The sequence below is a fragment of the Coregonus lavaretus genome (genome assembly GCF_964263955.1).
Source record: "Coregonus lavaretus genome assembly, chromosome: 9".
Taxonomy (NCBI): domain Eukaryota; kingdom Metazoa; phylum Chordata; class Actinopteri; order Salmoniformes; family Salmonidae; genus Coregonus; species Coregonus lavaretus.
In genome coordinates this window covers 20,837,377-20,908,988 of record NC_139996.1, presented here as the reverse complement: position 1 = coordinate 20,908,988, position 71,612 = coordinate 20,837,377, and the positions used below count along the sequence as shown (strand labels likewise).

The 71,612-nt window shown below is 42.8% G+C and overlaps 4 protein-coding genes across 5 annotated transcripts; all 4 read right to left on the bottom strand.

Moving 5' to 3' along the window:
- Nucleotides 1–10,346: 10,346 nt before the first annotated feature.
- On the bottom strand, nt 10,347–20,596 carry LOC311135037 (uncharacterized protein). The gene is made up of 11 exons (XM_084168897.1): nt 20,378–20,596; nt 19,454–19,686; nt 19,215–19,269; nt 18,583–19,087; nt 13,502–13,626; nt 13,024–13,116; nt 11,996–12,089; nt 11,731–11,840; nt 11,370–11,491; nt 10,976–11,075; nt 10,347–10,729 (listed from the first exon to the last, which is right to left on the bottom strand). Exons 2-11 carry the CDS (start codon nt 19,630–19,632, stop codon nt 10,673–10,675), a joined length of 1,440 nt encoding a protein of 479 aa, XP_084025023.1. The 5' UTR covers nt 19,633–19,686; nt 20,378–20,596; the 3' UTR covers nt 10,347–10,672.
- Nucleotides 20,597–28,840: 8,244 nt separating this feature from the next.
- sycp3 (synaptonemal complex protein 3) lies at nt 28,841–38,277 on the bottom strand (the record flags this gene model as incomplete). Its single annotated transcript, XM_084168907.1, has 8 exons — nt 28,841–28,894; nt 29,186–29,290; nt 29,730–29,828; nt 29,920–30,019; nt 37,535–37,652; nt 37,808–37,842; nt 37,960–38,032; nt 38,145–38,277. The coding sequence occupies 8 exons, from the start codon at nt 38,275–38,277 to the stop codon at nt 28,841–28,843; spliced, it is 717 nt and encodes a 238-aa protein (XP_084025033.1).
- A 24,166-nt stretch (nt 38,278–62,443) lies between these two features.
- actr6 (actin related protein 6) lies at nt 62,444–67,117 on the bottom strand. Its single transcript, XM_084168898.1, has 11 exons — nt 66,937–67,117; nt 65,454–65,571; nt 65,250–65,318; nt 65,017–65,140; nt 64,651–64,786; nt 64,276–64,332; nt 64,048–64,146; nt 63,782–63,860; nt 63,471–63,642; nt 63,222–63,360; nt 62,444–62,994 (listed from the first exon to the last, which is right to left on the bottom strand). The coding sequence occupies exons 1-11, from the start codon at nt 67,002–67,004 to the stop codon at nt 62,865–62,867; spliced, it is 1,191 nt and encodes a 396-aa protein (XP_084025024.1). The 5' UTR covers nt 67,005–67,117; the 3' UTR covers nt 62,444–62,864.
- A 164-nt stretch (nt 67,118–67,281) lies between these two features.
- On the bottom strand, nt 67,282–70,793 carry LOC311135036 (E3 ubiquitin-protein ligase Hakai-like). Of its 2 annotated transcripts, none has more exons than XM_084168895.1 (6): nt 70,735–70,793; nt 70,025–70,192; nt 69,819–69,919; nt 69,582–69,665; nt 69,203–69,276; nt 67,282–69,013 (listed from the first exon to the last, which is right to left on the bottom strand). In XM_084168895.1, the coding sequence occupies exons 1-6, from the start codon at nt 70,745–70,747 to the stop codon at nt 67,993–67,995; spliced, it is 1,461 nt and encodes a 486-aa protein (XP_084025021.1). In that variant the 5' UTR covers nt 70,748–70,793; the 3' UTR covers nt 67,282–67,992. The 2 variants fall into 2 exon arrangements, with proteins under 2 accessions (XP_084025021.1, XP_084025022.1); XM_084168896.1 differs by having other exon boundaries at nt 69,819–69,902; nt 70,735–70,774.
- Nucleotides 70,794–71,612: the final 819 nt, after the last annotated feature.

Below are 71,612 nucleotides of genomic sequence, written 5' to 3'. Positions count from 1 at the left end.
AGGAGCTCCATGCAAGCACCAGGCTCCTGTGGTCCAGATATACAAATGCCTGTCCAGCAACTTCCTCCCGACAACACCGGAGATGAGGGCTGAGTAGCTTTAGATAACAGGCGTTAAAATAGTGGCTATTTTATTATTGTTTATGGTTAGACAATCATTTTCATGTGAATATTTTATGTACCAAAGCAGAGCGCTGAAGTTGATTAAATATCTCTTACAGCAACAATACCTCTGGATTTTCTGCAGCCACTGAGACAGCCATTATATGGTGAGTGAACACACCAAACAAATTATGAATATGAGGCAACAATACAGAATGTCATCCTTTATTTTTGTGTATTTTTATAGCTATCCATTTTAGCATTTCAATGAAAACATGCAAATGGTTTGAAGAGTTTCAAATCCCCATTTAAAGAATTCATAAGTATCTGGAAAAATTGGTGAGGTCACACCCCAGCTCGTGACATAAGGAGTAACAAGTTTGATGCAGTCCTTTTTTTTTTTACTTTAGAATTACCACAGCTGTTACTTATTTGCTTTATGAAACGGTATTATAAAGTATAATATTTGTTTTATTATTGAATATATACAGTATATATTATGTCTTTAACAGCTACAGTTCAGGCGCAACAACTTCCACAAGAGGACCTTGCAAACGGTTGGTTAACAGATACATCATCTAATCATTTCTACATATCTAGATTCTAGACTAACAATCTTCTGTTCATGCCGAGACTAACAATGAATGATACCGTTTGTCTCGAAGAGTTTGTTTTAACTCCCCTCTCATCTATATTATGTGTTTATCTAACAGACATTCTGTCTGATTCGCCTGACCTGGTGGAAGACATGCTAAAGGGGTTCAGTTCCTTGACTAAGGATGACTACTACAGTGAGGCCCTGGTAGCAATGGCCAAGCAATACAGAGCAATGAAAGCAAATCCATCAAGGCTGGTGTCTGCAATGCATTGCTTCGGCAAAGCCCATGTCAGCACAGCAGCCAAGAGAGCAACTGCACTACGACGAGCAGCTAGACGTCCTGACCCCATGATCCCGTCAGCCTACTGCAGTTGGTCGTAGAGCGAGAAAGGTTGGATCGAAGAGGCGTCTGACTGCTGGATGTCCAAAAACCTAGACAAAAAGAGGAAAAGGCCTGCCAGGTTTGGGCATCACAAGTTGTCTGAGTCTGTGGCAATTAGTTTTTATGTGGTTGCTTTAAGTTGTCTATTTATGGTGTGATATTCTGTTGTCATAAAATCCAGAAAGAGAGAATGGATGGATGGTTGGATGTTCTTACTAGCCGTTGAAGATAGGCATACTAGTTTATTTAATAGCATGCAGTAACCTAGCCCATTTCCTAGATCAGTGGAACTCTGGTCTAGCTGTATAACATTTAGCCACCTTGCAAGTTATTTGCCTACCTGTGCCTGTTAGGCGACGCTTTTCCCACCTCGGAGAGTATATCAATGGTTGGTGGGCGGTTCTGATAAGGAATGCGTCGCTTGCGTTACCAAGCAGTGGCCAAGAAAGAATGAAATCCAACTGTTAGATGCTACCACCACCCTCCAAATCAAAACCAAACATGGATGTCAATGTTTGTGCACGCACATGTTTCATTCTTCTTCCGGACGTGGTAAAAGCGGCGCCAAACAGGCACAGGTCAGCAAATATCTTGCACGCCTCTCCAATGATATGCCCCAAGACGACAGAATGTTTACTGCTAAAATAACTGTATGCACTGTTCTGTTAACTGTATACATGCTGGAGAGCTATGTAGGACTAGCAGTAACCCTACAATAGGCCTAGTGTTAAGTTGCATCAATTCAAATCTGGTATTAGGAACAAAAGAGGTCAATACACGTCTTCTAAAATAGACTAGTATTTTAGTTAATGCAAACCACTTCAATGGTAAATATGATGTTCGTATATACGGGTCCACTGAAATACCACGCAGGGCACTCAGAGAACTAAGCCATTGTTATGAGTTCTTCTTCAAATACTCTGACAGAGATAGTTCCCGCTCCCTGCTGGCCAATCAGAGTAGAGACTGAGCGTGGTTTAGACTTACTCAGCCTATCCGTTGGCGCACAGGCTGGTCCCAGCCCCTTGGCGCTCCACTGTTGCCAGGTGTCTAGTTGTTTTGCAACTTATCCAGAAAGTCAGCACTTTTGCAGTACACGTCCTTGGACGGTTCACAGATCACAAAGAGGCAGTGTAGTCTAATATTTTGAGACACAAGTTCTTATCTCCCCCTACTCCCTAAAACAGCTCCTCACATTAATCACAGCTTGTTATGTGAAACAATTTATATCAGTACAGTACAAACCTTCTACGTTTAATCACCAATGCATTCCTTCTAAGCTATTCATCACATCCAGATCCAATTATGAGAAAATATTTATTTTATTTATTTTATTTCACCTTTATTTAACCAGGTAAACCAGTTGAGAACAAGTTCTCATTTACAACTGCGACCTGGCCAAGATAAAGCAAAGCAGTGCGATAAAAACAACAACACAGAGTTACATATGGGGTAAAACAAAACAAAGTCAAAAATACAACAGAAATAAATATATATACAGTGTGTGCAAATGTAGTAAGTTATGGAGGTAAGGCAATAAATAGGCTATAGTGCAAAATAATTACAATTAGTATTAACACTGGAATGATAGATGTGCAAGAGATGATGTGCAAATAGAGATACTGGGGTACAAATGAGCAAAATAAATAACAATATAGGGATGAGGTAGTTGGGCGGGCTAATTTCAGATGGGCTGTGTACAGGTGCAGTGATCGGTAAGGTGCTCTGACAACTGATGCTTAAAGTTAGTGAGGGAGATAAGAGTCTCCAGCTTCAGAGATTTTTGCAATTTGTTCCAGTCATTGGCAGCAGAGAACTGGAAGGAATGGCGGCCAAAGGAGGTGTTGGCTTTGGGGATGACCAGTGAGATATACCTGCTGGAGCGCATACTACGGGTGGGTGTTGCTATGGTGACCAATGAGCTAAGATAAGGCGGGGATTTGCCTAGCAGTGATTTATAGATGGCCTGGAGCCAGTGGGTTTGGCGACGAATATGTAGTGAGGACCAGCCAACAAGAGCGTACAGGTCACAGTGGTGGGTAGTATATGGGGCTTTGGAGACAAAACGGATAGCACTGTGATAGACTACATCCAATTTGCTGAGTAGAGTGTTGGAGGCTATTTTGTAAATGACATCGCCGAAGTCAAGGATCGGTAGGATAGTCAGTTTTACGAGGGCATGTTTGGCAGCATGAGTGAAGGAGGCTTTGTTGCGAAATAGGAAACCGATTCTAGATTTAACTTTGGATTGGAGATTCTTAATGTGAGTCTGGAAGGAGAGTTTACAGTCTAACCAGACACCTAGATATTTGTAGTTGTCCACATACTCTAGGTCAGACCCGTCGAGAGTAGTGATTCTAGTCGGGTGGGCGGGTGCAAGCAGCGTTCGGTTGAAGAGCATGCATTTAGTTTTACTAGTGTTTAAGAGCAGTTGGAGGCTACTGAAGGAGTGTTGTATGGCATTGAAGCTCGTTTGGAGATTTGTTAACACAGTGTCCAATGAAGGGCCAGATGTATACAAAATGGTGTCGTCTGCGTAGAGGTGGATCTGAGAGTCACCAGCAGCAAGAGCGACGTCATTGATATACACAGAGAAAAGAGTCGGCCCAAGAATTGAACCCTGTGGCACCCCCATAGAGACTGCCATAGGTCCAGACAACAGGCCCTCCGATTTGACACATTGAACTCTATCTGAGAAGTAGTTGGTGAACCAGGCGAGGCAGTCATTTGAGAAACCAAGGCTATTTAGTCTGCCAATAAGAATGCGGTGGTTGACAGAGTCGAAAGCCTTGGCCAGGTCAATGAAAACGGCTGCACAGTACTGTCTATTATCGATCGCGGTTATAATATCGTTTAGGACCTTGAGCGTGGCTGAAGTGCACCCATGACCAGCTCGGAAACCGGATTGCATAGCGGAGAAGGTACGGTGGGATTCGAAATGGTCGGTGATCTGTTTGTTAACTTGGCTTTCAAAAACTTTTGAAAGGCAGGGCAGGATGGATATGGGTCTGTAACAGTTTGGATCTAGAGTGTCACCCCCTTTGAAGAGGGGGATGACCGCGGCAGCTTTCCAATCTCTGGGGATCTCAGACGATACGAAAGAGAGGTTGAACAGGCTAGTAATAGGGGTTGCGACAATTTCGGCGGCTAGTTTTAGAAAGAAAGGGTCCAGATTGTCTAGCCCAGATGATTTGTAGGGGTCCAGATTTTGCAGCTCTTTTAGAACATCAGCTGTCTGGATTTGTGTGAAGGAGAAGCGGGGGGGGGGGGGGGGGGGGCATGGGCAAGTTGCAGCGGAGGGTGCAGAGCTGGTGGCCGGGGTAGTGGTAGCCAGGTGGAAAGCATGGCCAGCCGTAGCAAAATGCTTGTTGAAATTCTCGATTATTGTAGATTTATCGGTGGTGATAGTGTTTCCTAGCCTCAGTGCAGTGGGCAGCTGGGAGGAAGTGCTCTTATTCTCCATGGACTTTACAGTGTCCCAAAACTTTTTGGAGTTAGTGCTACAGGATGCAAATTTCTGTTTGAAAAAGTTAGCCTTTGCTTTCCTAACTGCTTGTGTATATTGGTTCCTAACTTCCCTGAAAAGTTGCATATCGCGGGGGCTATTTGATGCTAATGCAGTACGCCACAGGATGTTTTTGTGCTGGTCAAGGGCAGTCAAGTCTGAGGAGAACCAGGGGCTATATCTGTTCTTAGTTCTGTATTTTCTGAATGGGGCATGTTTATTTAAGATTGAGAGGAAATTACTTTTAAAGAACAACCAGGCATCCTCTACTGACGGAATGAGATCTATATCCATCCAGGATACCTGGGCCAGGTCAATTAGGAAGGCCTGCTCGCTGAAGTGTTTTTGGGAGCGTTTGACAGTGATGAGGGGTGGTCGTTTGACCGCGGACCCGTTACGGACGCAGGCAATAAGGCAGTGATCGCTGAGATCCTGGTTGAAGACAGCGGAGGTGTATTTAGAGGGTAAGTTAGTCAGGATGATATCTATGAGGGTACCCATGTTTACGGATTTAGGGTTGTACCTGGTAGGTTCGTTGATAATTTGTGTGAGATTGAGGGCATCTAGTTTAGATTGTAGGATGGCTGCGGTGTTAAGCATATCCCAATTTAGGTCAACAAGCAGTACGAACTCTGAGGATAGATGGGGGGGCAATCAATTCACATATGGTGTCCAGGGCACAGCTGGGGGCTGAGGGGGGGTCTGTAGCAAGCAGCAACAGTGAGAGACTTATTTCTGGAAAGGTGGATTTTTAGAAGTAGGAGCTCAAACTGTTTGGGCACAGACCTGGATAGTATGATAGAGCTTTGCAGGCAACTTCACCCCCTTTGGCAGTTCTATCTAGACGGAAAATGTTGTAGTTGGGGATGGACATTTCTGAATTTTTGGTGGCCTTACTAAGCCAGGATTCAGACACTGCTAGAACATCAGGGTTGGCAGATTGTGCTAACGCAGCGAATAACTCAAACTTAGGGAGGTGGCTTCTGATGTTAATATGCAAAAAAACAATGTTTTTACGGTTACAGAAGTCAACAAATGATAGCTCCTGGGGAGTAGGAGTGATACTGGGGGCTGCAGGGCCTGGGTTAACCTCTACATCACCAGAGGAACAGAGGAGGACTAGAATAAGGATACGGCTAAAGGCTTTAAAAACTGGTCTTCTAGTGCTTTGGGTACAGAGAGTAAAGGGGGCAGATTTCCGGGCGTTGTAGAATAGATTCAGGGCATTATGTACAGACAAGGATATGGAAGGATATGAGTACAGTGGAGGTAAACCTAAGCGTTGGGTAACAATGAAAGAGATAGCATCACTGGAGGCACCGATTGAGCCGGTCTCCGCGTGTATGGGGGGTGGAACAAAGGAGCTATTTGAGGCAGTTTGAGAGGGACTTGGGGCTTTACAGTGAAATTGTATAATAAGAACTAACTGGAACAGCAATAGGCAAGGCATATTGACATTGGAGAGAGGCATAAAGCAATCACAGGTGTTATTAGAGAGAGCTAAGACAACAACTGGTAATGGCGATGAAAGCTTGGGCTGAGGCTAAACAGATAAACAGGACAGGGTACCGTGTAAAGGAACAGTCCAGCAGGCATCAGCTGTGCAGCTGAGTGATCATAAGGTCCAGTGAACAGCAATATGTGAGTCCGAGAGCAGTTCGAATTGGTGCTACAGCACAGGCTAGCAGGAAGCACGGCTGTTGTTTGCGTGTGCTAGCGGGCCGGGGCTAGCAGATGGATCTTCGTGGTCGTCGCAACGGGAAGCCTGTTGAAACGGGGCGGCAGGTAGCTTAGTGGTTAAGAGCGTTGTGCCAGTAACCGAAAGGTCGCTGGTTCTAATCCCGAGCCGACTAGATGAAAAATCTGTCGATGTGCCCTTGAGCAAGGCACTTAACCCTAATTGCTCATGTAAGTCGCTCTGGATAAGAGCGTCTGCTAAATGACTCAAATGTAAAAATTAAACCAGACGATTACGTCGGCAGACCAGTCGTGATGGATCGGCGGGGCTTCGTGTCGACTAGGAGGTCCCATCCGGTTGACAAAGAGGTAGATAGCCGGGAAATGGGCCTGACTCGAGGCTAGCTCAAGGCTGATTAGCCAACAACATCCATTTGGTTGCGATGATCCGGAGTTAAAGGTCCAGTGATTCCGGCAGAAAAAACGATATGTTCTGGGTCGATAACGCGCCGTGCAGACAGTGCAGACTGGCCGATAATAGTCCAGGCTAGAGCTGGATGGTAGGTAGTGCAGGCCACGGACAATGGTGAAAAACCGCTAACGATGGCTAATAGCAAGTAGCTAGTTAGCTGGCTACTCCCGTCCGGTAGACAGAGAGGTAGATAGCCGGGATATGGGCCTGGCTAACTGGTGCTGGCTTCGGGGGCAGTGGTGATTAGCCAACAGCAACATCCATTCGATTGCAGCTAGCTAGTTTGCGATCCGGTGTTAATGTCCAGTGATTCAGTTATTCTGGCAGAAAATCTGATGTTCTGGGTGAAAACCGCTAACGGTGGCTAATAGCAAGTAGCTAGTTAGCTGGCTAGCTAGTTTCAACTGGAGATTCTAGATAAAAGGTAAGTCAATAATAGAATCCGTTCCACATTGAGTGAGGTGGGTTGCAGGAAACTATATTTAGTAGAAGGATGAAAAGTGTGATAGGGAAATATGTACGAAAAACACAAAAAACAGGCTATTTACACAGACACACACAGAGTACACGACCGCACTGCTACGCCATCTTGGATGTACTCGTTCTAATATAGAACCATCCGATGAGTGAAGATGTAATCGATCTGAGACAATCTTACGCGAACTTGAAAACAACATGTATTTCGTTTTGCCCGTATTAAGCTCAAGTTTTAAAATCAGTAATTGCTTCCTGCACAGCAGCAAAATTGGACTGTAACCTTGTCACAGCCAGGTCAGCTGTCGGGGCAATTGCGTACATAATAGTATAATCCGCATATAGATTAAATTAAACATTTTAACCAATAACATTTATATGAATAGTGAAAAGAGCAGGTCCTAGTAACGACCCCTGCGGAACACCTTTATGTACTTCAAGAAATTCGGGCTTAACCCCATCAATCACGATGGCCTGAGTTCTGTCACTAAGATAATCATGAAACAATGAGCAGGCGTCAGAGCCCAGGCCAATCGAGGAAAATGTGTTAAATAAAATAGCATGGTCCACAGTATTACATGCTTTTGACAGGTCCACAAACAAGTCACAATTTGTTTTAGTGTCTAAAGCAATGACATTAATCATTAACGCCCCAAGGACCAAGTTTGAGAAACCCTGGTGTAGAGAGTAGAGTATTGGCTAGCCAAATAGTTAATTGTTTAATAGCTAGTAAGGACAACATAGGATGGCCACCATTTGACTTGGCAAATGAATGCAGTGGTAAAGCACTTTTTCTGTTTACACTAAGTTGAGTTAACCTTCTGGGAAACGGTTATCTTACTGTATGTGCTTTAGCACAACTGTGTGCTGTCCAATTTTCAATAGCTTTTGTGACCATGGCTAATGCATTAAGGAGTAGTCAGGCTGTATAAAAATATAAGCATAACTGTCCCTTTCTCAATTTCTTCTTCTTCAGGGGAACCAAGACCTTTTGACTAAAGTGTAACAAGTCATCCAGAAATTACCTTCACTCAACTTAAATTGTATATAATATAGGCTGGCTATCAACCCAATGTTTCACCGTTAGTTGAAATAAAATGAATCCCCAAAATGTTTTAATAATATTTTCTACACGCTTCTCTGTCGAGTCATAATTGCATGTAACTTCTGTTCGATGGGTAAATTGTCACTGTTCCACTGCCCTCTCCAACAACTCCTCTACCTTGCACAGAAGTATCCCAAAGGCGCAGACTACTTCAGGGATCGACTGAGGTCGGCGTTTCTGAAGAGCGAAGACGTGAAAGACCCAAAGACGATCAAACAGATGATAGCCCACGGGGAGTTTGTAGTCAAGGAGTTGGAAGCGCTCTACTACCAGAGGAAACAGAGCCATGAAAAAGCGGTACTACGAGCCAGTCGTCACATGCTAGGCCGTCATTGTAAATAAGAATTTGTTCTTAAAAAGGTAGACTCTGCTAAATTATGTTGCCACGAGCAGTACTGCAGATATTGAAATGAGCGAGATGCAATACTTCGCTCTCACAGTCACACACAGTATCTGCGCATGTGCAATTGTTCGCTTCACGCTGTTAGAGCGTGTTAGCCACTGGATCAAAACAGCAGAGAAGTTGAGCCTCGCCCTTCAACGCTCTTAGGTAGGGTTTTCACCAACAACGAATTCAGCAGAAGTTCCGCCCATTTTAATTTTCAACGAGGGCACGCAGAGAAATGTGCCTAGGATTGTGGGAAGGTTAGCTGCGAGAACCCTGTAAGTGGAGCAGTAGAAAAAGTTGAGCTCTGCTCTACTTTATGCAAATTTCAAGCGAAGCATTGGAGCGAAGTGTCGTAGTAAATATATAATGTTATAGCTTGGTCTGACTAAAATCTTGTGCATGACCCATTTTGTGTTGGGCCTTTGTATTCAATAGAATGCACAAAAGAGTCCTATCTTGTCAGCCTTATCAGCAGGTGGCTAAGGACAACACCCACGCCATAAGTCTCTCAGTTCTTCCAACTCACGAGTTCTTGCTCTGAGGACACACACACACACACCCACACACACACACACACACACACACACACACACACACAAAAATCCCCTTCTCTTAGGCTGAACATCTGAAGACAGAGAACCCGACTCAGAGCCAATGCAACAGTGATACTAACCTGGAGGGGACCTCGCCCAACTCATCAGGACCAATCAGAAGATCAGAACTACTAGAATCAACCTACTTCATTTTATTGTATAAAATGTCAGCACACAATGTTTCGGGGCTCTCTCAGATATCTCCCTACGAGATTGACGAACGGGTCCGTGCACGCGATTCCAGATATCTTTACCTCTGAATAAACTGCCTTATATTATACAATTATCCACCTTGTCCAAAAGTCTCTACTTGGTCTCCGTTCTCCAGTAAACTTGTTTTATCAACAGAAGCGTTGTCAAGAGTAGGAGCCGGCTCTTGTCAAAACCCACTGTTAGTTGTTTTGATGAAATTGACCCTCTATGCTGTTTACTTTCTGCATCTACGTCATATCGCCGAGTCTACCTTTATTGACTAGCCTGGATAAATACAGGTAAAAAATGGCCACACTTGACTCAGTCAATCAGACAAAGTTATGGTGCCGTCTATAAAGAGGTTTTATTAAGAAGGGTCTAGAGGTTAGAAGCCATCAGACTATCCCATAAAATGCCAGAAAGATTGAAGGCCATAGAAATGTTCAAGAGACGCCATGACAGTGCATTCACTGTACATAAAACCATTCACAATAGTATATGCTGTTTGGTATGCTTTCCTTCTGAAATAAGACTTATCAAAACAAACAGGTTCCAAACATGCTTGAAACAGTATACTGTATAGGGGCTCCTGTAGCTCAGTTGGTAGAGCATGGCGCTTGCAACGCAAGGGTTGTGTGTTCGTTTCCCACGGGGGGCCAGTATGAAAAATGTATGCACTCACTAATTGTAAGTCGCTCTGGATAAGAGTGTCTGCTAAATGACTAAAATGTCACCAAAAAAATGTAGTATTGCTTTTTCTTTTTTATACAATAACTATTTTTACACAGATCAACTTTGCCAAAACCACTATGCATGAACCTTCCTTTGAGAACCTTTCTCAGAAATTATTCCAGACAAAAACCTTTCAGAATTGTTTTATTTATTTATCTGAATAAAACATTAAATGTGGAATGAGAATACCAAAAAATAGCAGCGATCCGATCCTGAGTTCTCGTATTCAAGTAGAACAGCTTGATGTGGGGGGATTATTTTTAAGTTGATAAAAAAATTAAAAATACACTTGAACTCACATCTGGTGATTAATGTTATTGTAGAAGGTTGATCTTCAAAGAGTATAAAATAAGACTAAGACAGTGCTCTTTGTAAACAGTAAGACACAGTATGACCTTAACACACGAGAGGTTGTCCTGTCCAGTGAGGTATGTGTTCTGTGGTCCCTCAGGCTCAGTCACCACAGCACTCCGATATGTCAATTCGGCAGATAGGGCACGTGGTGTTTTCCTGCCAACAGAAAACAACCAGGTGTATTTTTTCAAATGGATTTCATGTTATCTTGTAGTTTTCCATTTACCTTGTCTAACTTCAAGGTTCAATTGTTAACAATGTTGTTTGACATTTTAAAATGGGCGAGAAAGCACCAACTGTTGTGCTGTAACTGCATTGTAACACAGTGCTGTCTAAATATGTTGTGTTTGTGTGTAGGGGCCTGCTTACATTGCACCATAGACAAAGCGCAATGTGCTGTACCTTTATCCAGCGGTCGATGCACTGCACATGATAGTCATGGAGACAAGGGAGCATCCTCAGCAGTTCCCCCTCTGTGTAGTCCGAGAAACAGATCTGACACCTGTACAGAGGAAAACATTACCACTGGTGAAGAACACTAAAACAGAACACAGTCACTCTGGCATGGTTCTGTCCTGAATGCATGAACTAAAGCATCCAAAGCATGCTGAAATTCTGAGCAAGTAAATTAATGTATTTGAATTGGGACTGGTGAACTGCAATGCTTCTTTATTGAAGACTATGATAAGTTGAATCAGATGTGTTACTGCTTTGGCTGGACTCACACAACCCTTTGCAGATCATATTTATCGGACAATATGGAGAGGCGTAAACAGTACGTCGTTGTGGGACCTACTGTGTCTTTCCCGCACTATGTGCTGGGTCGTAGGTTTTCGTAGGCAGCCTCTCGATCTCCCTCTCACTCAGGCTTTTCTTGGCCACAACAGCACCCTGGCCCTCCTCAAAGGCCAGTAGAGCCTGAGTGGTCAAAACAGAGCATACAAACATTAACCAATACACAGTGACATTAGTAAACGATCGACTGCATGTTCAATGGTTAATACCGACGCAGGGCAGCAATCAATGTGAGAACATAACTGCTAAATGTAAGATCTATATCATCCTACATATGAATGATTGAAGGAAAATCAATGTAATCTACATGGGGAGGATTTAAGTTTAGTTTATTTTTGCTAATTGACCCAGGCAGGTTGTACCTCATAGTTGTCTCCTTGGCTGTCATCAAATAGGGCAGGGACTGCATGACGGGGGTTTCTGCGATGTGGAGCACGACAGCGGCCTCTTCCTCTGCACCGGCCCATCAACTCTGAATGATTCAACACACACTTATCAAACATGGTTTGATCACTACACACACTTATGACACATACTACACAGCAACAAAACTGATTTCTAACTAAGTAGTGCATCAAGCTTACCAGTACATTTCACAATACTGTGGTTGTTGTTCAAGAAACATACCTTCCTCTAATCCTGTGACTTGATGGGGAAAAGCTGCGTAGTTCACTGCTGAGGGCCAGGGAGACATCCAGTTCATCCCCAAGTGAGGATCATACTGAGGAGAGACAGCAAAGCAATTAGACCAAGTCCCACAGCAGCGCAATTCAAAATACAAATAAAATCCCCATTCAGTGTCACATTGAGGGCGGCAGGTAGCCTGACGTTTAAGAGCTTTGGGCCAGTAACTGAAAGGTCGCTGGTTCTAATCCCCGAGCCGACTAGGTGAAAAATCTGTCGACGATAACATGTATTTTTCAAGAGAGACCTGGTCCAACCAAGACAGCAGAGACATAATACTCACCGCCAATGTTCCCTCAAAAAATCTTCGCAAAAATGTCAGGTCTGCTGAGCGCAAACTTGAACGTTGTGAAAATTCTGTGCAACTTCCAGCGCGCGTTTACTGTGAGCACTGAGGCTGTACCTGCTTTAGTTACAGTTTCAACAGTGGTCTAGGCTACTGTGGCTATTTGTTCATAATGTAGGCCTACCAGAGTGGCCTACCATCAAAAACAATGGAGAAAATGCATCCCATAACATTTTAACATGGAAATAGCTGTTCTATTATTCAGCCTACAGTAGGAGCCAATGTGTTGTGTTCAATGTAGGCATACATTCCGTGAGACTTTTGAAAAAAACATGCAGGGCTTGACATTAAACTTTATCCACTCAGACAAGAAGGTGACTGAAGATGTTGTTGTGTTGTTTGATGCAAGAAACCACTTTACAAAATAAAATGCATTATTATTCCCATACCATTATTACAGAGAATCAGACAAATTATGATACCCTCTGCCTATTGGCTACTTAGCTTATTCAAGCCTGCTTCAAAATATAACAATGCCCCTTTAAGACAAAAAAAACGTGTTAAGAAATGTACACGTTTTGTGCTCTTGTAGAAAGCAATCACTCCCCAATTGCTGACTACAAATTATCTATAACTGGGCTAATACCTCACTAACTAGCAAAGGATATGAGGGAAAATTGCTCACTGGGTAGTTGTGGTGGTGGGGTCTGCTGGGCGGCATGGCCTCCTGCTGTCTCCTTTGTTCCTGCTGCAGTTGCTCCTCTCTGTCAAACTGTTCCTACAGAGAGAGAACACAAATCTATCATCACAAATCCGTGTAGCTCAGTTGGTAGAGCATGGCGCTTGCAACGCCAGGGTTGTGGGTTCGATTCCCACGGGAGGCCAGTATGAAAATGTATGCACTCACTAACTGTAAGTCGCTCTGGATAAGAGCGTCTGCTAAAATGACTAAAATGTAAAATGTAAATCACACAGACCTATCAGGAGAGTAAGGCTTTTATGGGTTTCTGTGAAACTTTTCAAATCATTAACTCAGTTCCAATGTACTGATTCAAATGAAATGTACTTTTAGTAGAGAATCCACCAGTGTGTTGTAGACCACTGTGTTGACTTAAAGCAAGCTTGTTTAACAGAGATAGTGGTTCCGTTAGAGTTTTCCCTACCTGAAGACTGTGGGCAAACGCCTCATCTTCCTCCAACTGCGCTGAGAGAACCATTGCCTCGACAAAGACGTCATCATCATTGTCACTGATGACTATCTCGTCATATTTGGTCAGCATTGCATCAGCTGTAGAGAGAAAAGAGCAGTCAGAAGGTCCAGAGAGACACACCAAGGATACACTTATTGTTCTACTGTTGTCTGTGGATCCTGTTTGAATCAGGTTGGTCAATGGGTAGTCACCTTAAAAGGGATACTTTGGGATTTTGTCTACTTCCCCAGTCAGATGAACTCCTGTATACCATTTTTATGTCTCTGTGTCCAGTATGAATAAAGTTTGAGGTAGTTTCGTGAGCCAATGCTAACTAGTGTTGGTACAATGATTGGAAGTGTATGGGTATCTACTAGCATGCCAGCAGATCCCCATAGATTTCCAGTCATTGCGTTAACGCTAGTTAACATTGGCTTGCGAAACTACCTCTAACTTCCACTCTGAGGAAGACAGCTTGATGTTGAAATCTCAGGCACATCTTCGCATTCTGTACAACGGATTAAAGTGAGCTAAAATAAAATCACTGCATTTTTTGTCACTGCAACTCCTTTCTACCTTGAATTTGTCATTTTGGAAGATTTTCTTGGTAAGCCCTTCTCATTCTTTTATAATAATAATAATATAATATGCCATTTAGCAGACGCTTTTATCCAAAGCGACTTACAGTCATGCGTGCATACATTTTTTTGTGTATGGGTGGTCCCGGGGATCGAACCCACTACCTTGGCGTTACAAGCGCCGAGCTCTACCAGCTGAGCTACAGAGGACCACAAGTGTCTTTTCACCTTAGTATGTCTATTATCTTATTTTTTATTAGATTTTTTTCTTACCCTACCACACCTCCCCAAATTGGAGTAAACTAATGGACAACAACACTTAGGCTTCTACTTCCAGCTTATACATACTATATACAGACACAGTATATTTTACATGAGTTATCTTTTGTTTGTTTTTAGTCCCATCCTTCAGCTATCCTCAACCCCTCCTCCCATCCATCTCTGAACACCATCCAGTTTTAATTTCTATTTGCCATATATTTTTCAACTGCGCTGTTTCACAAATGTTCAGAACCTTTCAATTATCATAGTTTCTACAGATTGTAAATGAAATATAAAACATTTTTGCTAAGAGTATTATTATATAATTGATCGACTGACTATGACTTTTCAGATCACCCAGCAATGCTATTTGCACAGTTAACGTCAGGTAAATGTCCAAACACACAGTCGTGAAGAAGGCGTGACAGTGCCTCTTCCCCCTCAGGAGGTTGAAAAAGTTTGGCATGGGCCCTCAAATCCTGAAAAGGTTATACAGCTGTACAATTGAGAGCATATTGACTGGCTGCATCACTGCATGGTATGGCAATAGCACCGCCCTCGATCACATGGCGCTACAGATGGTTGTGCAGTACGTCACTGGGGCCGAGCTCCCTGCCATTCAGGACCTCTATATCAGGCGGTGTGAAAAGAAGAGCTGGAAAATCGTCAAAGACCCCAACCACCCAAGCCACAGACTATTTTCTCTGCTGCCGCACGGCAAGAGATACAGGTGCATCAAGTCTGACACTAACAGGCTCTTGAACAGCTTCTATCCCAGAGATATATGACTGATAAATAGCTACACAGACCGAGCTTACCTTGTATCTTTATTTACCTTTTATTTCAATATTTGCACACTCACAGAGCCCTACACTCACACACAATGCCACTCACACACACACACACACTCACTCACTCCTTCATTTTTCTCACTCACACATAATATGCACATACAGTGCATTCGGAAAGTATTCAGACCCCTTGACTTCTTCCACATTTTGTAACTATACAGCCTTATTCTAAAATCGATTAAATTGATGAGAGGGGAAAAACAATCTACACACAATACCACATAATGACAAAGCAAAAACAGGTTTTTAGAAATTTTTGCAAATGTATAAAAAAAAAAAAAAACGGACATATCACATTTACAGTGGGGAAAAAAAGTATTTAGTCAGCCACCAATTGTGCAAGTTCTCCCACTTAAAAAGATGAGAGAGGCCTGTAATTTTCATCATAGGTACACGTCAACTATGACAGACAAAATGAGAAAAAAATATCCAGAAAATCACATTGAATTTATTTGCAAATTATGGTGGAAAATAAGTATTTGGTCAATAAAAAAAGTTTCTCAATACTTTGTTATATACCCTTTGTTGGCAATGACACAGGTCAAACGTTTTCTGTAAGTCTTCACAAGGTTTTCACACACTGTTGCTGGTATTTTGGCCCATTCCTCCATGCAGATCTCCTCTAGAGCAGTGATGTTTTGGGGCTGTCGCTGGGCAACACGGACTTTCAACTCCCTCCAAAGATTTTCTACGGGGTTGAGATCTGGAGACTGGCTAGGCCACTCCAGGACCTTGAAATGCTTCTTACGAAGCCACTCCTTCGTTGCCCGGGCGGTGTGTTTGGGATCATTGTCATGCTGAAAGACCCAGCCACGTTTCATCTTCAATGCCCTTGCTGATGGAAGGAGGTTTTCACTCAAAATCTCACGATACATGGCCCCATTCATTCTTTCCTTTACACGGATCAGTCGTCCTGGTCCCTTTGCAGAAAAACAGCCCCAAAGCATGATGTTTCCACCCCCATGCTTCACAGTAAGTATGGTGTTCTTTGGATGCAACTCAGCATTCTTTGTCCTCCAAACACGACGAGTTGAGTTTTTACCAAAATGTTCTATTTTGGTTTCATCTGACCATATGACATTCTCCCAATCCTCTTCTGGATCATCCAAATGCACTCTAGCAAACTTCAGACGGGCCTGGACATGTACTGGCTTAAGCAGGGGGACACGTCTGGCACTGCAGGATTTGAGTCCCTGGCGGCGTAGTGTGTTACTGATGGTAGGCTTTGTTACTTTGGTCTCAGCTCTCTGTAATAATAGTGAAGACATCAAAACTATGAAATAACACATATGGAATCATGTAGTAACCAACAAAGTGTTAAACAAATCAAAATATGTTATATTTGAGATTGTTCAAATAGCCACCCTTTGCCTTGATGACAGCTTTGCACACTATTGGCATTCTCTCAACCAGCTTCATGAGGTAGTCACCTGGAATGCATTTCAATTAACAGGTGTGCCTTCTTAAAAGTTTGAGCCAATCAGTTGTGTTGTGACACAGTAGGGGGGTATACAGAACACAACCCTATTTGGTTAAAAAAACAAGTCCATATTATCGCAAGAACAGCTCAAATTAGCAAAGAGAAACGACAGTCCATCATTACTTTAAGACATGAAGGTCAGTCAATACGGAACATTTCAATAACTTTTTTAAAGTTTCTTCAAGTGCAGTCGCAAAAACCATCAAGCGCTATGATGAAACTGGCTCTCATGAGGACCGGCACAGGAATGGAAGACCCAGAGTTACCTCTGCTGCAGAGGATAAGTTCATTAGAGTTACCAGCCTCAGAAATTGCAGCCCAAATATATCCTTCACAGAGTTCAAGTCACAGACATCTCAACATCAACTGTTCAGAGGAGACTGCGTGAATAAGGCCTTCATGGTCAAATTGCTGCAAAGAAACCACTACTAAAGGACACCAATAAGAAGAAGAGACCTGCTTGGGTCAAGAAACACGAGAAATTGACATTAGACCGGTGTAAATCTGTCCTTTGGTCTGGAGTCCAAATTTGAGATTTTTGGTTCCAACCGCCGTGTCTTTGTGAGACGCGGTGTGGCTGAACGGATGATCTCCACGTGTATTTCCCACCGTAAAGCATGGAGGAGGTGTGATGGTGTGAGGGTGCTTTGCTGGTGACACGGTCTGTGATTTATTTAGAATTCAAGGCACACTTAACCAGCATGGCTACCACAGCATTCAGCAGCGATACGCCATCCCATCTGGTTTGGGCTTAGTGGGACTATCATTTGTTTTTCAACAGGACAATGACCCAACACACCGCCATGCTGTGTAAGAGCTATTTTACCAAGAAGGAGAGTGATGGAGTGCTGCATCAGATGACCTAGGCCCCGTGTAGCTCAGTTGGTAGAGCATGGCACTTGCAACGGCAGGGTTGTGGGTTCGTTTCCCACGGGGGGCCAGTATGAAACAATTTATGCACTCACAAACTGTAAGTCGCTCTGGATAAGAGCATCTGCTAAATGACTAAAATGTAAAATGTAACGACTTGGCCTCCACAATCCCCCGACATCAACCCAATTGAGATGGTTTGGGATGAGTCGGACCGCAGAGAGAAGGAAAAGCAGCCAACAAGTGCTCAGAATGTGGGAACTACTTCAAGACTGTTGGAAAAGCATTCCAGGTGAAGCTGTTTGAGAGAATGCTGAGAGTGTGCAAAGCTGTCATCAAGGGAAAGGGTGGCTATTTGAAGAATCTCAAATATAAAATATATTTTGATTTGTTTGGTTACTACATGATTCCAAATGTGTTATTTCATAGTTTTGATGTCTTCAATATTATTCTACAATGTAGAAAATAGCAAAAATAAAGAAACCCTTGAATGAGTAGGCGTGTCCAAACTTTTGACTGGTACTGTATATATAAAAAAAAAATCTTGCATATCTTAATTTATTTACACAATTAATGAATAATATGCGTAATAGTGTAGGCACATTAATACGAGGGATTGTTACCTATAGCCCTGGACTAGCAAAAAGTGTATTTTTTGCCAAGCAATTATTATTTTGGGAAACAATTATTGTGATTCATCCTGTACTGTCCCTAACATCATTACCCCTTAGCAACAGATGTGGCACTCTCCCCACCCTTCCCCCACAAACTCAGATGTTCAACAGTTGTTCCATCCCCGAGCCCAACTCAAGAGAAGAATTGATGTGTGAATGCATATACAGTTGTAGCAGTTTCAGAAGGCATGCAAAATTGAGCAAGGATGGGGAGATTTGCTTAACCAATGTCAAGACCTAGCTAAAGGAGCTCACATACACCCCTTTCCCCTGAAACACACACACGCTGGTCCCCCGTTGTGACCATTTTCCAAAGCATCTCTGTCTATTATCTTCTTACCTGTAGAGAGAGGAAGCTCCAGGCCAGCAGTATGCCTCTCTTTCTCTGTGCTTAGCAGGTATGACACCGAGTCTGTGGTGGGGTTTGTTAGGGCTTGGGCACATGCTGAGGCCTTGGAGCTGGACTTGGTAGAGACCGCTCTTTTAGAGGTCCTCTTCCTGCCTCTGCTGTGACTAGTGGGACCAGGTTCCACTGTGGATTCTGCCACTGGGGCCTGTGAGGCCGGGGGCGCACCAAGGGCGGATGAGGGTGGTGATGATGAATAAGAACAAGGCATAGAGGAGGGGAGAGGAGGTTCCAGACAGGTAACCATAGACGAGTCTGTTGTCATGAGTGACAAAGTGGGTACAAAACCACTGGTCGCCCACAAGGTGCCCGGTTTGGCTTCACCTCTCATGCTGGTGGCTGGCACAGACAGCTTCCTGCGTTTTGACGTCTGATGAGAGGTGGGGGTCCTGCTGAGAGATTTGTCCTCTCCACTGGGAGGCGGGCTGAGGAGAGCAGCCTGTAAGAAAAGGGCAAGGTCAGGCTGTGCCTACATTCAGTGAGTCAACTTTCATTTATGTTGCAAGACTTGGTATCACACTTGAATTTTAAGGTAAATTGTTGCTTGCAGGATGTATTCTACTTACAGATCCAAAGTTTTCAAACCCATTGTACCGCCGTCTCCTTCTAAAGTACTGGGGGCTGCACAAGCATAAGGATAACATTTTCAGGAGTATAGCTATAGACATTAACTTAGGACCTACACAGACAGACACAGGACCTGGACCTTTATGGCACCAATGGTAGTAGTAAGTGTTCCTAGTAAATACAGAATCATAATAACCCTATCCAAAGCGATGCTCTACATCGGTCAGCAGCAGTGTACCTAGGCGTCTCGAGGACGTAGACAGGGGGCTCGTTGAGGGTGACAACGTCGCTGAGATCACCAAAGAGCAAGTCACTCTCATTCAGTAGGCATGCCTGATTCAGGGGTCCTGTGGTGTCTAGTTCCTCCAAGTCCCGAAGCGGACTGCTGGGCTCCATGTTCTCCAGTGTACTGTCCATGTCTACGAAGATGGAGCTACTAGCTTGTGTATGGTGGTCCACACATTGTCAAAGCTGCAAAGTGCAAACCAACACACATTCAGACAAGCACACCCTTTTATGTTTGTAGCTAAATTACAAAGTTAGCAGTCTACTTTCTCATAGTCAAGCAGTCTGAACGAGGTTTGCTATATCATTAATCCTACCTACCTAAGTGACATCAGAACGTTTCTCTGGAGAGGCTAACTTAAAAATATAAGTAAGCTAGCTACCTGTATTGGACTCTGACATGACATCATTAGCTATGTTGACCACATAAATCATGAAGCGAATGAGTTAGACGCTTGCATATTGTGGTAACGTGACGTCTAAACGTTACATTGGCTAACGCATCAATGAGCTAACCTAGTTCGCTAGTCATTCTGAGATATAAAATGTTACGTGTGAAGCTGCTAGCTAGCTACTCTGTGCTGCACATAGACTGTAAAAATAACAAAACAAAAGCACCAAAGTTGCACTCTGTTGTTGTTGGCAATGAGCTAACCTAGTTAGTTAGTCATTATGAGATAGCAAATGTTAAGTGTGACGCTGCTAGCTAGCAAGTTAGCTAGTATGTGCTAAACAGACTGTAAAAAAACAACAAAAAAACTAAGTTGTACTCTGTTGTTGTTGACGTGTGTTAACTAGCTAGCTGTGTTAGACTGATCTATATCAAAGTTCAAAAAAAGCTAAACGAATAATTGTACATAGCTAGAGCACCCCTTACCTCGATTACGATTCAATTGGTCCTTGTTCTACCAAACCCTACAGCGGGTTTACACTAGATAGCACAGAAACAAAGTCAAAATTGGCTATATCGTAAAAATGCATGAAAATAAAAATGTGCCTTCTGTTCTTAATTTAGGGTTAGGCATAAGGTTGGCAGTGGGGTAAGGGGTAGGTTAAAAATCACATTGTAAGAAGATACATTTTTGAAATAGGCGGGGTTTATGACAGTAGCTGTGGTAACTAGTGACGTGTCACAACGTTCGGATTTACATTTACATTTTAGTCATTTAGCAGACGCTCTTATGCAGAGCGATTTACAGTTAGTGAGTGCATACATTTTTCATACTTCCGTTTGTGACGTGTAATGTTCCATGGTTATGTTGTCCCTTCTGAAATCATTTGCACTATATATTTACAATAACAGTCAAAAGTTTGGACACACCTACTCATTCAAGGGTTTTTCTTTATTTTCCCTATTTTCTACATTGTTGGATAATAGTGAAGACATCAAAACTATGAAATAACATATTTGGAATAATGTACTAACCAAAAAAAGTGTTAAACAAATCAAAATATATTTTACATTTGAGATTCTTCAAATAGCCACCCTTTGCCTTGATGACAGCTTTGCACACTCTTGGCATTCTCTCAACCAGCTTCACCTGGAATGATTTTCCAACAGTCTTGAAGGAGTTCCCACATATGCTGAGCACTTGTTGGCTGCTTTTCCTTCACTCTGCCGTCCGACTCATCCCAAACCACCTCAATTGGGTTGAGGTCGGGGGATTGTAGAAGCCAGCAGGTCTCTTCTTCTTATTTGTGTCTTTTAGTAGTGGTTCCTTTGCAGCAATTTGACCATGAACGCCTGATTCACACAATCCCCTCTGAACAGTTGATGTTGAGATGTGTCTGTGACTTGAACTCTTTGAAGCATTTATTTGGGCTGCAATTTCTGAGGCTAGTAACTCGAATGAACTTATCCTCTGCAGCAGAGGTAACTCTGGGTCTTCCATTCCTATGCCGGTCCTCATGAGAGCCAGTTTCATCGTAGCGCTTGATGGTTTTTGCGACTGCACTTGAAGAAACTTTAAAAGTTCTTGACATTTTCCGTATTGACTGACCTTCATGACTTAAAATAATGATGGACTGTCATTTCTCTTTGCTTATTTGGGCTGTACATGCCATAATATGGACTTGGTCTTATACCAAATAGGGCTATCTTCTGTATACCCCCTTGCCTTGTCACAACACAACTGATTGGATCAAACACATTAAGATGGAAAGAAATTCCACAAATTATTTTAAGAAGGTACACCTGTTAATTGAACTGCATTCCAGGTGACTACCTCATGAAGCTGGTTGAGAGAATGCCAAGAGTGTGCAAAGCTGTCATCAAGGCAAATGGTGGCTATTTGAAGAATCTCAAATATCTAATATATTTTGATTTGTTAAACACTTTTTTGGTTACTACATGATTCCATATGTGTTATTTCATAGTTTTGATGTCTTCACTATTATTACAATTTTTTACATTGTAGAATAATAAAGAAAAACCCTTGAAATGAGTAGGTGTGTCCAAACTTCTGACTGGTAGTGTATATACACAGTGCCTTCGGGAAGTATTCAGACCCCTTGACTTTTTCCACATTTTGTTACGTTACAGCTTTATTCTAAAATGGATTGAAAAAAATAAATAATCAGCAACCTACACAGAATACCCCACAATGACAAAGCAAAAACAAGTTTTTAGGAGTTTTAAATGTTTTATTACGAATAAAAACAAATACTTTATTTATACAAGTATTCAGACCCTTTGCTATGAGACTCGAAATTGAGCTCAGGTGCATCCTGTTTCCATTGACCATCCTTGGGATGTTTCTACAACTTGATTGGAGTCCACCTGTAGTAAATTCAATTGATTGGACATGATTTGGAAAGGCATACACATCTATATATAAGGTCCCACAGTTGACAGTGCATGTCAGAGCAAAAACCAAGCCATGAGGTCGAAGGAATTGTCCGTAGAGCGCAGAGACAGGATTGTGTCGAGGCACAGATCTGGGGAAGGGTACCAAAACATTTCTGCAGCATTGAAGGTCCCCAAGAACACAGTGGCCTCCATCATCCTTAAATGGAAGAATTTTGGAACCACCAAGACTATTCCTAGAGTTGGCTGCACGGCCAAACTGAGCAATCGGGGGAGAAGAGTCTTGGTCAGGGAGGTTACCAAGAACCCGATGGTCACTCTGACAGAGCTCTCTGACAGAGCTTTCCAGAAGGACAACCATCTCTGCAGCACTCCACCAATAGGGCCTGTATGGTAGAGTGGCCAGACGGAAGGCACTCCTCAGTAAAAGGCACGACAGCCCGCTTGGAGTTTGCCAAAAGGCACTTAAAGACTCTCAGACCATGAGAAACAAGATTCTCTGGTTTGATGAAACCAAGATTGAATTCTTTGGCCTGAATGCCAAGTGTCACGTCTGGAGGAAACCTGGCACCATCCCTACGTTTAAGCATGGTGGTGGCAGCAACGTGCCGTGGGGATGTTTTTCAGCGGTAGGGACTGGGAGACTAGTCAGGATCTAGGCAAAAATGAACGGAGCAAAGTACAGAGAGAAACTTGATTAAAACCTGCTCCAGAGCGCTCAGGACCTCAGACTGGGGCGAAGGTTCACCTTCCAACAGGACAACGACCCTAAGCACACAGCCAAGACAACGCTGGAGTGGCTTCGGGACAAGTCTCTGAATGTCCTTGAGTGGCCCAGCCAGAGCCCGGACTTGAACCAGATCGAACATCTCTGGAGAGACCTGAAAATAGGCGTGCAGCAACGCTCCCCATCCAACCTGACAGAGCTTGAGAGGATCTGCAGAGAAGAATGGGAGAAACTCCCCAAATACAGGTGTTCCAAGCTTGTAGCGTCATCCCAAGAAGAATTGAGGCTGTAATCTCATAGCAAAGGGTCTAAATAAGGTATTTCCGTTTTTTATTTTCAACAAATTTGCACAAAAAAAACTGTTTTTGCTTTGTAATTATGGGGTATTGTGAGTAGATTGCTGTGGATTTTTATTTATTTAATCCATTTTAGAATAAGGCTGTAACGTAACAAAATGTGGAAAAAGTCAAGGGATCTGAATACTTTCCGAAGGCACTGTATATATATACAGTGAGGGGAAAAAGTATTTGATCCCCTGCTGATTTTGTACGTTTGCCCACTGACAAATAAATTATCAGTCTATAATTTTAATGGTAGGTTTATTTGAACAGTGAGAGACAGAATAACAACAACAAAATCCAGACAAACGCATGTCAAAAATGTTATAAATTTATTTGCATTTTAATGAGGGAAATAAGTATTTGACCCCCTCTCAATCAGAAAGATTTCTGGATCCCAGGTGTCTTTTATACAGGTAATGAGCTGAGAGTAAACAGAAGCAATCAATCAATCAGATTCCAAACTCTCCACCATGGCCAAGACCAAATAGCTCTCCAAGGATGTCAGGGACAAGATTGTAGACCTACACAAGGCTGGAATGGGCTACAAGACCATCGCCAAGCAGCTTGGTGAGAAGGTGACAACAGTTGGTGCGATTATTCGCAAATGGAAGGAACACAAAAGACTGTCAATCTCCCTCGGCCTGGGGCTCCATGCAAGATCTCACCTCGTGGAGTTGCAATGATCATGAGAACGGTGAGGAATCAGCCCAGAACTACACGGGAGGATCTTGTCAATGATCTCAAGGCAGCTGGGACCATAGTCACCAAGAAAACACTTGGTAACAAACTACGCCGTGAAGGACTGAAATCCTGCAGCGCCCGCAAGGTCCCCCTGCTCAAGAAAGCACATATACATGCCCGTCTGAAGTTTGCCAATGAACATCTGAATGATTCAGAGGAGAACTGGGTGAAAGTGTTGTGGTCAGATGAGACCAAAATCAAGCTCTTTGGCATCAATTAAACTCGCTGTGTTTGGAGGAGCAGGAATGCTGCCTATGACCCCAAGAACACCATCCCCACCGTCAAACATGGAGGTGGAAACATTATGCTTTGGGGGTGTTTTTCTGCTAAGGGGACAGGACAACTTCACCGCATCAAAGGGACGATGGACGGGGCCATGTACCGTCAAATCTTGGGTGAGAACCTCCTTCCCTCAGCCAGGGCATTGAAAATGGGTCGTAGATGGGTATTCCAGCATGACAATGACCCAAAACACACGGCCAAGGCAACAAAGGAGTGGCTCAAGAAGAAGCACATTAAGGTCCTGGAGTGGCCTAGCCAGTCTCCAGACCTTAATCCCATAGACAATCTGTGGAGGGAGCTGAAGGTTCGAGTTGCCAAACGTCAGCCTCAAAACCTTAATGACTTGGAGAAGATCTGCAAAGAGGAGTGGAACAAAATCCCTCCTGAGATGTGTGCAAACCTGGTGGCCAACTACAAGAAACGTCTGACCTCTGTGATTGCCAACAATGTTTTTGCCACCAAGTACTAAGTCATGTTTTGCAGAGGGGTCAAATACTTATTTCCCTCATTAAAATGCAAATCAATTTATAACATTTTTGACATGTGTTTTTCTGGATTTTTTTGTTGTTATTCTGTCTCTCACTGTTCAAATAAACCTACCATTAAAATTATAGACTGATCATGTCTTTGTCAGTGGGCAAACGTACAAAATCAGCAGGGGATCAAATACTTTTTTCCCTCACTGTACATGGTTTGGCGAAGAATGTGCCAGGTGATAAAAATGTAAATTACAGTACCGGCACTCTAAAAAGTTTGGTAAACAATACTTTCCTGTGGATATTTTGTCTCAAATTTCAAGCGGCTTAAGGTCAAACCGCACAGACAACCGGCAGAGTAAGTTCAAATGTACAGTGGCTTGCGAAAGTATTCACCCCCCTTGGCATTTTTCCTATTTTGTTGCCTTACAACCTGGAATTAAAATGGATTTTTGGGGGGTTTGTATCATTTGATTTACACAACATGCCTACCACTTTGAAGATGCAAAATATATTTTTTTGTGAAACAAACAAGAAATAAGACACAAAAACAGAACTTGAGCGTGCATAACTATTCAACCCCCCAAAGTCAATACTTTGTAGAGCCACCTTTTGCAGCAATTACATCTGTAAGTCTCTTGGGGTATGTCTCGATAAGCTTGGCACATCTAGCCACTGGGATTTTTGCCCATTCTTCAAGGCAAAACTGCTCCAGCTCCATCAAGTTGGATGGGTTCCGCTGGTGTACAGCAATCTTTAAGTCATACCACAGATTCTCAATTGGATTGAGGTCTGGGCTTTGACCAGGCCATTCTAAGAAATTTAAATGTTTCCCCTTAAACCACTTTAGTGTTGCTTTAGCAGTATGCTTAGGGTCATTGTCCTGCTGGAAGGTGAACCTCTGTCCCAGTCTCAAATCTCTGGAAGACTGAAACAGGTTTCCCTCAAGAATTTCCCTGTATTTAGGGCCATCCATCATTCCTTCTATTCTGACCAGTTTCCCAGTCCCTGCCGATGAAAAACATCCCCACAGCATGATGCTGCCACCATGGTGTTCTCAGGGTGATGAGAGGTGTTGGGTTTGCGCCAGACATAGCGTTTTCCTTGATGGCCAAAAAAGCTCGATTTTAGACTCATCTGACCAGAGTACCTTCTTCCATATGTTTGGGGAGTCTCCCACATGCCTTTAGGAGAACGCCAATTTTTTTTTCTTTAAGCAATGGCTTTTTTCTGGCCACTCTTCCGTAGAGCCCAGCTCTGTGGAGTGTACGGCTTAAAGTGGTCCTATGGACAGATACTCCAATCTCCGCTGTGGAGCTTTGCAACTCCTTCAGGGTTATCTTTGGTCTCTTTGTTGCCTCTCTGATTAATGCCCTCCTTGCCTGGTCCGTGAGTTTTGGAGGGCGGCCCTCTCTTGGCAGGTTTGTTGTGGTGCCATATTCTTTCAATTTTTTAATAATGGATTTAATGGTGCTCCGTGGGATGTTCAAAGTTTTATATTTTTTTATAACCCAACCCTGATCTGTACTTCTCCACAACTTTGTCCCTGACCTGTTTGGAAAGCTCCTTGGTGGTGCCCCTTGCTTAGTGGTGTTGCAGACTCAGGGGCCTTTCAGAACAGGTGTATATATACTGAGATCATGTGACAGATCATGTGACACTTAGATTGCACACATGTGGACTTTATTTAACTAATTATGGAACTTCTGAAGGTAATTGGTTGCACCAGATCTTATTTAGGGGCTTCATAGCAAAGGAGGTGAATACATATGCACGCACCACTTTTCCGTTATTTATTTTTTTGAATTTTTTGAAACAAGTTATTTTTTTCATTTCACTTCACCAATTTGGACTATTTTGTGTATGTCCATTACATGAAATCCAAATAAAAATCCATCTAAATTACAGGTTGTAATGCACCAAAATAGGAAAAACGCCAAGGGGGATGAATACTTTTGCAAGGCACTGTAATTTTACTCAACATTCTGGCTTGTAAGAAACATTTACAAGATTTTGCAGTCATTCATTTCAGGCTGTATATACCAGTTAATTGTCTATTACAGCCTGATTAATCAGACTAATGGATAAGAAGAGAACTGTGAGCCATGAGACCAGTAAACATATTAAAGTATGAAAGGCTTATATACAAGCTACTAAAGCCAAATTCCTCATACCTCAAGCATAGCCACCAGTTCAGACTTGGAAATTCCCATCCTGTCCTGGTCACTGCTGTCCACTACATAGATAACAGCATCAGTGTTGGAGTAGTAGCAGCGCCAGTAAGGCCTGAAACAGAGAGAGATGCAAGAAGAAACATTTAGTGTAACCAATACATTGGTTGGTTGACTCTTGACAAACTGACTGCTGACAGCTGCAATCTTCAGATGTGTGAGACATATGCTACAATAAATAAGTTGAAGTCAGGAATGTCTTAATACCTAATACTGGTCTGCCCTACAAGATCCCACACCTGGAATGTCAGATTCTTGTATGTTACCGTTTCCACATTGACGCCAATGGCTGGGGGGAAAAAAGAGTGGAGAGTCAACAAATGTCAAGTACTGTAAGTGAATCATAACTCTTTGTACTGTATGTTATTCTTAGCTTGAACCATTTCAGTGACAAATATATCTGTTGCAAGACATACCATTGTATTGGCATGCAAAGTTAGAGCGTCAGTTTGAGTATGTTACTCAGCACTGAGAATACTAGGAATAGTGGTGACGACCTCCCCAACTTGAAGTCTGTTAAGGATTGTAGTTTTCCCAGCTCCATCCAACCCCAGGATCTGTATCCTTATTTCCCTGGTGCCAAACAGGCCAGAAAATAGACTGGAGAAGAACCCACCTAGATTTAACAAGGCAGGAGGGATAGAGAAAATTATAGTGGTCATACTTTACTCATAACATTGATCAAACTATACAGACATAACTTTTAAGGCCAAAATACCAATGTCAGGTGACAGGTCTGCTCAATGCATATTACTAAAGGCCTAGCTATAATAGCACTGTCTGGTATGCATTCACTTTCACAGGTCAGCAAGTTATTTTCCTGAATAACAATGCAATACGAGGAGACAGAAGAGGTCATTGAAGTAGCTAGCATACAGCGACATCTGTCTTTTACACATTCCCTGGATAGCAATTGTTAATCTGGTTTACCTCAGAACACCCAAATAATTTAAAATGCATTCATAGGAAATTATAAATTGACAACATCCTACCTAGCTCTTTAAATGCTAACACAGAGCCAACATTGGCTGATGGAAACTAATCAGTGGCTAAACATTGATTTCATGAGAAATGTAACAAAAGCATGACACACTAAAAAAGGTAGCAACAAATCTTACCCATTTTTGCCTAATAACAGTCCCTGCAATCCTATACACTAAGTGAAGTGTCTTCTTTTTGGGGTTGTTTACATGCCCAACTCAGTTATTGGCACATTATCGCCAGCTATTTGCAGGGATATACTACTGTGTTACAACCAACAATGTTTGGAGAAAAAAACAAGAGGCAAGAAATGTCGAAGCACATAGGCAGAGGAGTGGATCAAAGTTTTGGTATTGTTGTCTGCCTTGACAAAATCAGAAAATACTTCTCAGTCCATTATAAAAAATAACTGCCACTTATAATGGCTTTAATAAAAAAATTGTTTTATTGTTTAGTGCAAATTGTTTTATGATATCACATTTTTGGTACATTGACTAAAATTGCACTTCAAACAGAAGATAAACATACAGGTAAGTTTACAATAGCAGATCAATTGGCAAATAAATATACAAATAAGAAACATGTTAATGAATAAATACAGCATGCAAATATACAAACAAAATTCAGACTTTGAAAACGTTATCTCTGTCTTTCATTTCCAGTGTCTAATTGTCATGAACTCTCATATTGTAAAAAACCTCAGCAGTTTGACTGTAGAGAGGGTGTTGACATGGTAACATCAGATTAAACTTCCTCTAGAACAGCATAGACTGAAGAGACTTGCGGACAGTGGCCATCTCCTGCTGTTGCTGTGGAGACAGAGAGAGATGTTATAACACACAAGTGACCAATGGGAAACCATTCCAGATTTGCCATAACTCAGTGGTAGCCAGAAATGAGTGGGAGTTGGACGCAACATAATTTCCGTCATAAATTAATGTGGTTTCAATTTACTTTAATTAACCCTCAGACATGAAGGCTACATGACGTGAATTTGCTAGCTTTGAGCCAAGCCAATTAACTGATCTTAACTTAATTGTGTCTTGACAGTGTACAGTTGGTCAAAAACTGTAAATGCGATTTGACATTGCGTAACTCACAGTGTCCATCATAATTTTATTCTGCAACACTGCCATCTCCTTCTTCAGCTCCACCTGTGCCCCCTGCAGGAAGGTCTCATGGCTCTTCTCCATCTCCTCCATGTTCTTAAAAAGAAAATATAACAAACCCAAGAGTTTCAATTATTTTGATTAACTTCATAGAAAGATCTGGGTTGAAATTGAATCATTCCAAATAGCGTTTTTTTGCACTTCAACTTAACAGGTGTTTTGATTTGTACAGCAGTGTGTTGGAGAACAGCAGCGAGTTAACACGTCATTTATAAATTGGTACTCCCATAGCATGTGCCGGATGACCCGTAAATACTGAAAACAAACCTGACGGAGAAGTCATCTTGCGAATGCCACAGGACAGCCGATTTGTAAATTAAGTACCATACTGATGTGCAAATCAAAAACACTTGTGAAAACGTAATGTATAAAATTCACCATCTGTAATGATGGAATTCCAGCTATGGATCAGTGTCTTTGGGAGCATTTGCATCAGACCTAACATTGTAAGAGGAAACTGTCATCTGGCACTCACCTTAATGAACTGCTCGTATAGCTCTTTGATGGTTTTCAGTTTCTGGCTTTGCACCACTCTAGCCTGCTGGAACAGCTTTTGTTGCTGGCGAAACAGGTTCTACAGAGGAAAAGACAATGTTACATTTCAGCTGTATACTGTGTGTGAGTCCCGAAAGAGTTGTATTATCATTATACAGAATAGCACTGACATTCAATTTTTCCTCCTGATCCTCTGATTTCTGTGCATCAATCTCCCATTGCTGCAGCACAGATGACACCTGCTGTGAGTACTCCTGAGTCAGCTTCTGCCTGCAAAAACACCCAGTAGACAAAGTTTTCAAAGTGCAAAGACAAATGACAAAGTGCAAAGCAAACATCAGATGTAGGCTAATAAATGTGTAAACTAATGGCAATAAAATGGTGTCTGGGATAGGACTTTGGCCATATTCAGTGATATCAAATGTTACCTTCCATGTGTAGTCATTGACGTACCCTACAATGCGCCCAAACATAATTATATTCTTAGTTTTGTTGTTGTTGCTCGAGTCTGGGAGCTTGATTTGAGAGCATGCATACTGTTTCAACGTTGATCCAAAAACATTGACACAAAGAGCAAGCTACGATTCAAAAATTCAACTGGCAGTGTTCATAGTGATTTTAACGCTACATTTCAAAAACAGAACAAAGCAAAACTTTCTGGTAGAAAGTATACTTCTGATTGATAACTTGGTATTCTTCAGCTCCCTCTGAATAAAGAAAACACCCTGCTAAACAAAGAATGCAGGCAATATCTTGTGGTTGTTTTTTGCATGTAATGTACACTACCGTTCAAAAGTTTGGGGTCACTTAGATAATTTCCTTGTTTTTGAAAGAAAAGCAATTTCTTTGTCCATTAAAATAACAACAAAATGATCAGAAATAGAGTGTAGACATTGTTAATGTTGTAAATGGCTATTGTAGCTGGAAACGGCAGATTTTTTATGGAATATCTAAATAGGCGTACAGAGGCCCATTATCAGCAACCATCAGTCCTGTGTTCCAATGGCATGTTGTGTTTGCTAATCCAAGTTTATCATTTTAAAAGGCTAATTGATCATTAGACAACCCTTTTGCAATTATGTTAGCATTGCTGAAAACTGTTGTGCTGATCAATGATAATCCAAGATGGCATAGCAGTGCGGTCGTGGATTATGTTGTGTCCTTGTGTAAATAGTTTTTTTTTCGTATATATTTCTCAATCTCACTTTCCATCCTTAACCAAATATACTTTCCTGCAACCCGCCTCACCCAATGTGGAACGGATTCTATTATTTCTTCATACCTTTTATCAAGAACCCACGGCTGAAACTAGCCAGCTAACTAGCTACTTGCTATTAGCTATTGCTATTAGCCACCGTTAGCGGTCTTCACCACTGTCTGTGGCCTGCACTACCTACCAGCCAGCTCTAGCCTGGACAATTATCGGCCAGTCTGCACAGCGTGCTATCGACCCAGAGCATTTAGGATTTTCTGCCGGAATCACTGAAATTTAACACCGGATCATCAAAACTAGCTAGCTGCAACCGAATGGATGTTGTTGTTGGCTAATCACCACTTGTCCCAAAGCTAGCACCAGTTAGCCTTGAGCTAGCCTCGAGCCAGGCCCATCTCCCGGCTATCCACCTCACTGTCAACCGGACGAGACCTCCTAGTGTCGACACGGAGCCCTGCCGATCCATCACGACTGGTCTGCCGACGTAATCGTCTGATGTGGTTTCAACAGGCTTCCCGTTGCGATGATCACGAAGATCCATCTGCTAGCACCGGCCCGCTAGCACGCGCAATCAACAGCCGTGCCTCCTGCTCGCCTGTCCTGTAGCAGCCTACGAACTGCTCCCGGACTTACCTATTGCTGTTCACTGGACCTTATGATCACTCAACTACACATCTGATGCCCGCTGGACTGTTCCTTTACACGGTACCCCATCCTGTTTATCTTGTTTAGCCTAAGCCCAAACTTTCGTCACCATTACCAGTTGTTGTCTTAGCCCTCTCAAATAACACCTGTGATTGCGTTATGCCTCTGTCCCATGTCAATATGCCTAGCCTATTGCTGTTTGGGTTAGTTGTTATTGTACTATTTCACAGCCCCCAGTCCCGCTCAACCTGCCTCAGATAGCTCCTTTGTCCCAACCCCCATACACGTGGAGACCGGCTCAATCGGTACCTCCAGTGATGCTATCTCTTTCATCGTTACCCAATGCTTAGGTGTACCTCCACTGTACTCATATCCCTCCATATCCTTGTCTGTACATAATGCCCTGAATCTATTCTACAACGCCCGGAAATCTGCCCCGTTTATTCTCTGTACCCAACGCACTAGAAGACCAGTTCTTAAAGCCTTTAGCCGTATACTTATTATATTCCTCCTCTGTTCCTCTGGTGATGTAGAGGTTAACCCAGGCCCTGCAGCCCCCAGTATCACTCCTACTCCCCAGGAGCTATCATTTGTTGACTTCTGTAACCGTAAAAGCATTGGTTTCTTGCATGTTAACATCAGAAGCCTCCTCTCCAAGTTTGAGTTATTCACTGCGTTAGCACACTCTGCCAACCCTGATGTTCTAGCAGTGTCTGAAATCTGGCTTAGGAAGGCCACCAAAAATTCAGGAATTTCCATCCCGAACTACAACATTTTCCGTCTAGATAGAACTGCCAAAGGGGGCGGAGTTGCAATCTACTGTAGAGATCTGTCATACTATCCAGGTCTGTGCCCAAACAGTTTGAGCTTCTACTTCTAAAAATCCACCTTTCCAGAAAAAGGTATCTGACTGTTGCCGCTTGCTACAGACCCCCCTCAGCCCCAATTGTGCCCTGGACACCATATGTGAATTGCTTGCCCCCCATCTATCCTCAGAGTTCGTACTGCTTGGTGACCTAAACTGGGATATGCTTAACACCCCGGCCATCCTACAATCTAAACCTATCAGGTACAACCCTAAATCCGTAAACATGGGCACCCTCATAGATATCATCCTGACTAATTTACCCTCTAAATACACCTCAGCTGTCTTCAACCAGGATCTCAGCGATCACTGCCTCATTGCCTGCGTCCGTAATGGGTCCGTGGTCAAATGACCACCCTTCATCACTGTCAAACGCTCCCTAAAACACTTCAGCGAGCAGGCCTTTCTAATTGACCTGGCCCGGGTATCCTGGATGGATATTGACCTCATTCCGTCAGTAGAGGATGCCTGGATGTTCTTCAAAAGTGCTTTCCTAACCATCTTAAATAAGCATGCCCCATTCAAAAAATTCAGAACTAAGAACAGATATAGCCTTTGGTTCACCCCAGACTTGACTGCCCTTGACCAGCACAAAAAACATCCTGTGGCGTACTGCATTAGCATCGAACAGCCCCCGCGATATGCAACTTTTCAGGGAAGTCAGGAACCAATATACACAATCAGTTAGGAAAGCAAAGGTTAGCTTTTTCAATTAGAAATTTGCATCCTATAGCACTAACTCCAAAAGGTTTTGGGACACTGTAAAGTCCATGGAGAATAAAAGCACCTCCTCCCAGCTACCCACTGCACTGAGGCTAGGAAACACTGTCACCACCGATAAATCTACGATAATCGAGAATTTCAATAAGCATTATGCTACGGCTGGCCATGCGTTCCACCTGGCTACCCCTACCCCGGCCACCAGCTCTGTACCCTCCGCTGCAATTTGCCAATGCCCCCCCCCCCCCCCCCCGCTTCTCCTTCACCCAAATTTAGATAGCTGATGTTCTGAAAGAGCTGCAAAATCTGGACCCCTACAAATCAGCTGGGCTAGACTCTGTCAATCACCGCATTCTTATTGGCAGACTAAATAGCCTTGGTTTCTCAACTACTTGCCTCGCCTGGTTCACCAACTACTTTTCAGATAGAGTTCAATGTGTCAAATCAGAGGGCCTGTTGTCTGGACCTCTGGCAGTCTCTATGGGGGTGCCACAGGGTTCAATTCTCGGGCCGACTCTATTCTCTGTGTACAGTGATCCCTCGCCACTTCGCGGTTCACTTATCGCGGATTCGCTATTTCGCGGATTTTCATAATGCATTTTTTTTTTTTTGGTGCATTGTGCTCTGCATTCTGATTCGCTAAAAACTCACTCCCGCTTCTTGTATCAAAACATGCTACGAATTGTGCTATCATTTTGTCGTCTCGTGCAGTTATGTGTACGTACATAAAACAGCTTGGCAAATTTACATTAAGTTGGCCAAATTATCTTGTAATTTCGAACATCTCCTAAACCCATAATGTCGACGAAACGGCCTGGACCGACAAAAGCACCTGCGGATGGGCCCAAACGGCGGAAGATGCTACCTATCTCAGATAAAGTTAAACTTCTGGACATGCTAAGGGAAGGTAAATGACAAAGCCACAAAGCGACGATGAAAGAGAAGAGGGAGAAGAGGACACGAGAGATGAGGAGGAAGGACTAACGCTTGGTCGCTTAGCAACCATGGTGCGAATGGCCACTGAACTTAAGCGAGTAGCTGAGGAATGGGACCCTTTGATGAGCCGTTCATTACAGTTCTCCAACGTAATCGATGGTGGCATGTCGGTGTACAAGGATCTTTTTGCAAAGAAGAAAAAAGAGCGACAACAGCTGCCTATCACTATGTTCTTCTCCCGAACAAACACACCTGCACCGCGGGCTTCAGAAGAAGAGAACACTGCAGAGCGCAGTCAGGATGCAGCGGCCCAGTCTGAAGAGCAGTGAAACGGCCTACACGTGAGTCACTGTATTTGTATACATGTAATAGTTGCTAATTGTAAAAAAAAAAAGTTTTCTATTTCGCGGATTTCACTTATCGCGGGTCATTTTCGGAACGTAACCCCCGCGATAAACGAGGGATTACTGTATATCAATGATGTCGCTCTTGCTGCTGGTGACTCTCAGATCCACCTCTACGCAGACAACAGCATTTTGTATACATCTGGCCCTTCATTGGACACTGTGTTAACAAACCTCCAAACGAGCTTCAATGCCATACAACACACCTTCCGTAGCCTCCAATTGCTCTTAAACGCTAGTAAAACTAAATGCAAGCTCTTCAATCGAACGCTGCTTGCACCCGCCCGCCCAACTAGAATCACTACTCTCGGCGGGTCTGACTTAGAATATGTGGACAACTACAAATACCTAGGTGTCTGGTTAGACCGTAAACTCTCCTTCCAGACTCACATTAAGTCCAATCCAAAGTTAAATCTAGAATTGGCTTCCTGTTTCACAACAAAGCCTCCTTCATTCATGCTGCCAAACATGCCTTCGTAAAACGGACTATCCTACTGATCCTTGACTTCGGCGATGTCATTTACAAAATAGCCTCCAACAATCTACTCAGCAAATTGGATGTACAGTAATCCCTCGTTTATCGCGGGGGTTACGTTCCGAAAATGACCCGCGATAAGTGAAATCCGCGAAATAGAAAACTTTTTTTTTTTACAATTAGCAACTATTACATGTATACAAATACAGTGACTCACGTGTAGGCCGTTTCACTGCTCTTCAGACTGGGCCGCTGCATCCTGACTGCGCTCTGCAGTGTTCTCTTCTTCTGAAGCCCGCGGTGCAGGTGTGTTTGTTTGGGAGAAGAACATAGTGATAGGCAGCTGTTGTCGCTCTTTTTTCTTTGCAAAAAGATCCTTGTACACCGACATGCCACCATCGATTACGTTGGAGAACTGTAATGAACGGCTCATCAAAGGGTCCCATTCCTCAGCTACTCGCTTAAGTTCAGTGGCCATTCGCACCATGGTTGCTAAGCGACCAAGCGTTAGTCCTTCCTCCTCATCTCTCGTGTCCTCTTCTCCCTCTTCTCTTTCATCGTCGCTTTGTGGCTTTGTCATTTACCTTCCCTTAGCATGTCCAGAAGTTTAACTTTATCTGAGATAGGTAGCATCTTCCGCCGTTTGGGCCCATCCGCAGGTGCTTTTGTCGGTCCAGGCCGTTTCGTCGACATTATGGGTTTAGGAGATGTTCGAAATTACAAGATAATTTGGCCAACTTAATGTAAATTTGCCAAGCTGTTTTATGTACGTACACATAACTGCACGAGACGACAAAATGATAGCACAATTCGTAGCATGTTTTGATACAAGAAGCGGGAGTGAGTTTTTAGCGAATCAGAATGCAGAGCACAATGCACCAAAAAAAAAAAAATGCATTATGAAAATCCGCGAAATAGCGAATCCGCGATAAGTGAACCGCGAAGTGGCGAGGGATCACTGTAGTCTATCACAGTGCCATCCGTTTTGTCACCAAAGCCCCATATACTACCCACCATTGTGACCTGTACGCTCTCGTTGGCTGGCCCTCACTACATATTCGTTGCCAAACCCACTGGCTCCAGGTCATCTATAAATCACTGCTAGGCAAATCCCCGCCTTATCTTGGCTCATTGGTCCCCATAGCAACACCCAGCGCTCCAGCAGGTATATCTCACTGGTCATCCCCAAAGCCAACACCTCCTTTGGCCGCCATTCCTTCCAGTTCTCTGCTACAAATGACTGGCACGAACTACAAAAATCTCTGAAGCTGGAGACACTCATCTCCCTCATTAACTTTAAGCATCAGTTGTTAGAGCAGCTTACCGATCACTGTACCTGTACACAGCCCATCTGTAATTAGCCCACCCAACTACCTCATCCCCATATTGTTATTTACATTGTTATTTAGGTGAATGCACCTATTTGTAAGTCGCTCTGGATAAGAGCGTCTGCTAAATGACGTAAATGTAAATGTAAATGTATTTATTTTGCTCATTTGCACCCCAGTATCTCTATTGCATATCATCTTCTGCACATCTTTCACGCCAGTGTTAATACTAAATTCTAATTATTTTGCACTATGGCCTATCTATTGCTTTACCTCCATAACTTGCTACATTTGCACACACTGTATATATATTTTCTGTTTTATTTTTGACTTTCTGTTTTGTTTTACCCCATATGTAACTCTGTTGTTTTTATCGCACTGCTTTGCTTTATCTTGGCCAGGTCGCAGTTGTAAATGAGAACTTGTTCTCAACTGGCTTACCTGGTTAAATAAAAGGTGAAATAAAATAAATAAAATACAAAAGAAGCAATAAAACTGGCCTTCTTGAGACTAGTTGAGTATCTGGAGGATCAGCAATTGTGGGTTCGATTACAGGATCAAAATGGCCAGAAACAAATTACTTTTTTCTGAAACTCATCAGTCTATTCTTGTTCTGAGAAATGAAGGCTATTCCATGCGAGAAATTGCCAAGAAACTGAAGATGTTGTACAACGCTGTGTCCTACTCCCTTCACAGAACAGCGCAGATACTCAACTAGTCTTAAGAAGGCCAGTTTTATTGCTTCTTTAATCAGCACAACAGTTTTCAGCTGTGCTAACATAATTGCAAAAGGGTTTTCTAATGATCAATTAGCCTTTTAAATGATAAACTTGGATTAGCAAACAAAACGTGCCATTGGAACACAGGACTGATGGTTGCTGATAATTGGCCTCTGTACGCCTATGTAGATATTCCATTAAAAATCAGCCGTTTCCAGCTACAATAGCCATTTACAACATTAACAATGTCTACACTGTATTTCTGATCAATTTGTTGCTATTTTAATGGACAAAATGTTTTGCTTTTCTTTCGAAAACAAGGAAATTCCTAAGTGACCCCAAACTTTTGAACAGTAGTGTACATGACAAACTGGGTACCATCTGTGTGTACATTCACTATTCAATGCCAGTAGGTGTAGCTGAGGTGAAGGAGGGCTGACACTGCCTCAAACAATCTCTGGTCTCAGCACGTGTTGTTACCTTTGTGCATACTGGGTATTCCACAGCTGCTCCAGTTTCTGATTGCTGCCCTTCAGTGAGCTCTTGGTGAAGGTCTCCAAACGTTTCCTCTTGGCCAGCATGGCTTTGCTTATATCAGCTATGAAACGAATACCATTTTGAGACAAACATTTATTAAAGAACATAGCACAAGCCTACCTTTGGTTAAGACAACTTTAATCAACAGGTTGTTTTTTTTATATTGAAGATATTGCTATTAACTAGCAAAAATAAATGACATTGTGATAAACTTGCCTCCAAATCTCTCCAACATGGTTTGTACCTCGTTCCTAGGGAATGCCATGATTCAAGAAACAATTAAAAGGGTGAAGGCTCAATTTGAAGATAACAGGCTGTTGCTGGTAGGAAGCTTAGTTTATGTTAGCTAACTTTATAACTTTACGTACCCCACTCCAACTTTTAGATCATCCTCCTCAAATGACCTTTTCTTGGCCAACTTGTCAACGACAGGAGTTTCATCTATGGACATTGGCAGAGATGAAGGTGATCAGAGATACCACAGATGGTAAGTTAGCTAGCCCAAATGCCCGGGGTCAGAAAACCAATTGCCTTTGCATAGCTAGCTAGATACCTTCTCGGATGTCATCCTCTGAACAACTCAGTCCTTTCTTTTCGTCCTCAAGTGCGAAATCAAACGATTTTATGTCAGTTGAGTCTTCTGCATGCTTCGTTTTCTTTGACTGTTTTCTCCCAGTGGAGGCCATTACCGGTCGTGTTATTCTAGCCAAAAATCTAAAGAACAGTAGACTAGTTAGCTAATTTACCTCAACGTTTAAAAAGATGACTGTGGTTCAACCCTTAAATTAAGTCAGGACGAGTACTAGTCACTGCTACCGCTATAACCTACTGTAATTTCGACTAAAGTCAAATGTTTACCAGTTAGCTAACTAGCTAGTACTGTATATTTTCAGTAGTCGTCGGTCAATCTACGTTATGGTTACGTTTCTGCTGCTGTAACGTTACCACAGAATCACTCAACTGTATGACGTTTCTGCTGGTCTGTTCCCGCCAAGGAAAATATAATTGGTTCTCCAGGATTTCGCGCCATGATAGCACGAGCTTGCTATAAAATCTCAAGAGGCAGGACAACCTAAACCAGACTTCAAAGACACTGAAATCCCGATCTTGTAGTCGTAGCTAGGCTAGCTATAAGAGTACAGGGATCAAATATACAGTAGCTGCAAGCAGCAATGCCGGGGTTCAGATATGGGCCCATTGTGCCACAATCAGGAAAAATGTGACACATTGCCCTAGGACAAGTTACTTCAGTACTGTTTACCACGCTTGCCAAATAACTCAAAATCAAACTGATCATGCAATATAATATGCTTTTGATGTATTGTGGACCATTTAATGATGTTGATTACTTTAAAACGTATTCATCTACAGAACTGCTGGACCCATCAGTACCAAATTTGGTATATAGCATATATTGATGCACATCTTCAACCACAATATTTTCCAAGACTCTTGCTCAAACGATATGGCCGGTATGAGCCAATGAGTTTGCATTAATGCTTTTTCCTGTCCAACAGCGCCACCATGTGGCCAAACGGAACCATACTTTACAGGTTAGCTAGACTCCTATCCCTGATGTGGGGGTCTATTCTCTTACAACTAGAAGTGATGCCTAGCTTAAAAAGAATACATTAATGATTAAACATAATATGTTTGTGCTGTACTGATATAGATTGTTTAACATAACAAGCTGTGACTAATGTGAGGAACCGTTAGGGCGTAGGCTGAGATAGATTTGTGACACACACACACACTGCCTCTTTGTTAAACCGCTCAAGGACATGTGTACTGCAACAATTAAGAAGAAGTGGTTGCTGACTCTCTAGACAGGTTGCAAAAACAACTAATGCCCGGCAACAGTGACGCGCCAAGAGGCTGGGACCAGCCTGTGCGCCAACGATAGGCTGAGTAAGTTTAAACCACGCTCAGCCTCTACTCTGACAGGCCCGCTTTGAGCGGGAACAATTTCTGTCAGAGTATTAAACAAGAACTTTGTGTTTGAGCAGTTAGTTCTCTGTTAGCCCTGTGAGGTGTTACAGTGAGCCCGTATATACGAAGATTGCATTTACCATTTATTCGCTTGACTAATTATATTAATAAAAAAGCTGAGAATATATTCAGTGACTTAGTGTTAAATTCTGTTCTGATACCAGATTCGAATTACGCAACTTAACACTGAGCATTTGTGCAAAATGTTATCACTCTGAGTCAAACAGATCGAGATATAAACATGTGCCCGTTATAGCGTCACCATGTGGTTGATCTGAATGTGCTTAGATATGATGAGTCTTGACAGTGTTTGGAACATGTGTAGACCACGCCCACATTAATATTTATTTATTTGAGATGCTGTCCTGCAAAATCATCATTTGTGAGAAATTGGTCCATAGATGCCACCTATCAAGTTTTGTGCAGATCGGTCATTCGGTGCCAGAGGAGTAGCGTCTTAAGTGTTTTACACAAAATTCAAAATGGCGGACCTTATAGGTCCTTGAGGCAAATTTGTTCCTTGTGAGGAGAGGGACCGATGAACCAAATTTCATGACTCTAGGTCACACAGGGTGAGGGGCGTGACCTTTCAAAGTTTGCATCTTAAATCGCTTGCGAAAGTATTCACCCCCCTTGGCTTTTTTCCTATTTTGTTGCCTTGCAACCTGGAATTAAAATGGATTTTTCTGGGGGTTTGTATAATTTTATTTACACAACATGCCTACCACTTTGAAGATGCAAAATACATTTTTTGTGAAACAAACAAGAAATTAGACCAACAAAAAAAAAGAACTTGAGCGTGCATAACTATTCACCCACCCAAAGTCAATACTTTGTAGAACCACCTTTTGCAGCAATTACAGCTGCAAGTCTCTTGGGGTATGTCTCTATAAGCTTGGCATATCTAGCCACTGGGATTTTTGCCCATTCTTCAAGGCAAAACTGCTCCAGTTCCTTCAAGTTGGATGGGTTCCGCTGGTGTACAGCAATCTTTAAGTCATACCACAGATTCTCAATTGGATTGAGGTCTGGGCTTTGACTAGGCCATTCCAAGACATTTAAATGTTTCCCCTTAAACCACTCAAGTGTTGCTTTAGCAGTATGCTTAGGGTCATTGTCCTGCTGCAAGGTGAACCTCCGTCCCAGTCTCAAATCTCTGGAAGACTGAAACTGATTTCCCTCAAGAATTTCCCAGTATTTAGGGCCATCCATCATTCCTTCAATTCTGACCAGTTTCCCAGTCCCTGCCGATGAAAAACATCCCCACAGCATGAGGATGGTGTTCTCGGGGTGATGAGAGGTGTTGGGTTTGCGCCAGACATAGCGTTTTCCTTGATGGCCAAAAAGCTCAATTTTAGTCTCATCTGACCAGAGTACCTTCTTCCATATGTTTGGGGAGTCTCCCACATGCCTTTTGGCGAACACCAAACGTGTTTGCTTATTTTTTTCTTTAAGCAATGGCTTTTTTCTGGCCACTCTTCCGTAAAGCCCAGCTCTGTGGAGTGTACGGCTTAAAGTGGTCCTATGAACAGATACTCCAATCTCCGCTGTGGAGCTTTGCAGTTCCTTCAGGGTTATCTTTGGTCTCTTTGTTGCCTCTCTCATTAATGCCCTCCTTGCCTGGTCCGTGAGTTTTGATGGGCAGCCCTCTCTTGGCAGGTTTGTTGTGGTGCCATATTCTTTCCATTTTTAATCATGTTCAAAGTTTCTGATATTTTTTTATAACCCAACCCTGATCTGTACTTCTCCACAACTTTGTCCCTGACCTGTTTGGAGAGCTCCTTGATCTTCATGGTGCCGCTTGCTTGGTGGTGCCCCTTGCTTAGAGGTGTTGCAGACTCTGGGGCCTTTCAGAACAGGTGTATATATACTGAGATCATGTGACAGATCATGTGACACTTAGATTGCACACAGGGGGACTTTATTTTACTAATTATGGGACTTCTGAAGGTAATTGGATGCACCAGATCTTATATAGGGGCTTCATAGCAAAGGGGGTGAATACATACTGTGGAATGCAGAATTTGGTTTTCGCCAGGCATTACTGGAACCATGTCGTCCAAAAAGTTATACTTTTGAATCATCTGTCCATATAACATTGTTCCAAGAGTCTTGATGATCATCCAGGTGCTTTTTGGCAAACTTGAGTCAACTTTTTGGACGAGATGGGTTCCCATTATGCCTGGCGAAAACCAAACACTGCATTCCATAGTAAGAACATCATCCCAAAGGTCAAGCATGGTGGTGGTGTGATGGTTTGGGGATGCTTTGCTGCCTCAGGACCTGGACGACTTGCCTTAATAGAAGGAACCATGAATTCTGCTCTGTATCAGAGAATTCTACAGGAGAATGTCAGACCATCCGTCTGTGAGCTGAAGCTGAAGCGCAGCTGGGTCATGCAGCAAGACAATGATCCAAAACACACAATCAAGTCTACATGAAAATTGCTAAAAAGCAACAAATTTGAAGTTTTGGAATGGCCTAGTCAAAGTCCAGACCTAATCCCAATTGAGATGTTGTGGCAGGATTTGAAACGAGCAGTTCATGCTTGAAAACCCACACGTCACTGAGTTAAAGCAGTTCTGCATGGAAGAGTGGGCCAAAATTCCTCCACAGCGACGTGAGAGACTGATCAACAACTACAGGACGCATTTGGTTGGAGTCATTGCAGCTAAAGGTGGCACAACTAGTTATTGAGTGTAAGGGGGCAATTACTTTTTCACACAGGGGAATTGGGTGTTACATAACTTTGTTTATGAAATAAATGAAATAAATATGTAATTGTTGTGTTATTTGTTCACTTATGTTCCCTTTATCTAATATTAGGTTTTGGTTGAAGATCTGATAACATTCAGTATCACAAATATGCAAAAGTAGAGAAAATTAGAAAGGGGGCAAATACTTTTTCATAGCACTGTATATAAATATTAGGATGAGCAATGTCAGAGTGGCATTGACAAAAATACAGTAGAATACAGGATATACATATGAAATGAGTAAAGCAGTATGTAAAAATTATTAAAGTGACTAGTCTTCCATTATTAAAGTGACCAGTGATGCCATGTCTATGTACATAGGGCAGCAGCCTCTAAGGTGCAGGGCTGAGTAACCGGGTGGTAGCCGGCTTGTGATGGCCTTGAGATAGAAGCTGTTTTTCAGTCTCTCGGTCCCAGCTTTGATGCACCTGTACTGACCTCGCCTTCTGGATGATAGCGGCCGTGGCTCGGGTGGTTGATGTCCTTGATGATCTTTCTGGCCTTCCTGTGACATTGGGTGCTGTAGGTGTCCTGGAGGGCAGGCAGTGTGCCCCTGGTGATGCGTTGGTCAGACCGCACCACACTTTGGAGCCTTGCGGTTGCGGAAAGTGCAGTTGCCATACCAGACAGTGATACAGCCCGACAGGATGCTCTCAATTGTGCATCTGTAAAAGTTTGTGAGGGCCTTAGGTGCCAAGCCAAATTGCTTCAGCCTCCTGATGTTGAAGAGGCACTGTTGTGCCTTCTTCACCACACTGTCTGTGTGGGTGGACCATTTCAGATTGTCAGTGATGTGTACGCAGAGGAACTTAAAGTTTTTCACCTTCTCCATTGCAGTCCCGTCGATGTGGATTGGGGCGTGCTCCCTCTGCTGTCTCCTGAAGTCCACGATCAGCTCCTTCGTTTTGTTAACGTTAAGGGAGAAGTTATATTCCTGCCACCACTCTGCCAGGGCCCTCACCTCCTCCCTGTAGACTGTCTCGTCATTGTTGGTAATCAGGCCTACTACTGTTGTGTCGTCTGCAAACTTGATGATTTGAGTTGGAGGCGTGCATGGCCACGTAGTCATGGGTGAACAGGGAGTACAGGAGGTGGCTGAACACGCACCCTTGTGGGGCCGTGTCGAGGATCAGCTTAGTGGAGGTGTTGTGTCCTACCTCCACTAGAGGAATAGGAAGCGGAATAATAATAATGAACGCCAACAAATACAATCAGGTTTCACCAGCTTCGCTGCTGAACCCCTAATAATGTGTCAATGAGTTGACTGTGTAAACTCAGTTACTTCTCTTTTTTGTATTTTTCCTAGGTGTTCTAATTCCAAATACAATGCTGCAGTGCAGAGTGGACAGTGCACCTGGAGGGGTAGGCCTGAAATATATTATAAGCCTATACAATAACAGGAATGTAGGCCTATGTATGACCATTGTTTGTTTCACCATAGATCTATGCATTGACAAAAGAGGTGGGGTTTTGGTGTGAACTTTAATTAAGAAATGTATAGTTATGCTAAAATGGTTACAGCTAGCTCAAGAGTAGGCTACAAGAATTTAAAACTTTTAACTCAATGAATCTCAAAACATCAATAATCAATGACATGGGAGGCCGAGCACAGCACCTCTCTGGTGCTCCTGGCTTCCTCGCAACTGCCAACTCTGCATTTCAGTGTTCTAGCACAGTTATTAGCTTTGGGTGTGCCAGGCCTTAGCAGGCTGATTCCCGGTGTATGTAGGCTACTGCATAGGGTGCTGTACTAGTTCCATATTGCAGTCTTTATGGCCCATTCACTTGATTTGCGCAAGCTGCCAAGCGCGTCATGGGGTCGGGCGCAGCGCAAGGTTAAAGTTGAGCTAGGCGCCTCCTCCATTGAAAAACAATGTCTCACCCAGCGCAAAGCCGTTCTTGCATGAGATGTGAAACCAGCTTTAGGCAACCATCTGCCCCCAGCCATAGTATCCACACCCTGTGATTCACTAAGTCCTTTCAGTTAAATTCAATTCACAACTGTATTTATCCCCTCAGGCCAGGGCAAATATGAAAGGCAAGTCAGTTACAAGTATCATAATCAACACAAAACGCTCCACATAAAATACAGTAGACAACAGATATCATTCCCTAATACAATACATCCGGCCCATGCAACATATCCTGTAAATACACAATACAATTAATACAATTGCTTTAAATGTCGACAGCCACAAGCACTATCCCACTTCTGACTCCAGTTCTCTGCTGCCAATGACTGGAACAAATTGCAAAAATCTCTGAAGCTGGAGACACTTATCTCCCTCACTAACTTTAAGCATCAGTTGTCAGAGCACCTTGCCAATCACTGCACCTGTACACAGCCCATCTGAAATTAGCCTGCCCAACTACCTCATCCCTATATTGTTATTTATTTTGCTCATTTGTACCCCAGTATCTCTATTTGCACATCATCTCTTGCACATCTATCATTCCAGTGTTAATACTAATTGTAATTATTTTGCACTATAGCCTATTTATTGCCTTACCTCCATGACTTGCTACATTTGCACACACTGTATATATATTTATTTCTGTTGTATTTTTGACTTTGTTTTACCCCATATGTAACTCTGTGTTGTTGTTTTTATCGCACTGCTTTGCTTTATCTTGGCCAGGTCGCAGTTGTAAATGAGAACTTGTTCTCAACTGGCTTACCTGGTTAAATAAAGGTGAAATAAAATAAAAATAAAAAAATGGTTAGAGAGAGAGTGTATCGACCCGAGTGTGGCGCTGGAAATGTTCGTCTCGTGATGCAGTTACTCTTACGGCTTGTTGTGTGTAGTCCTCTGTTTTTTCTAACATCCTTGCATTGTCACTGACATGATTCAAACTATCCTCTTGGCTTTCCCCTTTCTGACTTGTCACATTAGAGGTATTTATGAAACTAGCAACTGCACTCAAAGTCATCATATCCTGATGATGCATCAGAAATCAGTCCCAGCATTCCTCTATTGGCCATTAATGTACTCGTAAATCAGAAACTGAGCTTCCATCTTCAGAGGGGGTGTCATCACTCACTGAAACATAAAAGCAGGCTTGAGTAAAGCCCTTCATATTGTGCACCTTTCTCATTACAGTAAAAGTAGTGCAGATGCATTTAATGTAAAACAAAAAACAACAGCCTTGCAATATCTTTCTGGTACTCGGGGATAGGCAAAAATTACAAAATACAAATACAAAATACAATTACAAAATACCATTAAGATCAATGTATCAAAATAAACTACAAAATACTTGTATTTTGAAATGTATTTAATTAAAATACATGTATTTTGTATTTTAAAATACAGCAATACATTTGCAAGTAGTCGGCTGGAACAGCAACAAAATTCTCAGTAATGGTTACAGACACTTTTTACTTGCAACGACTGTGATTCAGTATGTTGTTGTTTATTTACCTTAGTTGAATGCACTGACAGTATTTCACGCTAGATAAGAGTGTCTGCTAAATGACCAAAATGTAAATGTATAGGTGGAAATGAACATACCAAAATGAACTGCAAAGCACACTGGGTATTATTATTGGCCTTGTTTTCAGGCGGAGCTCATTAGAACAATACTCAGCATGCTTTACAAGAGTCCATTTTTACATATACAGTGGGGGAAAAAAGTATTTAGTCAGCCACCAATTGTGCAAGTTCTCCCACTTAAAAAGATGAGAGAGGCCTGTAATTTTCATCATAGCTTCACGTCAACTATGACAGACAAATTGAGATTTTTTTTCTCCAGAAAATCACATTGTAGGATTTTTAATGAATTTATTTGCAAATTATGGTGGAAAATAAGTATTTGGTCACCTACAAACAAGCAAGATTTCTGGCTCTCACAGACCTGTAACTTCTTCTTTAAGAGGCTCCTCTGTCCTCCACTCGTTACCTGTATTAATGGCACCTGTTTGAACTTGTTATCAGTATAAAAGACACATGTCCACAACCTCAAACAGTCACACTCCAAACTCCACTATGGCCAAGACCAAAGAGCTGTCAAAGGACACCAGAAACAAAATTATAGACCTGCACCAGCCTGGGAAGACTGAATCTGCAATAGGTAAGCAGCTTGGTTTGAAGAAATCAACTGTGGGAGCAATTATTAGGAAATGGAAGACATTCAAGACCACTGATAATCTCCCTCGATTTGGGGCTCCACGCAAGATCTCACCCCGTGGGGTCGAAATGATCACAAGAACGGTGAGCAAAAATCCCAGAACCACACGGGGGGACCTAGTGAATGACCTGCAGAGAGCTGGGACCAAAGTAACAAAGCCTACCATCAGTAACACACTACGCCGCCAGGGACTCAAATCCTGCAGTGCCAGACGTGTCCCCCTGCTTAAGCCAGTACATGTCCAGGCCCGTCTGAAGTTTGCTAGAGTGCATTTGGATGATCCAGAAGATGATTGGGAGAATGTCATATGGTCAGATGAAACCAAAATATAACTTTTTGGTAAAAACTCAACTCGTCGTGTTTGGAGGACAAAGAATGCTGAGTTGCATCCAAAGAACACCATACCTACTGTGAAGCATGGGGGTGGAAACATCATGCTTTGGGGCTGTTTTTCTGCAAAGGGACCAGGACGACTGATCCGTGTAAAGGAAAGAATGAATGGGGCCATGTATCGTGAGATTTTCCATCAGCAAGGGCATTGAAGATGAAACGTGGCTGGGTCTTTCAGCATGACAATGATCCCAAACACACCGCCCGGGCAACGAAGGAGTGGCTTCGTAAGAAGCATTTCAAGGTCCTGGAGTGGCCTAGCCAGTCTCCAGATCTCAACCCCATAGAAAATCTTTGGAGGGAGTTGAAAGTCCGTGTTGCCCAGCGACAGCCCCAAAACATCACTGCTCTAGAGGAGATCTGCATGGAGGAATGGGCCAAAATACCAGCAACAGTGTGTGAAAACCTTGTGAAGACTTACAGAAAACGTTTGACCTGTGTCATTGCCAACAAAGGGTATATAACAAAGTATTGAGAAACTTTTGTTATTGACCAAATACTTATTTTCCACCATAATTTGCAAATAAATTCATAAAAAATCCTACAATGTGATTTTCTGGAGAGAAAAAAAATCTCATTTTGTCTGTCATAGTTGACGTGTACCTATGATGAAAATTACAGGCCTCTCTCATCTTTTTAAGTGGGAGAACTTGCACAATTGGTGGCTGACTAAATACTTTTTTTCCCCACTGTACATTTATATTTAGTTCATTTATCAGACGCTCTTATCACACCATAGTGCCATCAGACTTCTGATCCCAATGCAGGGTGAAAGGGGGCCACAAAATTGTGAACTATAAAAAATGCAATAGAAAATATTTTGTATTTTGAAAATACAATTTACAGCTCTCGAAAGTATCATGTTACAAAATACATTGGAGTGTAGTTCAGCCCAGTGTAATACAAATTACTCAGAAGTAATTGAAATACATATTTCAAATACATGTAACAGAAATACTGCCCATCTCTGCTGGTACTGTACATATAGCCATGCTTCATAAACAGAAAGTCTATACTTGTTTACGATTTCAAATCCAATTCAAAAAGACAATTGGATATAGAAAGGAGAATTTACCAGTAGTGATCGATGAGGACTCAATAAACGTGTAATTTTTATAGACTTAATAGACTTTAATAGACTTAATGGCTGCACTCTGATATCCTGATGATGCATTGGAAGAACTCCCAGTATGCGCTTTCCATTCAGACACCTTGCCATGAGCAACAGTACTAAAAACTGAGCTTCCATCTTCAGAGGGGGACTCACCACCACTCACTGAAACCTAAAAGCAGGATTTAGTAAAGCATTTTGTTTTGTCCCTCTTGTTATCAGTAAAAGCAGTGCAGCTGTACATTATGTAAAACAAAAATAGCCTTGCAATATCTTTCTGGTACATTTAGCTGTTGTTGTGTTGTGGTTGTACTGTGCTGTATAGTTATCCGTCTACCTGAATACTTTAAGTCTAATGTTACGTGACTCTTGCACTATGTATATCATGTTTGCGAATTATGTGCTGCAAGTCTGTCTAAGTAAATAATTGTATACTGACATGCTGTATGAGACAAAGACATTCCTAATAAAAGTAATCATCAGTCATCAAGTTAGTACAGAAAGGAAAGGAGAATGTAGCAGGAGTGGTGGTTATTGTTCAGGACTCATCAATAAGCTTGTCATTTTAATAGACTTACTGCTGGGAGGAGGGAAGTATATGCTTCCTCTGGTTGTCCTTGTCTTCCTTGTTGGCTCAATGACACTGACATCTGCACTCAGTTGACCTAGCCATTCATTCACTTTGTTAGTCATATGAATATTTGCCTTGGCGTGTGCTCCAAGCACTATAAACTGAGCTTCCATCTTCAGAGGGGGTGCCACCACTCACTGAAACATAAAAGCAGGATTGAGTAAAGCCCTTCATATTGTGTGCCTTTGTTATCACACAGTAAAAGTAGTGCAGTTGCATGGTATGCACTTAATGAATAGGCATACAGTGAGGGAAAAACGTATTTGATCCCCTACTGATTTTGTACGTTTGCCCACTGACAAAGAAATTATCAGTCTATAATTTTAATGGTAGGTTTATTTGAACAGTGAGAGACAGAATAACAACAAAAAAATCCAGAAAAACGCATGTCAAAAATGTTATAACTTGATTTGCATTTTAATGAGGGAAATAATTATTTGACCCCTCTGCAAAACATGACTTAGTACTTGGTGGCAAAACCCTTGTTGGCAATCACAGAGGTCAGACGTTTCTTGTAGTTGGCCACCAGGTTTGCACATATCTCAGGAGGGATTTTGTCCCACTCCTCTTTGCAGATCTTCTCCAAGTCATTAAGGTTTCGAGGCTGACGTTTGGCATCTCAAACCTTCAGCTCCCTCCACAGATTTTCTATGGGATTAAAGGTCTGGAGACTGGCTAGGCCACCCCAGGACCTTAATGTGCTTCTTCTTGAGCCACTCCTTTGTTGCCTTGGCTGTGTGTTTTGGGTCATTGTCATGCTGGAATACCCATCCACGACCCATTTTCAATGCCCTGGCTGAGGGAAAGAGGTTCTCACCCAAGATTTGACGGTACATGGCCCCGTCCATCGTCCCTTTGATGCGGTGAAGTTGTCCTGTCCCCTTAGCAGAAAAACACCCCCAAAGCATAATGTTTCCATCTCCATGTTTGACGGTGGGGATGGTGTTCTTGGGGTCATAGGCAGCATTCCTCCTCCTCCAAACACGGCGAGTTGAGTTGATGCCAAAGAGCTCCAGTTTGGTCTCATCTGACCACAACACTTTCACCCAGTTCTCCTCTGAATCATTCAGATGTTCATTGGCAAACTTCAGACGGGCATGTATATGTGCTTTCTTGAGCAGGGGGACCTTGCGGGCGCTGCAGGATTTCAGTCCTTCACGGCGTAGTGTGTTACCAATTGTTTTCTTGGTGACTATGGTCCCAGCTGCTTTGAGATCATTGACAAGATCCTCCCGTGTAGTTCTGGGCTGATTCCTCACCGTTCTCATGATCATTGCAACTCCACGAGGTGAGATCTTGCATGGAGCCCCAGGCCGAGGGAGATTGACAGTTATTTTGTGTTTCTTCCATTTGCGAATAATCGCACCAACTGTTGTCACCTTCTCACCAAGCTGCTTGGCGATGGTCTTGTAGCCCATTCCAGCCTTGTGTAGGTCTACAATCTTGTCCCTGACATCCTTTGGTCTTGGCCATGGTGGAGAGTTTGGAATCTGATTGATTGATTGCTTCTGTGGACAGGTGTCTTTTATATAGGTAACAAGCTGAGATTAGGAGCACTCCCTTTAAGAGTGTGCTCCTAATCTCAGCTCGTTACCTGTATAAAAGACACCTGGGAGCCAGAAATCTTTCTGATTGAGAGGGGGTAAAATACTTATTTCCCTCATTAAAATGCAAATCAATTTATACAATTTCTGACATTCGTTTTTCTGGATTTTGTTGTTGTTATTGTCTCTCACTGTTCAAATAAACCTACCATTAAAATTATAGACTGATCATTTCTTTATCAGTGGGCAAACGTACAAAATCAGCAGGGGATCAAATTATTTTTTCCCTCAGTGTATATAAAAAACATGTGCAAGGTCCTGGGTTCTCTTTTTTAAATCAAACTTACTGCTGGGAGGGGAAAAAAACAATGCTTCCTCTGCAATTCCTCTGTTGTCATCTTGACCATCTTCTCGACTAGATCTTCCCATTCAGTTACAGATATAGTTTTTTCTTCATCATCTAGATCCTCATTTCTGGTGTGGCAACTTCTGTTCTTTGCCACCATTTCATCCTTCTTCTCCAATAGCTCTGTGACCTGGTTGTCATCAGTTTTGTTCATGTTATTGAAAACATGATACCTGTTTCCACATTTCTCAATGAGCCACTGTAGGGCCTCTCCTTCACTTTCAATGTGCTGCTTAGTGGTGTGTCTCCAGACTGTCTCACTGAGCAAACCCATGTGTTCCTCCACAGCAGACGCCAGCAGACGCCAGCAGGAACGACCATAAGGAATGCATGCGGTTGTGAGGCACACAGAGACACACTGTGAGCTTTCTCCAGTTTCTCCATCTTTGGAGAAATACTGCTGTCTTGGCTCATACTGTAATCCCATTTCCTATCACCATCCTCTCCACCTTCCTCAGAAGCTCTGTGCTCTGAGGGTGATCATTCAATTTCTTTAAGTTCAGCACGATGCCTTTGCTCACATTGTTTCAAGAGCGACTTGAGAGCCTTCCCTTCTCTTTCCATGCTTAATGCCCACTGCTTTATGTCCTCTAGTGGGTTCTCTGTAGTGAACAGCACTAACGTGTGCACTAACGAGGTTGTCCATCTTCCTGGAATGTCCAACACAGTGAGTTGTCGCCCTGCCACTGCACCTCTAAACACTCAGATGTTACTTGCTCAGTCTGAAATTCCTCTCTTACCAGGATGGTGTTGCCTGCTGAACTTTTTCCATTCAATCTCCATCCTAGAAGAACAATCCTGAGTTCTGAGATGTGGATTGCAGCTTCTGTGAAAAGAGAAGTGTAGGGTGGTAAGTGATATACAAAAGTTCCCTGTTTATTTATTGAAAGAGAATGAAAAAAATATTGTGTTCAGCAAAGTATTTACTATATCTATGTTTAGGCTTATATCAAGTAGGTCTAAGTGACACCCGAAGAGAGAAGTTGGTCTCTATAATATGTGAGAGAAATTTGGCATCTACAACTGAAGAGTTTCATTCCAAAACGCTATATATCCATTTTCAGAAATGTTGGTAAATTTGCTTTTACTGATTATTTTTTTATTTTATTTAACCTTTATTTAACCAGGTAAGCCAGTTGAGAATACAGTCAATAACACAATAGAAAATCTATATACAGTGTGTGCAAATGTAGTAAGTTATGGAGGTAAGGCAATAAATAGGCCATAGTGCAAAATAATTAACATTTAGTATTAACACTGGAGTGAAAGATGTGAAGAAGATGATGTGCAAATAGAGATACTGGGGTGCAAATGAGCAAAATAAATAACAATATGGGGATGAGGTAGTTGGGTGGGCTAATTACAGATGGGCTGTGTACAGGTGCAGTGATCGGTAAGCTGCTCTGACAACTGATGCTTAAAGTTAGTGAGGGAGATAAGAGTCTCCAGCTTCAGAGATTTTTGCAGTTCGTTCCAGTCATTGGCAGCAGAGAACTGGAAGGAATGGCGGCCAAAGGAGGTGTTGGCTTTGGGGATGACCAGTGAGATATACCTGCTGGATCGCATACTACGGGTGGGTGTTGCTATGGTGAACAATGAGCTAAGATAAGGCGGGGAATTGCCTAGCAGTGATTTATAGATTACCTGGAGCCAGTGGGTTTGGCGACGAATATGTAGTGAGGGCCAGCCAACGAGAGCGTACAGGTCACAATGGTGGGTAGGATATGGGGCTTTGGTGACAAAACGGATGGCACTGTGATAGACTACATCCAATTTGCTGAGTAGAGTGTTGGAGGCTATTTTGTAAATGACATCGCCGAAGTCAAGGATCGGTAGGATAGTCCGTTTTACGAGGGCATGTTTGGCAGCATGAGTGAAGGAGGCTTTGTTGTGAAATAGGAAGCCAATTCTAGATTTAACTTTGGATTGGAGATGCTTAATGTGTGTCTGGAAGGAGAGTTTACGGTCTAACCAGACACCTAGGTATTTGTAGTTGTCCACATATTCTAAGTCAGACCCGCCGAGAGTAGTGATTCTAGTCGGGCGGGCGGGTGCAAGCAGCGTTCGATTGAAGAGCATGCATTTAGTTTTACAAGCGTTTAAGAGCAGTTGGAGGCTACGGAAGGAGTGTTGTATGGCATTGAAGCTCGTTTGGAGGTTTGTTAACACAGTGTCCAATGAAGGGCCAGATGTATACAAAATGGTGTCGTCTGCGTAGAGGTGGATCTGAGCATCACCAGCAGCAAGAGCGACATCATTGATATACACAGAGAATAGAGTCGCCCCGAGAATTGAACCCTGTGGCACCCCCATAGAGACTGCCAGAGGTCCAGACAACAGGCCCTCCGATTTGACACATTGAACTCTATCTGAGAAGTAGTTGGTGAACCAGGTGAGGCAGTCATTTGAGAAACCAAGGTTATTTAGTCTGCCAATAAGAATGCGGTGATTGACAGAGTCGAAAGCCTTGGCCAGGTCGATGAAGACGGCTGCACAGTACTGTATTTTATCGATCGCGGTTATAGTATCGTTTAGGACCTTGAGCGTGACTGAGGTCCACCCATGACCAGCTCGGAAACCAAATTGCATAGCGGAGAAGGTACGGTGGGATTCGAAATGGTCGGTGTTCTGTTTGTTAACTTGGCTTTCAAATACTTTCGAAAGGCAGGGCAGGATGGCTATAAGTCTGTAATAGTTTGAATCTAGAGTGTCACCCCCTTTGAAGAGGGGGATGACCGCGGCAGCTTTCCAATCTCTGGGGATCTCAGACGATACGAAAGAGAGGTTGAACAGGCTAGTAATAGGGGTTGCGACAATTTCGGCAGCTAATTTTAGAAAGAAAGGGTCCAGATTGTCTAGCCCAGCTGATTTGCAGGGGTCCATATTTTGCAGCTCTTTCAAAACATCAGCTGTCTGAATTTGGGTGAAGGAGAAGCGGGGGGGGGGGGCATGGGCAAGTTGCAGCAGAGGGTGCAGAGCTGGTGGCCAGGGTAGGGGTAGCCAGGTGGAAAGCATGGCCAGCCGTAGCAAAATGCTTGATTATCGTAGATTTATCGGGGGTGACAGTGTTTCCTAGCCTCAGTGCAGTGGGCAGCTGGGAGGAGGTGCTCTTATTCTCCATGGACTTTACAGTGTCCCAAAACTCTTTGGAGTTAGTGCTACATGATGCACATTTCTGTTTGAAAAAGCTAGCCTTTGCTTTCCTAACTGATTGTGTATATTGGTTCCTGACTTCCCTGAAAAGTTGCATATCGCGGGGGCTGTTCGATGCTACTGCAGTACGCCACAGGATGTTTTTGTGCTGGTCAAGGGCAGTCAAGTCTGGGGTGAACCAGGGGCTATATCTGTTCTTAGTTCTGAATATTTTGAATGGGGCATGCTTATTTAAGTTGGAGAGGAAAGCACTTCTACTGAAACCAGGCATCCTCTACTGACGGAATGAGGTCAATATCCATCCAGGATACCCGGGCCAGGTCAATTAGAAAGGCCTTCTCGCTAAAGTGTTTTAGGGAGCGTTTGACAGTAATGAGGGGTGGTCGTTTGACCGTGGAACCATTACGAACACAGGCAATGAGGCAGTGATTGCTGAGATCCTGGTTGAAGACAGCTGAGGTGTATTTAGAGGGTAAATTAGTCAGGATGATATCTATGAGGGTGCCCATGTTTACGGATTTAGGGTTGTACCTGGTATGTTCCTTGATAATTTGTGTGAGATTGAGGGCATCTAGTTTAGATTGTTGGACAGCCAGGGTGTTAAGCATATCCCAGTTTAGGTCACCAAGCAGTACGAACTCTGAGGATAGATGGGGGGAAATCAATTCACATATGGTGTCCAGGGCACAGCTGGGGGCTGAGGGGGGTCTGTAGCAAGCGGCAACAGTGAGAGACTTATTTCTGGAAAGGTGGATTTTTAGAAGTAGAAGCTCAAACTGTTTGGGCACAGACCTGGATAGTATGATAGAGCTCTGCAGGCTATCTCTACAGTAGATTGCAACTCCGCCCCCTTTGGCAGTTCTATCTAGACAGAAAATGTTGTAGTTGGGGATGGACATTTCTGAATTTTTGGTGGCCCTAAGCCAGGATTCAGACACTGCTAGAACATCAGGGTTGGCGGAGTGTGCTAACGCAGTGAATAACTCAAACGTAGGGAGGAGGCTTCTGATGTTAACATGCAAGAACCAAGGCTTTAACGGTTACAGAAGTCAACAAATGATAGCGCCTGGGGAGCAGGAGTGATACTGGGGGCTACAGGGCCTGGGTTAACCTCTACATCACCAGAGGAACAGAGGAGGAATAGAATAAGTATATGGCTAAAGGCTTTAAGAACTGGTCTTCTAGTGCGTTGGGTACAGAGAATAAAAGGGGCAGATTTCCGGGCGTTATAGAATAGATTCAGGGCATTATGTACAGACAAGGATATGGAAGGATATGAGTAAAGTGGAGGTAAACCTAAGCGTTGGGTAACGATGAAAGAGATAGCATCACTGGAGGCACCGATTGAGCCAGTCTCTGCGTGTATAGGGGGTGTGACAAAGGAGCTATCTGAGGCAGGTTGAGCGGGACTGGGGCCTCTACATTGAAATAATACAATAAGAACTAACCGAAACAGCAATAGGCAAGGCATATTGACATGGGAGAGAGGCATAAAGCAATCACAGGTGTTATTCGAAAGAGCTAAGACAACAGCTGGTAATGGCGACAAAAGTTTGGGCTGAGGCTAAACAGATAAACAGGATGGGGTACCGTATAAAGGAACAGTCCAGCAGGCATCAGCTGTGTAGCTGAGTGATAATAAGGTCCAGTGAACAGCAATAGGTGAGTCCGGGAGCAGTTCGGTGGCTGCTACGGCACAGGCGAGCAGGAGGCATGGCTGTTGATTGCGTGTGCTAGCGGGCCGGGGCTAGCAGATGGATCTTCGTGGTCGTCGCAACGGGAAGCCTGTTGAAACCACATCTGACGATTAAAGAAATTATGACAGAGATGCATGTTTTTTTCACTATCTAATTATGGCAAGGGGCTGTTCAATGACAGACGTGTATTTGTTTAAAATGTATCACTTGGTTTCATTTCAGAGAGACAAATAATAATGTTTATTGCAAACTGCTATATATCCACCTCACTCTCAGATAAATAAGTAGTACTTCTAGGTTTTACACAGTCAAATGTAAGAAATAACTACATTTTTTTAAAAGAAATGTGCAAATTATATATTTGTGACACATATATATACACATATACAGCTGCGGAAAAAAGACCACTGCAAATGTATCAGTTTCTCTGGTTTTACTATTTATAGGTATGTGTTTGGGTAAAAATAACATTTTTGTTTTATTCTATAAACTACTGACAACATTTCTCCCAAATTCCCCCCCAAAATATTGTCATTTAGAGCATTTATTTGCAGAAAATGACAACTGGTCAAAATAACAAAAAAGATGCAGTGTTGCCAGACCTCGAATAATGCAAAGAAAATAAGTTCATGTTCATTTTTAAACAACACAATAGTAATGTTTTAACTTAGGAAGAGTTCAGAAATCAATATTTGGTGGAATAACCCTGATATTTCAATCACAGCTTTCATGCATCTTGGCATGCTCTCCACCAGTCTTTCAAATTGATGTTGGGTGACTTTATGCCACTCCTGGTGCAAAAATTCAAGCAGCTCAGCTTTGTTTGATGGCTTGTGACCATCCATCTTCCCCTTGATCACATTCCAGAAGTTTTCAATGGGGTTCAGGTCTGGAGATTGGGCCGGCCATGACAGGGTCTTGATCTGGTGGTCCTCCATCCACACCTTGATTGTCCTGGCTATGTGGCATGGCGCATTGTCCTGCTAGAAAAATGAATCCTCAGAGTTGGGGAACAATGTCAGAGCAAAAGGAAGCAAGTTTCCTTCCAGGACAACCTTGTACATGGCTTGATTCATGCGTCCTTCACAAAGACAAATCTGTCCGATTCCAGCCTTGCTGAAGCACCCCCAGATCATCACCGATCCTCCACCAAATTTCACAGTGGGTGCGAGACACTGTGGCTTGTAGGCCTCTCCAGGTCTCCGTCTAACCATTAGACGACCAGGTGTTGGGCAAAGCTGAAAATTGGACTCATCAGAGAAGATTACCTTACTCCAGTCCTCTACGGTCCTATCCTTATGGTCTTTCGCAAACCTCAGCCTGGCTCTTCTTTGCTTCTCATTGATGAAGGGCTTTTTTCTAGCTTTGCACGACTTCAGCCCTGCCCCTAGGAGCCTGTTTCGAACAGTCCTCGCCGTGCACTTCACCCCAGCTGCCGTTTGCCATTCTTTTTTTAGGTCACTTGATGTCACCCTACGGTTGTTGAGTGACATTCGAATGGTCATCCCTGTCAGTAGAGTCGTTTTCACCCTCTGCCGGTCTGTAGCTTTGTTGTCTCCAATGTCTGCTGCTTGACCTAGTTCTTATGAACCGCCGTCTTCGAAATTGTAAGGATAGTAGTAACCTGACGCTCACTGTATCCCTCTGCCACTGTATCCCTCTGCCAGTAAAGCCAGAATTGAACCCTTCTTTTCCTCACTCAAAACTTTCCTTTTCAACTCTTCTGGCATGATCAATAGTTATTTTTTGATTATTATTACTTTTGAGGTACTATTAGCACTGTTTTTGCCATCCAGCTGGTCCTATTGCAAGAGGATAGTGATGACCACAGCAGTGGTTTTTATACTTTTCCTCGTTAAATAAGATTTGGTTCAGGTGATCACCTAATCAGTACCTAATTCAGTAGAATGAGGTGTGCCTGTGTTGGAATTCAACAGACACTGGAATGGAATGGCTGTCATACATGTAGAGATGCTGATTTAAGAAAAATGTGCAGTGGTCTCTTAATTTTTTCCACAGCTGTATATATATATATATATATATATGTATATATAATTCAATACAGTAAAATGAGATCTGTATGTAAAACATTTACATTTAACATATGCTCTTATCCAGCGTGACTTACAGTAAGTGCATTCATCTTAAGATAGCTAGGTGAGACAACCACATATATATTTTTAATTTTACCTTTATTTAACTAGGCAAGTCAGTTAAGAACAAATTCTTATTTACAATGACGGCCTAAACCAGCCAAACCCGGGACGACGCTGGGCCAATCGTGCACCGTCCTATGGGACTCCCAATCACGGCCGGTTGTGATACAGCCTGGAATCGAACCAGGGGGTCTGTAGTGACGCCTCAAGCACTGAGATACAATGCCTTAGACCACTGTGCCAGTCAAATATACAGGATACAAACATTCCATTCCAGCTAAACAATGGATATATAGCATTTTGTAAAGAAATTGATTTTCGTACACATATAAAATCTATAAAATTACAAATCTGAGAACAGTAATCATTTCTGATGAAAAACCACAAATGCGAAAAATTGGTGGATATAGCGTTTTGGAAATAAACTCTACAAATGGTTGAATTATTAAAGTGTGATTCCTCTGTCAGAAAGGTAAATTAAGCTAATAGAGGAAAGGGGTCAAAGACCACAGTAGTCATGTGGGTCGACTGCAATGTTCTTACCATTTTCTTTGATCATATTTCGTTGCTCTTGCACTTTCAACATCCTCCGTTTCCCTCTGTCAATCGCTGCTCTCTTCAAGGTCTTGTAAAACCTGCTGTCTTGGCTCATACTGTAATACTGTTTCCTATCACCATCCTCTCCACCTTCCTCAGAAGCTCTGTGATCTGAGGGAGATCATTCCATTTCTTAAAGTTCAGCACGATGCCTTTGCTCACACTGTTTCAAGAGTGACTTGAGAGCCTTCCCTTCTCTTTCCATGCTTAATGCCCACTGCTTTATGTCCTCTAGTGGGTTCTCTGTAGTGAACAGCACTAACGTGTGTCTCCAAATGTTTTCACCGAGTAGTTCCATGTGTTCCACTACTGCTCTCCGTTGTTTCTAAAAATGAGTCATTAAGTGGAATGACCAAATGAAAAGCTTGGGGCCCTGGAGAACACATTGACACACTATGCACTATTTCCCACTTATCCAAGTTTGGGGTTTATTGGATTGATCTGTTCCTCCAGCCTGGTGTGTCGACTAGTTAGCTGGCAACCTGCCACCTCACCCAACTTCTTCTCACAATGTGCAGTTCGTCCTCCAGTAGCTCCAAACGCCTCTCTGGCCAGGATGATGTTTCCTGCTACGTTCTTCAAAGCTTTAGTCTTTCCCAGCAGTACCGTCCTGCGCTCAGATCCCAAGAGATTAAGTGCTGGAAGCCATATGACTCAGTTTAGGGTTGGGTAAGTAGGCACAAAACAGAAAATGTTTTTGAAACACTTGCTGCTGTTGAGACAAGTTAATTGACAATGAACATGTTGCAATATGGTTATTTATTGACACTAACCATTTAGATAAATGTGGCTATTAATGACATGTTTCTTTCCATCATCTCTTTTATCTTCTCCAGAAGTTTTACAACTTGAGTGTTTTCAGCTTTGAGCATATTGCTAAGAACACAATATTTGTTTTCACATTTTGCAACAAGTCACTGGAGGGCTTCCCCATCCCTTTTGAATCTGCTGCTCAATGGTTATTTATTGTAGGCTATCACCATGGGTGAACAGGATGATGGCATGTCTCCAAACCATCTCACTGAAAAGCCCCATGTATTCCTCTACTGCTCTCTTATCAGCTTCTCTGAATGGCTCATCGATTGGGATTGCCAGGAGGAACACATATGGCGCTGGACAGCACAGACAAATGCTATGTTGAATCTCTTCTTTAACCCATTTTGGAGTGGTCACTGTTGGAACACTACTCCAGCCTGTTGATCAAGTCCTGTTGCTTTGTGCAACTGACTGCTTTTGCCTCCATTTCAAACTTCTTTATACCCAGGATGGTATTTCTAGAGGAACTCTTGCCAGAGATTCTGCTGCCAAGAAGCACAATCTTGACTTCTGGTAGTGCTTGGCCAAACTTCTTCCATTTAAGAATGATGGAGGCCACTGTGTTCTTGGGGACCTACAATGCTGCAGAAATTGTTTGGTACCCTTCCCCAGATCTGTGTCTCGACACAATCCTGTCTCGGAGCTCTCCGGACAATTCCTTCAACCTCATGGCTTGGTTTTTGCTCTGACATGCACTGTCAACTGTGGGACCTTATATAGACAGGTGTGTGCCTTTCCAAATCATATCCAATCAATTGAATTGACCAAAGGGGTGGACTCCAATCAAGTTGTAGAAACATCTCAAGGATGATCAAAGGAAACAGGATGCACCTGAGCTCAATTTCGAGTCTCATAGCAAAGGGTGTGAATACTTCTGTAAATAAGGTTTCTGTTTTTTTTTTTTTTTATAAATGTGCAAAATTTTCTAAAAACCTGTTTTCTCTTTGTCATTATGGGATATTGTGTTTTTATTTATTTAATCAATTTTAGAATAAGGCTGTAATGTAACAAAATGTGGAAAAAGTCAAGGGGTCTGAATACTTTCCGAAGGCACTGTATGTCAGTGCCTTCTATGCACAGGTAACGCAGCCAGTTGTTTCTTAGCTTTCCTCAAATACAGTTGAAGACGGAAGTTTACATACACCTTAGCCAAATACATTTAAACTATTTTTTTCACAATTCCTGACATTTAATCCTAGTAAAAATCCCCTGTCTTAGGTCAGTTAGGATCACCACTTTATTTTAAGAATGTGAAATGTCAGAATAATAGTAGAGAGAATGATTTATTTCAGCTTTTATTTATTTCATCACATTCCCAGTGGGTCAGAAGTTTACATACACTCAATTAGTATTTGGTAGCATTGCCTTTAAATTGTTTAACTTGGGTCAAACGTATCAGGTAGTCTTCCACAAGCTTCCCACAATAAGTTGGGTGGATTTTGGCCCATTCTTCCTGACAGAGCTGGTGTAACTGAGTCAAGTTTGTAGGCCTCCTTGCTTGCACATGCTTTTTCAGTTCTGCCCACACATTTTCTATAGGATTGAGGTCAGGGCTTTGTGATGGCCACTCCAATACCTTGACTTTGTTGTCCTTAAGCCATTTTGCCACAACTTTGGAAGTATGCTTGGGGTCATTGTCCATTTGGAAGACCCATTTGCGACCAAGCTTTAACTTCCTGACTGTCTTGAGATGTTTCTTCAATATATCCACATAATTTTCCTTCCTCATGATGCCATCTATTTTGTGAAGTGCACCAGTCCCTCATGCAGCAAAGCACCCCCATAGCATGATGCTGTCACCCCCGTGCTTCACGGCTGGGATGGTGTTCTTCGGCTTGCAAGCATCCCCCTTTTTCCTCCAAACATAACGATGGTCATTATGGCCAAACAGTTATATTTTTGTTTCATCAGACCAGAGGACATTTCTCCAAAAAGTACGATCTTTGTCCCCATGTGCAGTTGCAAACCGTAGTCTGGCTTTTTTATGGCAGTTTTGGAGCAGTGGCTTCTTCCTTGCTGAGTAGCCTTTCAGGTTATGTCAATATAGGACTTGTTGTACTGTGGATATAGATACTTTTGTACCCGTTTCCTCCAGCATCTTCACAAGGTCCTTTGCTGTTGTTCTGGGATTGATTTGCACTTTTCGCACCAAAGTACGTTCATCTCTAGGAGACAGAACGCGTCTCCTTCCTGAGCAGTATGGCGGCTGCGTGGTCCCATGGTGTTTATACTTGCATACTATTGTTTGTACAGATGAACGTGGTACCTTCAGGCGTTTGGTAATTGCTCCCAAGGATGAACCAGACTTGTGGAGGTCTACAATTTTTATTCTGCAGTCTTGGCTGATTTCTTTTGATTTTCCCATGATGTCATGCAAAGAGGCACTGAGTTTGAAGGTAGGCCTTGTAATACATCCACAGGTACACCTCCAATTGACTCAAATGATGTCAATTAGCCTATCAGAAGCTTCTAAAGCCATGACATCCTTTTCTGGAATTTTCCAAGCTGTTTAAAGGCACAGTCAACTTAGTGTATGTAAACTTCTGACCCACTGGAATTGTGATACAGTGAATTATAAGTGAAATAATCTGTCTGTAAACAGTTGTTGGAAAAATTACTTGTGTCATGCACAAAGTAGATGTCCTAACCGACTTGCCAAAACTATAGTTTTAATGACTCCAACCTAAGTGTATGTAAACTTCCGACTTCAACTGTAAGTAATTGTTTGCCATCTTTACATTTACATTTTAGTCATTTAGCAGACGCTCTTACACACAAGGTCTATTGTTGTTAAACAACAGTAGACATCACATGACTAATCACCTCCCGAGTGGCGCAGTGGTCTAAGGCACTGCATCGCAGTGCTAGCTGTGCCACTAGAGATCCTGGTTTGAATCCAGGCTCTGTTGTAGCCGGCCGCGACCGGGAGACCCATGGGGTGGCGCACAATTGGCCCAGGGTAGGGGAGGGAATGGCCGGCAGGGATGTAGCTCAGTTGGTAGAGCATGGCATTTGCAACGCCAGGGTTGTGGGTTCGATTCCAGTATAAAAAATAAAAATGTATGCACTAACTGTAAGTCGCTCTGGATAAGAGCGTCTGCTAAATGACTAAAATGTAAAGACACCAGTGCCTGATCTCAATTGGGATTTCTCACCTATTCTTGCCATGGTTATTTATCCTGTTACACCTACAGGTACAATGCATTAAGATGTGGTTGTAATGCATCTTGTCATAAGCATATCTCATAATGATCCTCACTAAATAACAGCCACTTTAGTCAGGTGCCAGATGTAACAGAACAAGCCTTTCCTGCAGAGAAAGTTTTATAGAACCATCATTCTCATAGAAAGAAATGTCTGTTATTCTATGACACAGATGGATCCATGATCCCTCTCCCTAGACAGTAGTTGATTCTACGAAAGTTGATAGTAAAGTTGAATCTGTAAGTAGGGGAAAAATAATGATCAACATCTAATGGACTCTTGAGGAATATGTTTATTTAGCAAATAAACTCACTGCAGCAATTTAATGTTGAGTGAGGGGCTTTACGGGTGGTTTGTTACTGTATTGTCCAGTGGAGTCTTGAGTTAGAATTTGGTTTTATGGTTTGCCAGCAAATCCAGTGGTAAATATGAATTGGTACGTTGTGATGATCCTCTGGAGGGGTTTCTACACTCCTTTGAGGGACACTACCTACGATTCAATGTTTACACATTTATAATGATAGCCAAAGACGTGTAAGAATGAAAAGATTGCATCCCAATAATGGTACTAGAAATTTGAATTCCAATGACATTTTCAGTTTTTTAAAAAATGCAAGAGTTGGATCTGCTGTAGTTGCTTCAGCCATCCTCTGCCCAATGACCTTAGTGAGACAAATTATTACAACTAAAGTCCTTTAGATATCAAACTTTTCTTCACAAATGAAATGTCCATTCTCCTCATAGTCCTCGCGAGTGACCACCATCTCATCAAAGTCTGGGTTTCCTGCCAGGAGCTTGCCTCCTTCCCATGGGTAGGAGATTGGACTACGGAGAGAGAGAAAGGTAACGTGTTCATTTAAAGTCTGTGATAAGATTTTACTGCCTAAATAAAAATGTTAAGCCATAAAAAGTAGTTGCAATGTCTAGTGTTTGTTGTTTCTTCACTCTTCTAAATAGAGCATAACTCCCTAATGTAACATGGGTTTATTTTCACTTAATATGGTGACGAAGCAAAATGATGTGGGAGCTGAATACCCTGCTTGTGCACTCACTTGGGTGGCTGCAACACAGAAACCTGGAAGTCGGTGGGGGTGAGGGAGCGGACCTCTTTGTACACCCGATCTCTGAACCCTGGGAACAATGCGTTACCCCCAGTGAGGACAATGTTCTTGTAGAAGTGGGGCTGCATCTCTATACAAGGAAACAGGAGAAAATGACATTGTATTTAATTGACACCTCTTCACCTGTTCAATCTCTCGTATGACTGTGAGTGAAAGTGTGATTATTGTTCTCTCTCCTACCCTCTGGCATGTTGTTGATGGAGTTGACTAGTGCTTCAGGAATGCCCATCTCATGGATGCCGATGTCTGAGGGGTGAAAGAGCATCTCTGGGACGGCGAACCTCTCGTTGGCCAAGCGCAGGATCTGCTCTCCGGTCTTGTATTTCCCTGTGAAGTTCATCTCCTCTCTTGGCTGGGGGAGACACAGAGGATAGTCAGAACAGGGGACTACTCCATCCACTACTTCCACAACCTCCTTAAATGGTAATTTAGGTGTAACAATGTATAGAACGGAAAATGGGTTCATATAAATGTGTGTGAAGAATCCATACCTTGCAAAAGCCCTTCTTGATGGAGCTGAAATCTGGTAGCACATAATCTCTCATCACTGTGTTGTCCTCTCCTTTTAACCTGCAAACAGAGAGGATCACCACCTTTCAATCAACTCTCACGCAATTGTCTTGTCTCACTCGTCTACTGACATAACTGCTTCAATTAAATACTAGCCTACAAGTTTGTCCTTAGAAATGCTCATACAGACTTGTGTCTAGTTTAGCAGGTGAGACGATGCTCTAGTAAAAATGAAAAATGTCCTTACTGTGCTATATCCATGTCCTTGTAGAAATCCTGGGATACATAGCACACATCCTCTTTCACCTGATTGATTACATGGGTCTCGTCCATGACATGCAACTGCCTGTTGAGGAATGACATTTAGCGCAATAAAATTATATAAATTACAATTCTGCACAAACATGTGACATTGGAGAAGTTGTACAAAACTATAAACACAATAATCAATGTCAGTTTGACATGACAATCTTACCTATATGAAATAATCTCCTTCAAATGATTGGTCAGTAGCTTGCCTCCTACGTTGATCCTACCAAGGGAAACCAAATGAAACCATGGTCAACTCAAAATAGTGCTACATGCTAATAGCTATGTCCCAAAACCATGTGGCATTAGCTTTAGGGCACAGCACAAATAAATAATACCAAAGGCTACCGTATTTAATAAAATATGTATTTTTAAGACATCCATGTGGAGGTTACAGGTTTGGTAAAAGGTGTATACAATACAATTGTGATTTGCAATATTCCAAAGTCATTTTGAATCATGTCGTAGCAAGTGTTTGAAAATTATAGTAATTTTTGGTAACATTTCTGCACTGTTAATGTTTAATAGCAGTAGTGTTAACCTGCATATCCCATCCTTCATTTTCTTCCCCCTGCAGTAGGGGACTATGTGGGTGAAGGAGAAGCCACTGTCCACCACGATGCAGCACAGCTCCTGGTTGTTCACCTGGAAGTAGCGGTGGGCGCTCAGGGATCCAGCTGAAACAGAGAGGACATCCGCATTACACACCCAGGTAGGATGACTTTCTACCATTATCACTGACCCAGGTCTGTATCATCATCATAATTTAACTTGCATGTGGTTGAATTGATCATTCAGTCATAGTGTAAGATCAAAATATATATCTTAGATCTAGTATAGATACTAATTGAAAACACACAAGCCTTCGGCCACTGGGGAAGTCCTATACTGAGTACATTGAACTCACCATTAATTCTGAGAGCTGCTTGGAACTGGTATTCCTCAAACAGGATCTCATTCATGGACTCCTGAATGGAGGTGAAGTTGAAGTAGGGCTCTGTGATCACTACACTGGTGTCTGCAAAGTCCACCTGCAACCATAACATACACATTGCAACTTCTTCCCCGTTACTTACACAACATTTGTGATTCAGCTAATTGTGGAAAATCATTAATCATAAAACATTGGATCAACAGCACCTTAAACATTTCCTTTCCAAAGAGGTGATCCCACACTTTTCTTTGGACATCCCAGTTAACAAGGTAACCCTGCAACAGAACAGACAATAAAAAGCATTTTAGTATTTTGGATGCAGTGCCCCTTTTGTCCTCCAAGCCTAGGAATAATTTACTGGCAAGATGCAGTGGAACCCCCTGGATGACATAGCCAGATCACGTGCGCACCTTTTGGAAAGGGAGAATGTAGAAAAGTCCTGAGGGATCCTTGATCTCATCCAGTTGGTTGGCGGTAAAAGTCTTCAACCTTGACGTCTTGGAGCGAAACTGACAATTTGGGATAACGCTATGGGAAAAGAGAAACAAGAGCACTCTGCTTGAAATGGAAGAGGTCTGCCGGTTAGAGGTAGTTTAGGATTTTACAACTTGATGTTAGATGGTTCCCCATCCTGAAAGTAGTCTACGGGCCAGGAGAAACTGTAATCCATAGTTCGGTTTTCTTTACACAGCCACTACAAACTTAGCTAACTTTAGATTTGTTCTTTTTTTATTTTAACTTTAGATTTGATCTTTTTTTACATGCTCACGTGCCCCTATCACTTCCATTGATCGTTAACTTGCGGTGGCTAAAGTTAATTGGAGGTTGCAGTGGCTGTTTACATTAAACCGAACCATTTATTACAATTTCTCCTGGCACATAAACAACTTTCAGGGTGAGGAACCATCTAAAATCATGTTGTAAAATCCTAAACAACTCCTTTTAAAAAGGTACAATTTCTATTATTGATATTTCCCATTGATTATTGAAGAATATTATAAGTTATAAATGCCCCATGAGCTAGTACAACTGTTTTACTCTATTACCCAAATGAAAGGTTTTATTACTCCATTGTTTACTAACAACAAGAACGTATAGCTTCAAAATATAATGTTCATGCCATGGAGTGTCAGTCCTTGCATCTAGCTAGAGAATTTGAGAGGGAGCTCATTTCCCTAGCCCCATCTGTATAGATGGGTTAGCTGACAACTTCACGAAAACGATGTGCACGCATCAATGGGGCAGAAATCCATGAGTTGTTGATTCTGGATGGCCAGATAGCTAACAACAATGACAAGAAACTGCCATGTGGGGAATCGTAAGACTCGCTGCAGCTAGTTTAATATTGTTCTTGATACCAGTATGAAAAATGTATGCACTCACTAACTAAGTCGCTCTGGATAAGAGCGTCTGCTAAATGACTCAAATGTAAATGTAATACCATCCAGTCTTGTTTTGAGGTGTTTTTACTGATTTCATGTCAACACTAATATGGATTCGCTAGCTAGTTAAGAACTAACGATGCATTTGAGAGACAACAAGTGCTCATTGTGGAAATGTATATGCTTTCTATAAACATTGCAGACGAAAAATAGTTTACACATTGTCAACAATCTAAGTCAATGTCTGTTTTGCCCCATAGTTGCGCACGCGTCGGTTTTGTTGCTGAACAACCAACCCGTCTAACGTTATACCAAAACAAGTGGTGTGGCTGCCGTTTTGCTGAAAAACGAATCCCAGATTGGAGCTTAACCATTCGATCTCATTCTTCCTTTGAAATTGGTCACAATAATAGATGCATTTTTTTCCTTCTATAAAACATCCAACAATAAAAAGCACAATGGTATGTTTAGCCAGTTATATTTGTTAGCTAGGTAGCTACGTTAATGTTACCTGACTTTTTCGTGGCTGTATCCAATTTTGGCCGAGTAAGCTCCGTTATCAAGAACTAAAGTGGTCATTTTCTGTAGCTGTAGCTCAATAAACAATCAAGCTGCATAGCTGAGCAAATATCGAAATTATCGTGCGCCCTTCTAGTATGCCTCTTTCTGGCCAATCATAGCTCAATAAATGTGTCCTTCCAATAGTTAGGCCGGGAGGAAACGTGTTTTATAACTTTAGTTCCGGACCTGTACCAACAAACATTGGCAGTCATTCGCGTCTTGAAAAGCCCAATCCAGAAAGTTCCGACAGTGTAAAATATACGCCTACAAGGTCCTCCACAAGAACATAATCAAATTGGGGTATGCAACCTTAATTTTATTACAATAAAGTAAAAACTCAGTTGCATACATTTCAGAAATGGCAGGTATTTTTTTTCATAGCATCAGTACATGAGGTAATTTTGTTTGTCTCACCCAAAATATGAATGGCCAATGCCTCCACAAAATTGACCAAACACATGAAATCATTATTGTAACACCTTTGTAACCATACATTTAATCAAATTCTATCCCATTGAAAAATTCACCAGGCATTACGACATCTTTGGAAAATTACAAAATAACATTTCCATGTGCCTGAATAAGTTCATTCTTTCACAATTAATTTGATGAGGATTCAAAAACATAGAAATTATTTCTAAAATCTATTGAGATGTTCAGAAAACCTGATGTTGTTCAAAGTTTTAAACTATGAATTACATGTTTACATTTGAGTCATTTAGCAGACGCTCTTATCCAGAGCGACTTACAGGAGCAATTAGGGTTAAGTGCCTTGCTTAAGGGCACATCGACAGATTTTTCACCTAGTTGGCTCGGGGGTAGAACCAGCGACCTTTCAGTTACTGGCACAACGCTCTTACCCACTAAGCTACCTGCCGCCCTTAATTACCCTAAGAGAAGTGAGTCTACAGGTTATCATTAGTTCCACTCACTCAGACAGTCTCCATATTTAAACTAATCATCACAATGCAATGTCTGAACTCTAAACTAGGTTTTGTGGGTGAGGTTACTGATAGTAAGGGCGGTAGCGGGACTGGTCTGGGTGGTGGGGAGGACCAGGCATCTGGCCCTGTGGTGGGGGCCTCTGCATGCGGGGCGGGTGAGAGCCCCTGGGGGCTGGCCACATCCCTGGGCTCAGTCCCCCGGGCTGGTTAAAAGGCGGGCTGAGGGTGCCCTGGTCCTGCTGCATGGAGCTGGGATTGTAGTGGTGGGGAGGAGGCGCATTAACAGGAGGACCACTGTGTTGGGGCAGGGGGCCTGGGGGAGGTGGGTGGTTCATGTAGGGAGGCATCTGGCCCATGATGTGTCCGGGTGGTGGGGTGATAGGAGGCAGGCCTGAGGACATGGGAGGGACCTGGTTGTAGACCAGATGAGGTGTCCCGGAGCCCTGAGGCGGGTGCTGCATGGGGTGGCTGAGGGGGGGTGGTGGAGGAGGGGGTGGGCCGTAGTGCTGCTGCTGGGGTGGGGGGGCCATCAGGTGGTTGGGCTGGCCAGGGTAGTCCCCCTGATGGTGGTGGGGAGGGGGCATGCCCTGGGCAGGCTGGAGAAGGGGCGAGCCCCCAGAGTCATCCTGAATGGGCACAGTGATGAGGTTGCTGTGCTTGCGAGTAGTAACAGTGGCAATGCGGAACGTCTCCTGACCCAGTGGGGGACGATGGAGGCCAGAGGGGCCCAGTTCAGAAGAGGGGGTTGACGGAGAGGCGGGAGGGGGCTGGCCATAGGGGTCGTGTCCCTGCAGCTGTGGGGGTATGAGGGGGTGTCCTTTGGCCAAGTGGGGCAGTGGTAGCAGATGGAAGTGGTCAGGTGGCTCTGAGGCCGGTTGTGGATGCAAGGGCTCTAGGCGTGGTAGAATGCCCCCTCTTGCAGCCTTGGCTGCCCTCATGTGTCGGTGGTTGACATGGGCCTGCAGGTCGCGCTGGGACAAGTAGGTGCGCTTGCAGCCCGGAACGATGCTGCACATGTAGAGGAGGCCCCGCAGGCACTGCTCGATCCGCTGGACCGGATCTGTGCAGCTGTATAGGGTGAGACTAATCTCAGGGGTTTAGTAAGGGAAGTGGAGCCAGCAACAACACACGCATTACGTCAACACATGCTTTGAGACCTAGCAGACAAACTAGACTGTGCGCTCACAATGTGAGGGAGATGGCTCACAACAGTTCATGACTAATTTAACTTGTACAGTATAATCGAAGGCAAAGGTTTGAGAGGCAATTTACCCTGGACACATCTTTTCCATCTTCTTCTCATGAAGCAGGGCACAGTCATAGCAAAATACATGCTTGCAGGGAATCTGTGGAAGAGGAACACTGTTAGTGCACATGAGTGCCAAGTCTCAAGCACAGGAGGTTGCGGAGGGGAGGACGGCTCATATTAATGGCTGGAACAGACTAAATGGAATGGCATCAGACACATGGACAGCATGTGTTTGATGTATTTGATACCATTCCACTCCAGTCATTACAACGAGCCCGTCCTCCCCAATTAGGGTGCCACCAACCTCCTGTGGTGTCAAGGCATAAAAATGAATGAATAAAGAGTGTGGATTATAGTTACTTGCAGAAAAATTCCTATTAAGGGAAGGAGGCATAAACTTACCATGCGTCCATAAATCTTTATAGGAAGGCCACACATGTCACAGAAATGAACTGGCGTGTCGTCCTTCTCGCCAACCAAATTCAGCTGAAGAGACAAAAGTAATATTTTCACATTTAGCTGTATGTGAAAGAATACACACGATATGCAGCCTGCAACATCATGATAGTTTTATTTTGTGTTGCATCAAATTAGAGGAGTAACCATGATTTAGAAGAAAAATTAAGAATGGACACTTACTTTGTAGTCCCAGAACATGGGCTGAGGGAACCTCCTCTGGTTGCCTAACGCATCTCCAGACTTGCGCTCAAATCTATCTTCCTGCTTAAACCCAAAGCCCTCTAGAACATTAAGGAATACAACTGGCATGAATGGCAATTGTGGATGTGCCACTCTCTCCTTCAAACCATTTTGCATATTGTTCTTCTAGCCACCATTATGCTTACCTTCATCATTAGGCTGGGTTTTAGAGGGCAGCCTGCTTGAGGGTCTCTGTGAGCGGGTAACAGCCTTGCTCCTGACCGGCAGCTTGGATATCAGCTTAATGGGGATCCGTCTGCGTACATCAGGGCCCCCAAGAATGCCTGAACCGTCAGTGCCTTGTAGATCAGTGTCTAAAAATAATAATCATGTCACAATGTCAATAGCTAATTGCCATATCTAGTTCAATGTGCACATTTATCTTTTTCAACTTGTTGGCTGTAACTGTTACAACTAATGCTTGGATCATATATTATTATCCTCTATGGTCTCTGCTTGGGTCAGTGTCAGTGGTCATAAAACATGCCCCTCCTGTCTGTCTAGTTTGCTAGTTGTTTGTATGCTAACTTCAACAGGTTACTGTTGCATAGTGTTGTTACATGGGCTATTGAGATGCATTTTTGGGGGATATGTATAGACCTTTACCTAACTACTAATATCAACTACAACATTTTAATATGTATAAAGTTAGCTGAAAATAATGCTAGCTAGCGAGCTAGTCAGAGCTAACCCGCAAAGGCCTTGAGCCCAATACAGTTTCCTGACTGTGTTTTTAGCTCTACCTACCTAAAGAAAAGCAACACTGCATACTAATAAAAGCCACTGCAACACAACATTTATCATATGTACACCGTACAAAATAGAACAAATGGATGCAAACATAGAAACTCCTCACCATTTTGGTACATTATGAAATTATTGACGCAATTTAGTATGGGAAGTGATTGCTCTTCTTCTTTCCATTTGTATTGGCGGATCGCAACCAACTGAAAGATGCATACACCGCCACCTACGGTACTGGATGTGAGGCCGGTCACAGCCTTCCTAATCATCTACTGTAGTTCTCTTATCTAGCCCTGTGTTTCTGCCTACTGTTCTGCAGTGTGAATTCATTACACTTTGTGACACAAAAAGGGAAAGGAAAAAGGACTGGGAAAAGGGAAGAATAATTGCCCTACTAACCATTAAAACCTCACCACTATTCCGCCCTATCTGATCCTACACCAGGCCAACTCTTCTGCAGTAAAATCTCATACACCCAAGTACTTTTCTGCAGCTGCCACCACAACATCTATTTTCTGTGATATACGATCCATTTCGCGGTACAGTTGATAATCATGGCTATGAACGCTAACTCTATTGGCCTTGGCTTATTCACAAGGAGCCTCTTAGGATCCCTCGCCCTGGACCCATCTTCCTCTACTACTCTCTTCACTGCCTCAGCATACGACACCTTCTGTACTACTCTGATCCTGGCAACCTCAACCTGCCTTTTTAAAAACTGGACACTTCTGATCTCCAGCACCATGTGTACCCCTACAGTTAACACACAACTTTTTTCCCAACCCATACTACACATTCCTTTGTCTCATGCCCTCCTGCACACTTCTCACATCTAAGAATCAAATCAAATCAAATTTTATTGGCCACATGCGCCGAATACAACAGGTGCAGACATTACAGTGAAATGCTTACTTACAGCCCTTAACCAACAGTGCATTTATTTTTTATAAAAAAGTAAAATAAAACAACAACAAAAAAAGTGTTGAGAAA

Excerpts from the sequence above, each read along its gene's own strand:
- LOC311135037 (XM_084168897.1), bottom strand. The coding sequence starts at position 19,632 with ATGGACAGTACACTGGAGAACATGGAGCCCAGCAGTCCGCTTCGGGAC. Across the intron at positions 13,627-18,582 it reads GGAGCTTCCTCTCTCTACAG|CTGATGCAATGCTGACCAAA; the intron begins GTAAGAAGATAA and ends TTCTCTCTACAG. Across the intron at positions 10,730-10,975 it reads GCATCGACCGCTGGATAAAG|GAAAACACCACGTGCCCTAT; the intron begins GTACAGCACATT and ends TTCTGTTGGCAG.
- actr6 (XM_084168898.1), bottom strand. The coding sequence starts at position 67,004 with ATGACCACTTTAGTTCTTGATAACGGAGCTTACTCGGCCAAAATTGGA. Across the intron at positions 65,319-65,453 it reads ACATTCTCCCTTTCCAAAAG|GGTTACCTTGTTAACTGGGA; the intron begins GTGCGCACGTGA and ends GTTCTGTTGCAG. Across the intron at positions 63,643-63,781 it reads TCAAGAAGGGCTTTTGCAAG|CCAAGAGAGGAGATGAACTT; the intron begins GTATGGATTCTT and ends TGTCTCCCCCAG.
- LOC311135036 (XM_084168895.1), bottom strand. Across the intron at positions 69,920-70,024 it reads AACCCAGCCTAATGATGAAG|AGGGCTTTGGGTTTAAGCAG; the intron begins GTAAGCATAATG and ends TTAATGTTCTAG. Across the intron at positions 69,014-69,202 it reads ATGGAAAAGATGTGTCCAGG|TCTCACCCTATACAGCTGCA; the intron begins GTAAATTGCCTC and ends CCCTGAGATTAG.